Source organism: Triticum urartu, chromosome 7A, assembly GCF_056163025.1.
Source record: "Triticum urartu cultivar PI428250 chromosome 7A, HENAU_Tu73, whole genome shotgun sequence".
NCBI classification, from domain to species: domain Eukaryota; kingdom Viridiplantae; phylum Streptophyta; class Magnoliopsida; order Poales; family Poaceae; genus Triticum; species Triticum urartu.
In genome coordinates this window covers 118,955,850-119,027,938 of record NC_141879.1, presented here as the reverse complement: position 1 = coordinate 119,027,938, position 72,089 = coordinate 118,955,850, and the positions used below count along the sequence as shown (strand labels likewise).

Here is a 72,089-nt window from a genome sequence, read left to right as displayed (position 1 = left end):
TGTTAAGGTCCTTAAAATCGACACATAGGCGCCAGGATTTGTCCTTCTTTGGTACCATCACCAAGTTTGCTAGCCAGTCCGGATGTTTTATTTCTCTAATGAATCCGGCCTCGAGTAACTTGGCTAGTTCTTCTCCCATGGCTTGTCGCTTGGGTTCGGAGAAACGCCGAAGAGTTTGCTTGACCGACTTGTATCCCTTTAGAATGTTTAGGCTATGCTCGGCCAGCCTGCGTGGGATGCCTGGCATATCTGAAGGATGACATGCGAAGATGTCCCAATTCTCGCGTAAGAACTGCCGCAGTGCGGCATCTGTTGCGGGGTTCAGTTGTGCCTCGATAGATGCTGTTTTTGTAGGGTCTGTTGGGTGGACCTGGAATTTGACTATTTCGTCCGCTGGTTTAAAGGAGGTGGACTTGGGTCTTTTGTCGAGTATCACGTCGTCCCTGTCCACTGTAGAGCGCAGCGCAGTTAGTTCTTCGGCCGTGAGGGCTTCGGATAACGCTTCGAGGGCCAGTGCGGCGGTTTTATTTTCGGTGCGGAGTGCTATGTCTGGATCACTAGCTAGAGTGATTATTCCATTGGGCCCGGGCATCTTGAGCTTCATGTACCCGTAATGGGGTATAGCTTGGAAGATCGTGAATGCCTCTCGCCCTAGAAGGGCATGGTATCCGCTGCTAAACGGGGCCACTTGGAATGTGATTTCTTCAGACCTGTAATTCTCCGGCATGCCGAATACCACATCTAGTGTGATTTTCCCCGCACATCGCGCCTCCCGACTAGGGATGATTCCTCTGAAGGTCGTGCTGCTTTGCTCAATGCGGCTCTTGTCTATTTCCATTTTTCTAAGAGTCTCCTCATAGATGAGGTTTAATCCGCTGCCACCGTCCATGAGTACTTTAGTAAGCCGGAAGCCGTCCACAATTGGACTAAGGACCAAAGCGGTTGGAGCTCGGGCTGTGCGGAATTGAGGTTTGTCACTAGCATTGAAGGTTATGGCCATGTCGTTCCATGGATTTATCGTTGCAACGTGGCAGACTTCGGTGAGGCTGCGAAGTGCCCGCTTGCGCCTATTGTTTGAGGCGAAAGTCTCGAAGACTGTCAGTACTGTATTGTTATTTTCTGCGGGAGGGTGCTCTGCAGTATTGTTGACGAGGAGATCCTCGCCGCTCCTGGCCACCTGCCGGAGTATCCAACATGCTCTAAGGTTGTGTGTTGGCATGGTATCCGATGTACTGTGAATTTTGCATGGCCCATTGAGCCATCCCTCCAATACGGTTCCGTGCCCTGTAGTGGGTTTTGGCTTCTTTGTAATTGGATTGGGTGACTTACGAGAGTACACCATTTTAGTTCGGACAGAGGGTTTAGTTAGAGCCGGAGGATCCCAAAACTTTCCATCGCATAGTACTTTCGTACTATGGACGCCAAGTCAGCGAAGTGTGTTATATCACGGCGACTTATGGCGTTGAGGATTCCCTTGTCCACGCAATTTTTGCAAAAGAATGAAATTGCGTCTTCCTCGCGACAGTCCTTCACCTTGCTTATTGCAAGGAGGGATCTGGCCCAATAGTGATGTACTGTCTCTTGGGGCTCTTGTCTAATATGGGAAAGATCACTTATGTGAGGGTGGGTGGGTAGATTTAAGTCCAAACCCTAACCCGGTCTGAGACCCAAAGGAGTTTCCGAGCTTGGTAGTTCGGGCTCTGGGATGTTGCCCAACGGTACTAGCCTGCTGTTCGATTCTGGGTTCGAAGCTTGGGCCATGTCCTCCCGTAGACGGGTATCTGGCTCGGAGCGCTCGGTAATCCGGACATAGTTTGTCCTCAAAATAGAGGAAGAATCGCTGCATCGCTCCTCTATCACCGCTATCTGATGGGTTACCGGCGGAGAGTTAATCTCCCTTTGGTCGGGTTTCAGCCCGATCCGATCATGGTCCGTAGCGACTCCCAAGGCGGCGATGCGATCCAAGAGCTCATTCAAAGAAGAGAGCTCCATTGGATCCATCTGCTTGGTGAATGTCGAGCCGACGTGGAGGCTATTTTTGATGACCCGAGAAGTCATCGTCGGCGCGACGGCCGATGGGGCGGTCACGATGAAGCCGCCTAATCGGAGGGTTTGGCCTGCAGCCAGGGCTCCCCAGAGGTAACGTTGTCCCTGACAACAAGACGAGCCATCAGGCCTTATCATGATGGCACAGTGGAACTCTCAATGAAAGCACCAATGTCGGTGTCAAAACCGACGGATCTCGGGTAGGGGGTCCCGAACTGTGCGTCTAAGGCGGATGGTAACAGGAGGCGGGGGACACAATGTTTACCCAGGTTCGGGCCCTCTCGATGGAGGTAATACCCTACTTCCTGCTTGATTGATCTTGATGATATGAGTATTACAAGAATTGATCTACCACGAGATCGGAGAGGCTAAACCCTAGAAGCTAGCCTATGGTATGATTGTTGTTGTCCTACGGACTAAACCCTCCAGTTTATATAGACACCGGAGGGGCTAGGGTTACACAGAGTCGGTTACAAGGGAGGAGATCTACATATCTGAATTGCCAAGCTTGCCTTCCACGCAAAGGAGAGTCCCACCCGGACACGTGACGAAGTCTTCAATCTTGTATCTTCATAGTCCAATAGTCCGGCCAAGGGATATAGTCCGGCTGTCCGAGGACCCCCTAATCCAGGACTCCCTCAACGTAGGCCCGCCTTCGGCCATAAGACCGACTTCTGCTGCATCCAGCAACCGAGTGATTCTCTTAATGATGGATTCTATGTCCTACACCCCATGCTGGAGTACAGACGGGATCACCAGAACCTTCACATGTCACCTAGATCCGGCGATGCCCATATTCTGCAATGTGCAAAGAACTTAGGATATATCGAGGATCATCGACTTCGAGCTGAGTTCTATCACATCCAACACGAACTTGCCCAAATCATCATGAAGGAGGTCGTCGGAAAAACAGGGATGTTCTACGAAGAAGGACAAATGTCGCGGGAAGACGTCCGAACACGTGTAGCCGCTCAGCATCTCAACCTGAAGCCTTTCACTAAGCTCGGGGACTATCTCCCTGACTTGGACGGATGGCACGACATGGAGTGATTGTCGATATATGACAATGTGTCCGTTTAGTCCATACTATATGTATGATGAAACTTTGAATTATGCACGACGAAACTTTATTTGTGATGTAATTAAACCGTCCTCCTCGACTAGCGAAGATCACTCTAGTTAGGGCATTTTGGGTACGATGAACTTTGTTATTTATGCTTATGATATGTTGCTTCTATTTTTGCCAAGTCTGTCTCTTTCTGTTGCTCAGCTATATATGTTGCATATCATTGACTCATGTGACGATGCAGGTGTATAGATCATCAATGGTGAAGAAGTGTTACGCCAGGAGTATACGACGAGTGGCTGGAATGTAAGGCCCAGGTGTACCGGTTTCCGAGCGACAGCTAGTAGTTAGTTTAGGTTCACGCTAATGCGAGAGAGGGATACGAACTCCTGTACTGCATAGTTTCGCTCTCACTCAAAGTGATAGCTCTTCTCGCGTATATCATTGTTTAGATGGATGACGATGTAGTTGCAAGTAATCGAGACTTGTATTGCTATTTTCGAGATGATGACGAGAGACCACTTTGTGTTGGATGATGATTATGATGATGACATGATTTGATGAGACTATTTGTATGTATATGCTATGGTTACATTTGTATGTGTATGATATGCTAAAGATTATTGTATAAAGCCTATTCAAATACAAAACAAATATGTAGAAAAAATAGAAACTAATAAAACTAGCAGTAGCGAGGGGAACAAAGTTAGCAGTAGCGCTTCCTGCTAAAAAGCGCTGTAGATATTAGCAGCAGCGCTCTGCACTAAAGCGCGCTACTACTAGCCATGTATAGCAGTAGCATGGGACGACAAGCGCTACTGCTACACGTTAGCTATAGCGCCTTATCAGTAGCGCGTCCTCCCACGCTACTGATAGGGAAAATACTCGCGCTACTGCTAGGGTTTTCCCTAGTAGTGGCCCCCGAACCTTGAAACGGACGGGACGACCAAGTTAAGGATCTATAAGTATATGCAATTCTTGATATTTCGCAGGCTTTGAGGGAACAGAGTGAGAAACTATCTGAGGACCTCAAGCTGAGCCAAACACAGTTGTTGATACAAAAGCCGGGCTAGAGGCGGTCAAGAAGTTCACCAGCGAAGCCCATGGTGAGGGAAAATTTTCATAGCACATGAATTATTTGGGGTACTTTGTTTAACACGGTCTTTCCTTATAGCAGCTGAATCCATAGGTCAACTTCAAAAAGATCTGGACGCAACCAGGGAGGCTCAAAGGTGCGCCCAGTCACAGCATGAAGCTGGCCACCGAGTACTGATGCGAAGTCACAAGGAAAAGAACAAATTGAAGGTGGAAAACCAAAAACAGGTCGAAGAAATCAAGAGTTTAAAAACTCAACTGGCGCAAGCCCTAGAGGAGAACCAGAGATTGAAGGGCGGCGTGTTTGGTAAGTGATAGTTTGTTGTGCATGCACGTATATACTTGCGGTGTTTTAATGTAAAGGATGCACCGTGCCTTGTGCTAGGTCCCCTGACGAGGCGTCCCGAAGAAGAGGTCAGCTCCTTTGGAGGGAACCTTTTGAAAGAGCTATCCATTGTGCAAGAGAGAGCTCGGAAAGCCATGAAAAGTATGGTCAAGGCGTTATGGCCAATAGAGACACCTCTGGAAGGCATGGCCGAATTGGCCAATCGCTTTAAAGGAGCGCGACGTCGTTTTGAGCTATGGAAGATATCAGCTTGTTGAGAAGGAGCGCGCGAAGCCTGGGCGATGGTGAAGACCCGATTTACCAAACTCGAACCAAATCATATGGTTAGTGTTGGATCGATAGGGCCATACGGGCAAGAAATACCGCTTCTCCTGGTGTACAACCAAGTTATGCCTGCTGCTCTTCCCAAGAGGATTGTGATACGTCTCCAACGTATCTATAATTTTTGATTGCTCCATGCTATTATATTATCTACTTTGGATGTTAATGGGCTTTATTTTACACTTTTATATCATTTTTAGGACTAACCTACTAACCGGAGGCCCAGCCCAAATTGATGTTTTTTTGCCTATTTTAGGGTTTCGCAGAAAAGGAATATCAAATGGAGTCCAAACGGAATGAAACCTTTGGGAACATGATTTTCTCAACAAACGTGATACAGGAGACTTGGAGTGGGCGTCAAGAAACGATCGATAAGGGCATGAGGCAGGGGGCGCGCCTACCCCTTAGGCGCGCCCTCCACCCTCGTGGGCCCCTCGTTGCTCCACCGACGTACTTCTTCCTCCTATATATATCCACGTACCCCCCCCAAACATCCAAGGGCACCACGAAAACCTAATTCCACCACTGCAACCTTCTGTACCCGAGAGATCCCATCTTGGGGCCTTTCCCGTAGCTCCGCCGGAGGGGGCATCACGGAGGGCCTCTACATCAACTCCATGGCCTCTCCGGTGATGTGTGAGTAGTTTATTTCAAACCTACGGGTCCATAGTTATTAGCTAGATGGCTTCTTCTCTCTCTTTGGATCTCAATACAAAGTTCTCCTCGATCTTCTTGGAGATCTATTCGATGTAATCTTCTTTTGTGGTGTGTTTGTCGAGATCCGATGAATTGTGGGTTTATGATCAAGTTTATCTATGAACAATATTTGATTCTCCTCTGAATTCTTTTATGTATGATTGGTTTATCTTTGCAAGTCTCTTCGAATTATCAGTTTGGTTTGGCCTACTAGATTGATCTTTCTTGCAATGGGAGAAGTGCTTAGCTTTGGGTTCAATCTTGCGGTGCTCGATCCCAGTGACAAAAAGGGAACCGACACGTATTGTATTGTTGCCATTGAGGATAAAAAGATGGGATTTATATCATATTGCATGAGTTTATCCCTTTACATCATGCCATCTTACTTAAAGCATTACTCTGTTCTTATGAACTTAATACTCTAGATGCATGCTATATAGCAGTCGATGTGTGGAGTAATAGTAGTAGGTGCAGAATCGTTTCGGTCTACTTGTCGCGGACGTGATGCCTATATACATGATCATACCTAGATATTCTCATAACTATGCTCAATTCTATCAATTGCTCGACAGTAATTCGTTTACCCACCGTAATACTTATGCTCTTGAGAGAAGCCACTAGTGAAACCTATGGCCCCGGGGTCTATCTTCCATCATATTAATCTTCCAACACTTAGTTATTTCTATTGCCATTTATTCTACTTTGCATCTTTATTTCTCTTTATCATAAAAATATTATCTTATCATATCTCACTCTCGTAAGTGACCGTGAAGGGATTGACAACCCCTTTTATCGCGTTGGTTGCGAGGTTCTTATTTGTTTGTGTAGGTGCGTGGGACTCGAGCGTGATCTCCTACTGAATTGATACCTTGGTTCTCAAAAACTGAGGGAAATACTTACGCTACTTTACTGCATCACCATTTCCTCTTCAAGGGAAAACCAACACAGTGCTCAAGAGGTAGCAAGAAGGATTTCTGGCGCCGTTGCCGGGGAGATTCGCGCCAAGTCAAGTCAAGATTTGACTCCCAACAACGAGCCATCTTTGGCACCGTTGCCGGGGTCTACGCACAAGTCAAGACATACCAAGTACCCATCACAAACTCTTATCCCTCGCATTACATTATTTGCCATTTGCCTCTCTTTTTCCTCTCCCCCCACTTCACCCTTGCCGTTTTATTCGCCCTCTCTTTTCCGCTCACCTTTCTTTCGCCACGTCGGAATCAAAAAGGGTTGGGGGTTCTCTCCCGAGTTTTAGTACTTTGGACAATCCTTCTATTCTCTCTAAACTCATAAATAATGATGATATGGAAAGACCTACCGGAGTTATCAATGAGAATCTTAATAATTTTGATGAAGATGATTCCGGAATTTTTCGTTATTTACTCGATGAATCTTTGAAAGATGCTTGGGATAGACTATTAAGGATCTGGGCCAGCTATGTGCCCCAATACCAAATTGAAATTTACTTAAAGAGCTTTTATGTTGCCCTTCCTTCTTCGTTTAAGCATGTCTTAGATTCTATATTTGAAGAAGGTTTTCTTGAAGGGGATGCCGTAGATACTTATGAAAAGATGAAAACCATATTTGGGCACCCCATGAATGGGAAGATTGAATCTACATCTCCTTTGCTCTCCTACCAAAACGAATCTATCAAAGAGATGAAAGCTAGCTTAGATGCAAATTTTTGTAAAATGCTTAATCTTTCTTCTACGATTAACGGCCATGTGCTTTATCAAAATAGAAAGTTTAATGCCATAGATAATAAATTTGCTCTTTTCTTCCCTAAAACCAAAGATGGCAATACCTAGATCTATCCTTGCTTTTATGCCTAGCTAGGGGCGTTAAACGATAGCGCTTGTTGGGAGGAAACCCAATTTTATTTTTATTCCTTGCTTTTTGCTCCTGTTTAGTAATAAATAATTTATCTAGCCTCTGTTTTGGTTATGTTTTTTGTGTTTAATTAGTGTTTGTGCCAAGTAGAACCGTTGGGAAGACTTGAGGAAAGTCTTTTTGATCTTGTTGTAAAAAACAGAAACTTTAGCGCTCACGAGAATTTCTGCCATTTTTATTTGGAAGGTGCTATTTAGTTAACTCTTTTTTAAGATGATTAATAGATAAATTCCTCACGTCCAGCAATTTATTTTAGAATTTTTGGGGTTCCAGAAGTTGCGTTAGCTACAGATTGCTACAGACTATTCTGGTTTTGACAGATTCTGTTTTTCGTGTGTTGTTTGCTTATTTTGATGAATCTATGGCTAGTAAAAGAGTTTATAAACCATAGAGAAGTTGGAATACAGTAGGTTTAACACCAATATAAATAAAGAATGAGTTCATTACAGTACCTTGAAGTGGTGTTTTGTTTTCTTTCGCTAACGAAGCTCACGAGATTTTCTATTTAAAGTTTTGTGTTGTGAAGTTTTCAAGTTTTGGGTAAAGATTTGATGGATTATGGAACAAGGAGTGTCAAGAGCCTAATCTTGGGCATGCCCATGGCACCCCAAGGTAAAATTCAAGGACACCAAAAAGCCTAAGCTCCGGGGCATCCCCTCTCTCGTCTTCGTCCATCGTTAACTTTACTTGGAGCTATATTTTTATTCACCACATGATATGTGTTTTGCTTGGAGAGTCTTGTATGATTTGAGTCTTTGCTTTTTAGTTTACCATAATCATCCTTGCTGTACACACCTTTTGAGAGAGACTCACATGAATTGAAATTTATTAGAATACTCTATGTGCTTCACTTATATCTTTTGAGCTATATAGTTTTTGCTCTAGTGCTTCACTTATATCTTTTAGAGCACGACGGTGGTTTTATTTTATAGAAATAATTTATCTCTCATGCTTCACTTATATTATTTTGAGAGTCCTTTAGAACAACATGGCAATTTGCTTTTAGGCTTAATAAAAACATATAAGTGCATTGAATACTAAGAGAAGTTTGATACTTGATGATTGTTTTGAGATATGGAGATAGTGATATCAAAGTTGTGCTAGTTGAGTAGTTGTGAATTTTAGAAATACTTGCGTTGAAGTTTGCAAGTCCCGTAGCATGCACGTATGGTAAACGTTGTGTAACAAATTTGAAACATGAGGTGTTATTTGATTGTCTTCCTTATGAGTGGCGGTCGGGGACAAGCGATGTTCTTTTCCTACCAATCTACCCCCCTAGGAGCATGCGCGTAATACTTGGTTTTTGATGACTTGTAGATTTTTGCAATAAGTATGTGAGTTCTTTATGACTAATGTTGAGTCCATGGATTATACGCACTCTCACCCTTCCATCATTGCTAGCCTCTTTGGTACCGTGCATTGCCCTTTCTCACCTTGAGAGTTGGTGCAAACTTTGCCGGTGCATCCAAATCCTGTGATACGATACGCTCTATCACACATAAACCTCCTTATATCTTCCTCAAAACAGCCAGCATACCTACCTATTATGGCATTTCCATAGCCATTCCGAAATATATTGCCATGCAACTTTCCACCATTCCGTTTATTATGACACGCATCATCATTGTCATATTGCCTTGCATGATCATGTAGTTGACATCGTATTTGTGGCAAAGCCACCGTTCATAATTTTTTCATACATGACACTCATGAGCCATTGCACATCCCGGTACACCGTCGGAGGCATTCATATAGAGTCATATCTTGTTCTAGTATCGAGTTGTAATCATTGAGTTGTAAATAAATAGAAGTGTGACGATCATCATTATAGAGCATTGTCCCAAATAAAAAATAAAAAGAGAAAGGCAAAAAAAAGAAGGCCCAAAAAAGGGGCAATGCTACTATCCTTTTTCCACACTTGTGCTTCAAAGTAGCACCATGATCTTTATGATAGAGAGTCTCTTGTTTTGTCATTTTCATATACTAGTGGGAACTTTTCATTATAGAACTTGGCTTGTATATTCCAACAATGGGCCTCCTCAAGTGCCCTAGGTCTTCGTGAGCAAGCAAATTGGATGCACATCCACTTAGTTTCTTTTGTTGAGCTTTCATACATTTATAGCTTTAGTGTTGGAAATATGCCCTAGAGGCAATAATAAAAGCATTATTATTATATTTCCTTGTTCATGATAATTGTCTTTATTCATGCTATAATTGTGTTATCCGGAAATTGTAATACATGTGTGAATGATAGACACCAACATGTCCCTAGTAAGCCTCTAGTTGACTAGCTCGTTGATCAACAAATAGTCATGGTTTCCTGACTATGGACATTGGATGTCATTGATAACGAGATCACATCATTAGGAGAATGATGTGATGGACAAGACCCAATCCTAAACATAGCATAAGATCGTATAGTTCGTTTGCTAGAGTTTTCCAATGTCAAGTATCTTTTTCTTAGACCATGAGATCGTGTAACTCCCGGATACCGTAGGAGTGCTTTGGGTGTGCCAAACGTCACAACGTAACTGGGTGACTATAAAGGTATACTACGGGTATCTCCGAAAGTGTCTGTTGGGTTGACACGGATCAAGACTGGGATTTGTCACTCCGTATGACGGAGAGGTATCACTGGGCCCACTCGGTAATGCATCATCATAATGAGCTCAAAGTGACCAAGTGTCTGGTCACGGGATCATGCATTACGGTACGAGTAAAGTGACTTGCCGGTAACGAGATTGAACGAGGTATTGGGATACCGACGATCAGATCTCGGGCAAGTAACATACCGATTGACAAAGGGAATTGTATACGGGGTTGCTTGAATCCTCGACATCGTGGTTCATCCGATGAGATCATCGAGGAGCATGTGGGAGCCAACATGGGTATCCAGATCCCGCTGTTGGTTATTGACCGGAGAGCGATCTCGGTCATGTCTACATGTCTCCCGAACCCGTAGGGTCTACACACTTAAGGTTCGATGACGCTAGGGTTGTAGGGATATGTATATGCAGTAACCCGAATGTTGTTCGAAGTCCCGGATGAGATCCCGGACGTCACGAGGAGTTCCGGAATGGTCCGAAGGTAAAGAATTATATATAGGAAGTACTATTTCGGGCATCGGGACAAGTTTCGGGGTCACCGGTATTGTACCGGGACCACCGGAAGGGTCCCGGGGGTCCACCGGGTGGGGCCACCTGCCCCGGGGGGCCACATGGGCTGTAGGGGGTGCGCCTTGGCCTATATGGGCCAAGGGCACCAGCCCCAAGAGGCCCATGCGCCTAGGGTTCAAGAAGGGAAGAGTCCCAAAGGGGGAAGGCACCTCCTAGGTGCCTTGGGGAGGAGGGATTCCTCCCCTTGGCCGCACCCCCCTAGGAGATTGGATCTCCTAGGGCCGGCGCCCCCCCTTGGCCCTCCTATATATAGTGGGGAGATGGAGGACTTCTGACAACACATCTTTGGTGCCTCCCTCTCCCTCTCCAACACATCCTCCTCCTCCATAGAGCTTGGCGAAGCCCTGCCGGATTACTGCAGCTCCATCACCACCATGCCGTCGTGCTGCTGCTGGAGCCATCTCCCTCAACCTCTCCTTCCCCCTTGCTGGATCAAGAAGCAGGAGACGTTACGCCGACCGTACGTGTGTTGAACGCGGAGGTGCCGTCCGTTCGGCGCTAGGATCTCCGGTGATTTGGATCACGTCGAGTACGCCTTCCTCATCCCCGTTCTTTGAACGCTTCCCGCGCGTGATCTACAAAGGTATGTAGATGCAATCCAATCACTCGTTGCTAGATGAACTCCTAGATGGATCTTGGTGAAACCGTAGGAAATTTTTTGTTTTCTGCAACGTTCCCCAACATTTAGTGCATCCGTTGCATGGCAATCCCTACTCCTTGTATTGACATCAATTGATGGGCATCTCCCTAGCTCATTGATTAGCCGCGTCGATGTGAGACTTTCTCCTTTTTTGTCTTCTCCACATAACCCCCTATTCTATTCCACCCATAGTACTATATCCATGGCTCACGCTCATGTATCGCGTGAAAGTTGAAAAAAGTTTGAGATTACTAAAGTGTGAAACAATTGCTTGGCTTGTCATCGGGGTTGTGCATGATGAGAGCATTCTTGTGTGACAAAAATGGAGCATTACCGAACTATATGATTTTGTAGGGATGAACTTTCTTTGGCCATGTTATTTTGAGAAGACATGATTGCTTAGTTAGTATGCTTGAAGTATTATTATTTTTATGTCAATATTAAACTTTTATCTTGAATCTTTCGGATCTGAACATTCATGCCACAATACATAAAAATTACATTGAGAAATATGTTAGAAAGAATTCCACATCAAAAATTCTTCTTTTATCATTTACCTACTCGAGGATGAGCAGGAATTAAGCTTGGGGATGCTTGATACGTCTCCAACGTATCTATAATTTTTGATTGCTATATTATCTATTTTGGATGTTAATGGGCTTTATTTTACACTTTTATATCATTTTTCGGACTAACCTACTAACCGGAGGCCCAGCCCAAATTGCTATTTTTTTTGCTTATTTTAGGGTTTCGCAGAAAAGGAATATCAAACGGAGTCCGGATGGAATGAAACCTTCGGGAACATGATTTTCTCAACAAACGTGATCCAGGAGACTTGGAGTGGGCGTCAACAAATGATCAAGGAGGGCACGAGGCAAGGGGCGCGCCTACCCCCCTAGGCGCGCCCTCCACCCTTGTGGGCCCCTCGTTGCTCCACCGACGTACTTCTTCCTCCTATATATATCCACGTACCCCCAAACATCCAGAGGCACCACGAAAACATAATTCCACCGCCGCAACCTTCTGTACCCGAGAGATCCCATCTTGGGGCCTTTTCCGGAGCTCCGCCGGAGGGGGCATTGATCACGGAGGGCCTCTACATCAACTCCATGGCCTCTCCGGTGATGTGTGAGTAGTTTATTTCAGACCTACGGGTCCATAGTTATTAGCTAGATGTCTTCTTCTCTCTCTTTGGATCTCAATACAAAGTTCTCCTCGATCTTCTTGGAGATCTATTCGATGTAATGTTCTTTTGCAGTGTGTTTGTCGAGATCCGATGAATTGTGGGTTTATGATCAAGTTTATCTATGAACAATATTTGATTCTCCTCTAAATTCTTTTATGTATGATTGATTTATCTTTGCAAGTCTCTTTGAATTATCAGTTTGGTTTGGCCTACTAGATTGATCTTTCTTGCAATGGGAGAAGTGCTTAACTTTGGGTTCAATCTTGCAGTGCTCGATCCGAGTGACAGAAAGGGAACCGACACATATTGTATTGTTGCCATCGAGGATAAAAAGATGGGGTTTATATCATATGGCATGAGTTTATCCCTTTACATCATGTCATCTTACTTAAAGCATTACTCTGTTCTTATGAACTTAATACTCTAGATGCATGCTGGATAGCAGTCGATGTCTGGAGTAATAGTAGTAGATGCAGAATCGTTTCGGTCTACTTGTCACGGACGTGATGCCTATATACATTATCATACCTAGATATTCTCATAACTATGCTCAATTCTATCAATTGCTCGACAGTAATTCGTTTACCCACCGTAATACTTATGCTCTTGAGAGAAGCCACTAGTGAAACCTATGGCCCCCGGGTCTATCTTCCATCATATTAATCTTACAACACTTAGTTATTTCTATTGCCGTTTATTCTACTTTGCATCTTTATTTCTCTTTATCATAAAAATACCAAAAATATTATCTTATCATATCTTTCAAATCTCACTCTCGTAAGTGACCGTGAAGGGATTGACAACCCCTTTATCGCGTTGGTTGCGAGGTTCTTATTTGTTTGTGTAGGTGCGTGGGACTCGAGCGTGATCTCCTACTGGATTGATACCTTGGTTCTCAAAAACTAAGGGAAATACTTCCGCTACTTTACTACATCACCCTTTCCTCTTCAAGGGAAAACCAACGCAGTGCTCAAGAGGTAGCAGATTGTGCTCTGGATAGCTTGATAGATAATGTTGAGAAGGTTTCTCGATGCGTATTGTAAAATGTTGTCTTAACCGGCCATCGTCTTCCGCCTCTCCGACCAATGGTCGGGGAGTGTTATGTACTATGTGACCTGAAAAATAGGAAATCACTTCGGGTAACCAGGAAATCTGGTCATTTGGTGTGAACAGACAAAAGTGCACGCAGAGAGTTATATTATATCACCTTTTTAACGTAAGAAACATCTTCTGAAGAAAATAGTTCCTCCAAGGGTTCCTTTCTTCAGGCTCGTCATGTTAATCATAGACGTGGAGTCCGAATACTGATAGTATGCGGACATTTTTTTTGGGAATCAAACCCCAGTATTTGGCGGTGAACGCATAATTATTTTCACTTCCCTTGTGGCCAACCCATTATTTTCTTAAGAACGCTAGCTTTCAGCTTCACCCGTCTGAGGTACGTACACGGCTGGCCCGGTCGTAGCAATCACAGAGGTGCTCCCTTTATCTCATAGACGAACAATCGGGAACGTAGGGGGTAAGCACAGGAGCCAGGCAACCCAACTTGGCAAAAACTTAAGTCAAATTGGTGCATATAATGGCTTTAAAGGTACAAGAAGGGTGCAAACACGGAAGAGACAAATTCATGCACGAAGAGTATATTGATTGGCTTCTTGAAAGGAGCCCCCAGATAGATCTGGGAATTACATGTGAGGATGCGTGCTTAAAGAGCCTAGCGCAGTTCAGTTCATCCGAACATAGCCCAAGAGGTGACAACTCCAAAAAGTAAAAAAGAAAAATACTATAACAAAGAAAACGGGAGTGAAGGTGACGACACTGGACTAGCCATAGAAGCGTCGAAGCCGAGCGGCCTTCCATGGGTTTGGTTCGAGGCGATTTTCCGCTAGATTGCGAAGACGATATGCTCCTCCTGCTAGCACTTCATCGATTATGAAAGGACCCTTCCATTTGGGCGAGAGCTTGTGCTTCTGCTTCTCAGGGAGGCGGAGGACTAGTTCGCCCATGTTGTATGCCTTCGCCCGAATTTCCCTGCTCTAGTAGCGCCAGGCTTGCTGTTGATAGAATGTAGAGCGAGATCGAGCTATGTCGCGCTCTCCTTCCAGGGCGCCCAGGCCGTCCCGCCGATCCAACTTGGCTTCCTTTTCTTCGTACATGCGCACTCGAGGCGCGTCATGAATGAGATCGCATGGGAGGACTACTTCCGAGCCGTACACCATGAAAAAAGGTGTGTATCCCGTTGACCAGTTAGGGGTGGTGCATAGTCCCCATAATATGGAATCGAGTTCCTTTACCTAGTGGCAATCGGATTCCTTCAGGGAATGAACCAGACGGGGCTTTATGCCACTCATGATGAGTTTGTTGGCTCGTACGACATGTCCATTGGCCTGTGGGTGATATACCGAAGCGTAGTCGAGCTTGATGCCCATCTTAGCGCACAAGTCTTTGACTTCCTGTGTTGTAAAATTGGATCCATTGTCCGTGATTATGCTATGGGGAACACCATAATGGTGCACCACCCCGGATATGAAGTCGACAACTGGTCCGGATTTGACTGAAGTTACTGGTTTTGCCTCGATCCATTTAGTGAATTTGTCGACCATAACCAGTAAATATTTATTTTTCTTGGATCCCCCTTTAAGTGGTCCAATGCTACTTCTTGAGCTTCCGTTGATTTTCCCTTGAAGAGGAAAGGGTGATGCAGCAAAGTAGAGATAAATATTTTCCTTAGTTAAGAACCAAGGTATTAATCTAGTAGGAGGCACAAGCAAGTCCCCAATATATGCACCCGCACAAACTAACAAACACTTTCACACAACGCGAAGAAAGGGGTTGTCAATCCCTTCACGGTCACTTGCAAGAGTGAGATCTAATAGAGATAGATTTAAAAGATAAGTAAAAAAGCAAAATAAAGTAAACACAAATAAATTGCAACAAGGTATTTTTGGATTTTTGGTTTATAGATCTGAAAATAATATGATGGAAAATAGACCCGGGGCCATAGGTTTCACTAGAGGCTTCTCTCTTGAATAAAGCATATGGTGGGTAAACAAATTACTATTGAGCAATTGATAGAAAAGCGCAAAGTTATGATGATATCTAAGGCAATGATCATGAATATAGGCATCATGTCCGTGATAAGTAGACCGACTCCTGCTTGCATCTACTACTATTACTCCACACATCGCCCGACTCCTGCCTGCATCTAGAGTATTAAGTTCATAAGAATAGAGTAACGCCTTAAGCAAGATGACATGATGTAGAGGGATAAACTCAAGCAATATGATATAAACCCCATCTTTTTATCCTTAATGGCAACAATACAATACATGCCTCGCTACCCCTCCTGTCACTGGGTGAGGACACCGCAAAATTGAACCCATCACAAAGCATCTCTCCCATTTCAAGAAAAACCAATCTAGTTGGCCAAACCGAATCGATAGATCGGAGAGAAATACTAAGCTATCTTAATCATGCATAAAAGAGTTTAGAGAAGACTCAAATAATATTCATAGATAACTTGATCATAAATCCACAATTCATTGGATCTCAACAAACGCACCAGAAAAGAAGATTACATCGAATAGATCTCCAAGAACATCGAGGAGAACATTGTATTGAAGATCAAAGAGAGAGAAGAAGCCATCTAGCTACTAGCTATGGACCCCCAGGTCCGTGGTAAACTACTCACACATCATTGGAAGGGCGGCAAGGTTGGTGTAGAGGCCCTCCGTGATCGAATCCTCCTCCAGCGGAGTGCTGGAAAAGGCCCCAAGATGGGATTCATGATGATCACCGCCGGTAGTGAGTAATTCCTTCGTAGTCTTGCTAGATGGTGGTGGGTTGGGTGAGATTCATCATGTAATCGAGTTAGTTTTGTTAGGGCTTGAATTCTAGTATCCACTATGTTCTGAGATTGATGTTGCTATGACTTTGTTATGCTTAATGCTTGTGACTAGGGTCCGAAAGCCATGATTTCAGATTTGAACCGTTTATGTTTTCACCATTATATCTATGTTCGTGATCCGATCTTGCAAGTTATATGCACCTATTACGTGTTATGATCCGTAAACCCCAAGGTGACAATAATTGGGATACTTTCCGGTGATGACCGTAGTTTGAGGAGTTCATGTATTTCACTATGTGTTAATGCTTTGTTCCGGTTCTATATTAAATGGAGGCCTTAATATCCCTTAGTTTCCTTATGGACCATGCTGCCACGGGAGGGTAGGACAAAAGATGTCATGCAAGTTCTTTTTCATAAGCACATATGACTATTTACGGAATTCATGCCTACATTATATTTATGAGCTGGAGCTAGTTCTATGTCGCCCTAGGTTATGACTGTTACATGATGAATATTATCCAAAGTAATCACCAATCCAATGCCTATGAGCTTTTTGCATATTGTTCTTGCTAAGTTACTACTGTTGCTGCTGATGTTACAACTACTACAAAATTACCGCTACTGCTGTTACTGTTACTATTGCTACCGCTATCAAATTATCATACTACTGTGTTACTGATCATCTTGCTGTAGATATTTAATCTCCAGGTGTGGTTGAATTGACATCTCAACTGCTAATACTTACAAATATTCTTTGGATACCCTTGTGTTGAATCAATAAATTTGGGTTGAATACTCTACCCTCGAAAACTGTTGCGATCCCCTATACTTATGGGTTATCACCCTCTATGGTGATAATTATCCTCACTAGACGCCATACTCTCTTAGTTTGTGAAACCAAGGCTATGGAGACCAAAGCAATGGAAACCAAGGCAATAGAGACCAAAGCTCTGATACCACTTGTAGGATCAAAAGTATGTCTAGAGGGGGTGATTAGACTACTTGACCAAATAAAAATCTATCCTCTTCCCAATTTTAGCTGTGGGCAGATTTTAGCAATTCTACTAAGTCCAATATCACCATACACATGCAATTATAAGAGTATAGCAACGAAAAGTAAATTTTTGCACATGTAGGTAAAGGAGGGGTTTGGAGAAGGCAAACAAGGTGGAGACACGGAGATTTTTTGCGTGGTACCAATAGGTGGTGCTATCGTACGTCCACGTTGATGGAGACTTCAACCCACTTAGGGTAACGGTGCGCGAGTCCATGAAGGGCTCCATCCACGAAGGGTCCACAAAGAAGCAACCTTGTCTATTCCACCATGGCCTCCGTCCACGAAGGACTAGCCTCACTCGGATAGATCTTCACAAAGTAGGCAATCTCCTTGCCCTTACAAACTTCTTGGTTCAACTCCACATCATGTCGGAGGCCCCCAAGCGACACCTAACCAATCTGTGAGACACCACTATCCAAAAGGTAATAGGTGTTGTATAGATGATGAACTCCTTGCTCTCGTGCTTCAAATGATAGTCTCGCCAACACTCAACTCTCTCTCTCTCTCTCAGATTTGGCTATGGTGGAAGAATGATTTGAGTGGAAATCAACTTGGGGAAGGCTAGAAATCAAGGTTTAAATGGCTGGATTGGAATCTCTTGATCTCAAGACATGAGTAGGTGGTTCTCTCTCAGAAAATGAATGGTGAAAGTGTAGTTTCATTTTGATGGCTCTCTCACTAAATGAGAGGGGTGGATGGGTATAGATAGCCTCCACACGAAATCCAACCATTACACACTTTTTACCCAACTCAGTAGCACCGATAAGAATTCTCGGTGAGACCGATCTGTGTAAAAGATATGAACGTAGGTGGTCTCAGTGGGACCGAATGGAAACAATATCACTAAGTGGCTGAGGGTTTTGGAGCAATATCACTAAGCACTTGAGCAACCAGATCATCATCAAAACCACACCTTGAGGGGTCCACATTCACTAGTCATTGCCATGCCAATCATTGAACTTCCTGAAATCTTAACTTGAATAGGCATTAGTTCAATGACATATATGTTGTTATTAATTACCAAAACCACCTGGGGATTAGTTGCACTTTCAGCTCCAGTTTGTTTTCCCTCTGAATATGTCGGTGAAAAATCCCGTAAAAATAGAGGTGATTAGGGTAAAATATGACCATTGGTTTTGGAGAGGGATGGATGCTTGCCCTATGGATCCCACATGCCCCTGGCTCCCGACCCAAGGCCATGTCGCCGGGCGGGGTTGCCTGGGTTCTCTCATAGCGCACCGTCCTCATGTCGAAAACATCCATAACCACATGCCAAGATCACTCATCATTACCTTATTTTCTTGACGCCTCCTGCTAAGTGCCAGATCACTCTCGATGAGGTATAAATACCGCCAATTAAGGGCTCACCCCTCATAGAACCACCAAATGTGTGTGTGCGCGTGTGAGAGACCTCTCCTCGCACCCAACTATCCACAATCATGCGCCAACAATCTCATTCTCAGTAGTCGTGTTCCATAAAGTGCCAGCTCAGGACTCGCAATGTTACGAATACCACAAATTGTAGGCTCACCCTCCTATAACTACCAAACGCACACACCCTTATGTGAGAGAGATCGTATGGTACCTCGCGTCTCTTCCACCCACGATCGTATGATTTGGGCCTCCTCATCCCCGTTGAGAGAGAGGGAGAGATCCCTACATCGCCGCCATATCTTCCCTCTCATAACTACACAATGGGAGCCTCCTCATCTCCACCGCGAGGGAGTTCTAGAGGAGCCGACCAAGGAGTGTGCAACCCCTTGAGTGTTCCCAAATCTCCCAAGCTAGTGAAGAGCGATCTCATGGAGTGGTTGCGCACGCGGTCAGATCGGAAGCTGCGTGACACACTTGGTGAGTCCGACAAAGACCTCACACCGGATGGGGGAAGACATGTAATGGACCAATACAATGTCACCATGGCTACGGGGACTACGCGCAAGGACGGTCCATGTCCACAACTATCACCATCAACGAAGGTCATGACTCGGTCCCAGTTGAAGAAGTCGATGAACGAGTGCATGGATCTCGAAGCACCTGCTAAGCGGGTTGTGCACAGGGATGCACCATGCCCACCGACATCACTACCAACGAACAACAATACATCACCGATGCGGAAGGTGATGACCAGATCTATGTCAGAAAGGCCGAGGGCTTGGGTACCAGATCTCATAGCAGATCACAAGGTCAGACGACATCTCCTTTCACTACTTCCCTACTTCAACATTATTATAAATAATTTGGTATTTTTTGTATGCTTCAAGACGATGTCCTGATCTATGTCAGAAAGACCAAGGGCTCGGGTATCAGATCACAAGGTCAAAAAACACTTTCTTTCACTATCTTCCTGTTTTAACATTCTTATAAACATTTTTGTAATTTTGTGTATGCTTCAAGACACATCGTGTACCAAAATATCACAATAAGTAAATGCATCCCAACTAAAGTAAACAAATCTTTCACGCTTTTCGCACAATCGCACCCGGCAATAAGGTTTCCAATCTTGTAATAAGTGAATGCGGCTGGAATTATATTTTTTTTCTATAGTTCAAATATTTCTTTTTTGGGACCGTCTATTTAATAGGTGCCTGAAAAAAAAGGTTTCCATCAGTAACTTATTTCTTGACCATCGGATCAAGATCCAACGACCTCCATCATGTCACAGACTACCGTCATCTTCTCCCCATCTTCTTCCTCCCGATGACAATTCCTCCCCCACCCATCCTCCTACCCCTCCCCCACGACCGGCAGGTGCTACCGCACACCGCCTCACCGCCCAACCCTCTCGTCAACCTTCCCCACCGCCCGACCATTCCTCTAAGCCCACATCACTAGAGAAACCTCCAGCAATCCCATGCCCCCACCTCTAAGATGGATAATGGGTTTTGCTACTCCCCCCAGTGAGGACATGGCTTCCCTCTAAGATAGATGGAGGGTCTATGATTTTCTCCGGCGAGGTCCATCTTCTTCGGCGAGCTTGGGGTGAACTAGAATAGGTAACTGACGCGAACCATTCTTTTTTTCAAGCAGATCTTTATTTTCAAAATAGTCCAGAGCTCAGATCTTTCATTTCAATCAAGTCCACCATCCATCTCAAATCTTGATTCGTGCGGGAGTAGGAAGCTTCCCAGGGCCATTGCAATTTCAACCGTCCGATCTTCACCTCAGGGCAATCTCACCCGCCCGTCTTTTTTATAACTAGGGATAAAAGCCAGCGTTGAAACCTAGCCGCCGTCTCCCATTGGCATCCTCTCCGCCTCATACCTTGGCATGGCGCTGCGGCGCTCCCCTCGCTTCTCCATCTCCGGCCTCTCGTCATCGCTAACCTCCGGCTCTCCGCCTCTTCAAAATAGTCCACGGGTAAGATCTGCCTCGTACTTTGGCATGCCGCCGCGGCGCTCCCCTCCCCTCTCCATCTCCGGCCTCTCGTCGTCGCTAACCTCCGGCTCTCCGCCTCTTCAAAATAGTCAACAGGTAAGATCTTTCTTTTCAATCAAGTCCACCGTCCATGGCTTCTTTCGTAGATCCAGCTCGGATGCCGGATCCCAACCCCTAGAGCAACGTGAGGTGATTTAGGCATAGGAGAAGGGCTACACTGCAAAAAGCCTGTATAGTTCAGTACGAGAACTTTCTTCCCTGGGCAGTGGCCGTTACCACTGCCTCCGCCCCCGCTCCCCTCCGCGCGCGTGGGTCAGAGAGAGCGCGCTCGCCCCTCGCCGCCCTCGCGCCGCCCCTCCCCGCCCACAGCAACGCGCCGAGCGCCCCCACGTCACCACCTTCCATTTTCACGCGCCCCCCGCTGCACTCCAGCCCAGGCCCCGCGGCGGTATAAATTCCGCTCGATTTTGGGCTCGCCCCTCCCCGAATCCCAATCTCCAAACCCTAGCCCACTCCGAGGCGGCGGAGCTAGAGTCGGCGCCGTGGCGAGGGCGCTTGCTGCGCTCTTCACAGGAGCTTCCCCCCCGCCTCGCCGCTTAGTGTATTTTTCTGTCCCGGCGGCGGGATGAGCAGCCTCGTGGAGCGGCTGCGCGTTCGGTCGGACAAGCGGCCCCGCTACACACTAGATGAGTCCGACGACGACTTCCCGCCGCGCGGCGGGAACGGGAAGGGGAAGGATCGAGATGGCGACCCCCCTGTCAAGCAGATCGAGCGCGAGGACGCGGTATGGCTGATCACGGCCCGTTTTCGCATCATGCCTAATTCGAATTTTTGTGCTGATTTTTTTTGAAGCTGCCTGTGGGTAGTAGGGAATTGATGCTGTTCTGTTAGGATTACTAGTAGTTGGAGAATTAGTTGTTAGGCTGTGAAAATGGCTCAATTCTTGGTAGGCGGGAGGAATTGGTTTGGGGATCTGGTGTAGAATAGGGTTACTGAGGTAGGTGGGAGGAATGACTGGTGCTACATAGAGTTTAGGGATGATTTTGCTAGAATAATTCGTTTGCTTGATACCGTTTGGATGCTGAATTGTGGAGTACTAGATTTTGGGTTTTTGTATGAAATTTTTTGGTTGCCAAGAGTGCCATGGCAGACATTGTGCAATAGGATGGATATGTAGTTTAGGATTGGTGCTCTAGGCTCTCACGGTGCTATACAAGAGATCACCACTCTTGGAAGTGAAGGGACTACACAGACGTTTCTTAACAATTAACATCTTGGTGCAAGTTTACTGCATTCTTTCACATCGTTAATATATTCTCCCTTCTTCCATGTACACAAGGCCATTTTCCAAATTGTCAGATACCAAGGAAAAGAAAATAACTCACTAATGTACGTTTTATGACATGAAAACTGTGGCAACTAAGTTTCTCGTTTCCGCCAAAATCCCCTTGTTCGCTAAGCTAATAAAAACGCACATGCAGGGCTAATGGTTTTCCCAGATTTCATTCCCCCTGTTGTAGTTAATGCATGGCTGTTGGCAATAAAAACAATCGGAGTACGAGGTAAAAAACACTGGGAACGGGAAATGGCATAGTATTTATGGACAAACCAATTTGAGAGTGTGGCCCTGTATTAATGGAAGGAGGGAGCGTTAGTTAATAGCTTGATATATATTTGGTATAGAATAGGCAGGTCTGGTTTTCTATATTCTGAAGATTTTGTGAAGCTTGTTAATGTGCTAAGTGCTAACCAGAAGACTATTAACTTGGGGTCTTCTATGTGGATCAAAATTTATTTGTCTTTTGTTTATTTCGACTTTCCTTAGATTCAGAATACAAAGTTGCCGCGTTTTTAATTGGCATTTTGGTATAGCTTGTCCACCATGCCATTACTTTATAGGTCCAGCACAAGTTTTTTTTTTGGAGAATGCAAAAAACTTTGTGTCTTGATGCATTGCTACAAAAATAAGGTTCTGTACAAGCCCAAGAAGGGCAATGGGCAAATTTACAGCGCACCCCCCCTACAAGTAGGCACTGCCGTAAGTAGTGCTATGAGACCCAATTCTCATGCTTTCACCCACGATCTGGCCTCAGCTCGGACTGTGTCATGTAGGCTAGCGATGTTGGGCTGTGTGCCGCGGAAGATGACTGTGTGGCGCTGCGTAAAAATCTACCAAGCCATGAGCATGATCATCGAAGAGGTGCCCTTCCTTGCGGAGGTGGGGACAGAGTGGATGGCCTGCTGCCACCGTTGCACAGTTAGAGTTAGAAGCTTGGATCCTTTTTTAAAAGATATCAAGATAGAATTACCAAGCATGTCTTCTACATTATATGACCAGGCAGGATGTGCTAGTACCTCGACACAGCGTGCAGACAAAAAAGAATGAAGCAACATAAACTATGTAGTTGGACTCTTTGAATGTGTAGTACCTGGTTGACAAGTATATGAACACAGAATGAAACTGAACTAACAATACTTCAGTATCCAATTTAAATATTTGTGTATTTAATTGCAAGTGTCCATCTGTCTGAAGTAGTAGAATTCTGATGATAATTGAGTGGAATGGCGCTGCTTACCTTATTCTGCATTTTCAGATATGCCATATCTAGGTTTGTTCCTTCAAGTTTAGATTGAGATTGGCTGGCATTTTACTACTATGGGATTGAAATTTGTGCAAAGTTAATCTCCTGGGTGATCTCACTGTGCTATAAATAATCATGGTTTTATCTGTTTTAGGAGATTGTGATAGTTTTGATTTTGTGTTAATATCATTGTGCCATGCGGTTTCTCTTGGCTCTATGTTTTTCATAACTGGAAGAGATAGTTATTTTCTGTCCTCATTTACTAATCGGCACTTCAAATCGCCTTGGTAGTTTGTCTACAACTCTACATAGTGGAGTTTCAAATGTCCGTTTGTGCACCTTCCGTTTTCCAGATTCCTATTATTCATTTGATTCCATGTTTGTTAATATCCTCTTCTCCAGTTTTGGTTGTCCTGTATTTATTTTGAACTCAGTGCTGGCTCATTTTTGTGTGCAGAAAGAAGATGCTTGCCGAAAATGTGGGCTAAGTGATAATCTTGTATCTTGTACAACATGTACATATGCATTTCACCGGAAATGTCTGGTTCCTTGCCTAAATATCACATCTGATAAGTGGAGCTGCCCTGAATGTGTATGCGTTTGCTCTCTTGACCCATTTTTCTTTCACCTTACGATTGATATTGCTGGTATACCAAAGCATGCTGTCTGTGATTTTCAGGTAAGCCCACTGACAGAGATGGAGAAGATATTAGATTGCGAAACGAAGGTTGCTTCTGAAGAGACTAGTTCTTCGGAGTCTGGATCAAATAAGAAACCTGTCAAGCAATATCTGATAAAATGGAAAGGATTATCACACATTCACTGCACTTGGTAGTTACCTGCCTGCCTTGCTCAATGCAGAATTATTCCCTACAGTCTATCCTCTCTTAACTGTTGACTTTCTTTATATATCAGGGTGTCAGAAGATGAATATTTTGAGGCTGCGAAGATACACCCTCGGTTGAAAACTAGATTGAATAACTTCAATAGACAGTTTGAGTCGACGGATAAATCTGACGATGACTATGTTCCAATTAGGCCTGAATGGACAACTGTTGACAGGGTCCTTGCTAGCAGGTATGTGGGTTAATCTGACAAACTAATAAATTTACATTAATGAGGTTCAGTCATCATAGTTATTGTTTATGGCGTTTATCCTGAGATCAGGCAGTTACCAGAATATGAAGCTGTCATTGGACTGTATCACATTTATTCCATAATGTATCATGTTATTGCCCTGAGTCAAATACTCAAATGACAATAGCATTCTTCAATCATAGTGATATCTTTATGATGGTCTCAGTAATCCGAACGTGTCACGTTTTGTCTTCCTCCCATGTATCCATGCATTTCCATTTTGCAAAGCTCAACTGATATCTTGATATTTGTAACATCGTTTCGTATTTTGTGAACAGAAAAAACTCTAGTGGTGAAAGGGAGTACTATGTGAAATGGAAGGAACTTTCATACGATGAATGCACATGGGAAAGTGAGTCTGACATCTCAGTGTTTCAACCTCAGATTGAGCGCTACAATGAGATTCTGTCCAGGCGCAAGAAATCTACTGACAAGAGTAAGAATGCCGATCGTGCGATGCGTCATGCTGAACAGACCCCCGAGTTTCTTACTGGTGGTATGCTACTATTAAACATGAATTATTCTCATTTTTCTATTTAGTTGACTATATTGATGTAATGGGACATGTCTTCATGCTCGTTCTTTGAATCATTTTCTGGTTATTGAAGGCAAACTACACCCTTATCAGCTTGAAGGGTTAAACTTTCTGCGTTATTCATGGTCTATTAATAAACGTGTCATCCTTGGTGATGAGATGGGTCTTGGTAAGATACTTTTATAACAAGGATGCTAGTATTACCAACTTTTGTATTTATATGTTCAGAAATTGATGACAAAAAAAATGCAGGGAAAACAATACAAAGTATTGCTTTTCTGGCCTCTGTGTCTGAAGACAAGTTTGGTCCCCATCTAGTTGTTGCCCCTCTCTCAACCTTGCGAAATTGGGAGCGTGAATTTGCAACTTGGGCACCTCAAATGAATGTTGTACGTGGGTTGAACTAATTCGAAATACATTATTTGTATACTCCAGACAGATATATTTTTTTCTGACTTTTCTCCTCATTGTTGTCAGATTATGTATTTTGGATCTGGATCTTCTCGTGACATTATCAAGAAGTATGAATTTTACTATTCCAAAGATAATCCTAAGAAGCTGAAGAAAAATAAATCATCTTCATCTAATGATGAAAAGAAGCAGTCAAGAATAAAATTTGATGTCCTTTTGACATCTTATGAGATGATTAACATGGATTCTGCAGTCCTGAAAACTATAGAATGGGAGTGCATGGTAATTCTGTTTCTTCATTTTGTGGAGGCTATTTGCACTCTGATGTTTTTACTGACTTGTCCCTGATTATTAATGTTGCATCTTAGATTGTACTCTGATGTTTTTACTGACTTGTCCCCGATTACTAATGTTGCATCTTAGATTGTGGATGAGGGGCACCGCTTGAAGAACAAAGATTCAAAGTTGTTTGGTCTACTTAAAGATTATCATACTCAACATCGTGTTCTCTTAACGGGGACCCCGGTTCAGGTTACTACTCTACATTCAAACCATCATACTGTATTCCCGCACTTAAAACTATTTCTTGTTCATGCTCAAGGCTACTAGCAGTCTTGTTGAATTGCAATTACTATTTATCTAGAGGTTTCTCGGTGTTTAAGCTCAGATCGTTTATTGTCTGTGGTCTATATCCTTGTTTATTTGAGAGTATGCACACTTTCACCAGTGCTTATCATTGTCAATATATCTTCCATAGCAAGATACCTAAGGGGCTTAGTGTCCTAATAGGATATTAATTGTATATATCACCACATCGGTATGTGAACAAGATAAATGCACTTGTCTGAACATATCCGTTTTGTGAACATGAGTTAGGCACCAGAACATTGCGTGTTGAATAATATCTAAGGAACCCTGACACTGTTCTCACATATACACATGATTTTATAGCGCATCATTTACATTCATTTTTCATCCCGTTTGTTTGCACATGCTATTTTTTTCACTTGAAAACTTTTTTGATGCATGCTATTGTTTTCTTGTGACTTTATCCTGTGCATCTGAATTTGTTGTCCTGTCTTTTTTTTCTTCTTCTGCAGAATAACCTGGATGAGCTTTTCATGCTGATGCACTTCCTCGAGGGTGAAACTGTAAGATTAGCAGATTCTCCGCCACTTCCATTTTATATTTCAAAGTTGTTTGTAACACTTAAAGATTTTCATGCTAAATTTGTTATTTTGTTTTGACACTAGCCCATTAGGCATTCTGTCTGTCCTATATTAAAATGTCTTGATTTTACTGTGGTCCATGATAGACTCTTTCCTAGCTTTTGGCATATGCTGACCAATCTTTTAATCTCCTATTGCATTTAATGTTATGTTCTATACTTCTATCCTGTAATGTTATGGCACTTACATTTGTAGTTTGGGAGTATATCTGATCTCCAAGAGGAGTTTAAGGATATCAACCAAGACAAGCAAGTCGAGAAGCTCCATGGAATGCTGAAGCCACACCTTCTTCGGAGTATGAATACATTTGATCGTTTCTTTCTGCTGGGCGTATGGTTTTTACTCATATCAATTAAATGATCTGTAAATGAGTTGGACTTAGCACTAGTTATTTAATCCTTTTTCATTGTCCTTGATTGTTGTACTGCCATTGATATCTGGAGTCAGAATGTTTCTTTGGTTTAGTCTATAATGGTCTGAATGGTGGCGCCAAAATTTCAGCCGATCTTTGCACACATTCTGATGTAATATGCATACCATGAAAATCCATAATCTTTGCATATTCATGTAATATGCGGGATCTGACAAAAATGGTACTCCCTCCGTTCCATATTAGTTGTCGCTGATTTATTACAAAGTTGTACTAAATCAGCAACAACTAATATGGAACGGAGGGAGTAATAAATACATATAAAAGAAACGTAGAAGTAGGTATATCATCAGATTTCTGTCTATTACATACTGAAATGATGTGGCATGGTTGTTCTTCCACTCTTTCTGTTACTGTGGCATATGTTTTGCAAATGTTACATGAGGTGCAGTATATCCTGAGTAGAATTAGTTTGGTAAACTCAAAAGTAAAGCTGCTGGAAGTAAGATATAAATCAAATTCTGTTTGAGTTTTTCTAACGGATGTAATTTCAACCTTGTTGCCTATGTGGTACAAACAGGATTCAAGAAAGATGTTATGAAGGAACTTCCTCCAAAAAAGGAGCTGATTTTACGAGTTGAGCTGACAAGCAAACAGAAAGAATACTACAAGGCAATTCTCACCAAGAACTACGCCGTGTTATCTCGTCGTGGTGGTGGACATGTAATAGTTGTAATTTTAATTTCCATTTTATGGTTTGTATCGGTCTATTCTGGATTGACAATTCATTGCTGTCTTATTACAGGTTTCCCTTATAAATGTCGTAATGGAGCTGCGCAAACTTTGTTGCCATGGATTCATGACGGATGAACCTGATACTGAGCCTGCGAGCCCAGAAGAAGGTTTAAGGTACTTGGTTGTTTGTTTGTTGAAGTCTGATTTTTTTCTTTATGCTCCAGATTTTCTGTTGTTGCTCCTTAAGATTTACTGCTGTCCTGGCGAAGTTCTTTCCATTTGTTTTGCACTTCTCTGAGTTCACTTCTTGGGCATTGCTGTTGTTCTTGTATCTAATGAATGATGTAATCTTATTTAATCATCAATAAAGTGCGCCAAGAGGTTTTCCTTAAAAAAAGTGTCAAACAGTCTGAGCTTTGACCTTTTATTTCACTTATTTTGTGCTTACAGATACCTGTTAGACATGGTGTCTATTAATCTGATCTTTTCATTTCACACGAGAACACATACGCGCTGGAGTTGTCCAATCTATCATAGACTTGTACTTTATCTTTCAATAGTATGTCATAAATAAAAATATACGTATATGCCAGCGAAAAATATGAGCAAATTTTACCAATTGCTTAGGTAGTCTACAGTCATCTTTTGTTCCAGCTAGAGTAAAACCTCTGTATAATCTGCTATAATGCTCATATGATGTTATTTATATGTCTAAGGTTCCTTTCAATTTGTTCCTATGTTAATTAGACTACTTAACTTTTGTCTAGATATCTTCCATCACTCAGTAAATCTACTGATCGAAATTTATGTTCTATATAGCATTAACTTTTGTTCCTTTAATTTTGCAGGAGGCTTTTAGATTCTTCTGGAAAGATGCAACTATTAGACAAGATGATGGTGAAGCTGAAAGAGCAGGGTCATAGAGTCCTTATCTATTCACAGTTCCAACATATGTTGGACTTACTGGAGGATTATTTAAGCTACAGGGTATTTTAACTATTTTCCCGTTGTATCAATTGTTAATTATTATGCTCGCTAGTTCATCTCATGTACCTTATTTTAAACATCACACATGTTTTAGAAATGGAGCTACGAACGTATTGATGGCAAGATAGGTGGCGCTGAAAGGCAGATACGAATAGATCGCTTCAATGCTAAGACTTCTACTAGGTTCTGCTTTCTTCTTTCTACTAGAGCTGGTGGCCTGGGTATAAATTTGGCAACGGCTGATACTGTAATTATCTATGACAGGTGAATCGATCTCCTTGTTTAAACAACAAAGTTCATATTCTGAAATCTTCTGTAACCTATATCTTACATTTACATACAGTGACTGGAATCCACACGCTGATCTACAAGCTATGGCAAGAGCCCATCGTTTAGGGCAGACTAGCAAGGTATCTGACCAAAGCTGTTTATGTCCTATTGAATTGTTTCTTTTTGTGTGTGCGCGCGCTGGTTCTTAGTCTTTTTCTAAATCTCGTCTTCCCTGCAGGTTATGATATATAGACTTGTTAGTCGAGGTACAATTGAGGAGCGAATGATGCAGCTTACAAAGAAAAAGATGATACTGGAGCACTTAGTTGTTGGGAGACTCACAAAGGCTAGTAATGTCAATCAGGTAACTGCATGGATTGCGATTCTAATGATCCATAGGCGTTAAGAAATATCATTTTTTTTGAGCATTTATGGTTTTACTTAGATACAACTTCATGTCTATGACATCACACATTGACTAATTACGTGCTATCTTCTCTTACTGGTGTGACATGGACTGAAATGCAGAATCAAAGTCTCTATGGTGCATGTAGCACCTGGTTCCTATCGCGATCATTGCCTTATGTTACATTTCACATGGCCTACAAGCTTTGACACCTGTTGCTACAATTGATGATTATCAAGCCCATTTAGATGTCGTCTCCTGTGTTTTTTTTATGCTTACCAAGTAACTGTTTTTGCGACACCTATCAATTAGCTTCTACTGGTATCAGATATGGTACTTAATTGCTTTTTGGCCACACCAGGTGCATACACTTGTGATTTACCTGATTTGAAACTGTGGTGATATGTGTGATTTCTTATTAGTTACTACTTGACGCATGTAAAAATTCGAATTGTTTTTGTTTCAAAATCATTCTGCATGTAGCTTAGATTATATGTTAGCTGGGGTGGGTGATCAGGCGATGCCGTGATGGACCTAAGTTTCTTTGTGAAGTGTTAATCAATGCTGTAGATAGTGTTCAATATGTTCGGAAATCTGGCCTTACTTGTTATATCTGTTTTTAAATGCCAAGTAAAAATCATCAATCTGTTCCCTTTTCCAGGAGGAGTTAGATGATATTATCCGGTATGGGTCAAAAGAACTTTTTGATGATGACGAGGATGAAGCTGGAAAGTCACGCCAAATACATTATGACGATGCTGCAATAGATAGGTAAGCACTTTCTTTGTTTTGAAAACAAATACTCCCTCTGTCCCAAATTACTTGCCGCAAAATTGGATAAAAATGGATGTATCTAGAATTAAAATATGTCTAAATACATCCATTTCTGCAACAAGTAATTTCCGACGGAGGGAGTATGCTGTAATAGTGTTCAATATGTTTGGAAATCTGGCTAAATTTCATACTCAAGCGCTGTACTGCTGTAGTAAAGGGCCAATTCATGCTTTGAGTCATCCTCTTCACAAGTAGAAATTCAGCAAATTGTTCACTTGTTTAGTCTCATTGTTTCATCTGAATTTCTTTATTTTCTTCTCCTTTTATAGTAATCTCACTTATTTCGTTCGAGCCGTCCTCTACGCAAAGCATGGATGCGTTTGGATCCAGAGCTAGTATACGTGAGCCATTGGCAAAGCATTGTGTTTGTTAGCACCAAAAAAAAATCTTGCTTTGCCAGGTGAGAGACGTGGGTCGGGGCCAGAAATCCCCAGCACACGATCTCATAAGCATCTGTGCTAAACGGCGAAACAACAGAATTGGGGCCAAGCAGACCCTGCATGACATTTTTTAGAGAACATACAAACAGGCGAACCCTATATGAAAATTGTCTCCGTTTATTTTAAAATGTTTTAGTGGAATTTTGCACTATATCTTTATGTGGTAAGAGTGCATTGCATTGGATGACAAATTCTTTGTTACTGGCTTCACAGGTTATTGGACCGTGACCAAGTCGACGAGGAAGAATATTTGGAAGATGAAGAAGATGACGAATTTCTGAAAGGTTTCAAGGTACCGAGGTGTTATCTCATTATTATAAGTATAAAGCATAGGGGGCCTCTTCATTTTAATTAGGATGTTCTTTTTCCCCGACTCAATTCTTCAAGTCCCAAAAAACACCCTCAAGGCCTCAACTTCAACACCATTCGCTTTGGCCACTCAAATCCTAAAACCAGTCAAAACACCCTCAAAACCAAGACCACCATGGTTTGGTTAATGTGGCGTCTACATGTACATGTTTCACTGACATGGTAGCCATATTCAACGTCCCGTTTATCCTTCTTCTTGTTCCTTAAGATGCCCCATCACATAGTCATGCATGCCGAGGCCAGGGCTGTGCCAGTTAGCATGGTGAAAACGACAAATAGAACAGCCTAGGGGAAAAGCGAACAGTTCGGATAATAAGAGTGAATACCTAGCAGTTTTGGGTCAGAGGTCTTCTCCGAACATGGAGAAAATTGAGGGCTGCAAAATGAACTTGCACCTTTGGATTAATCTCTTCAAATTATTTGCTATAATCTCTACTTTTATTGTCTGCTGGAAAAAGTACACATTACCCTTGAACTCGTCAAATTTTCTGATTTCAACCTTGAAATATGACATGGCTCCCTGATGCTTCACAGTGAGTACAGCTTCAAATGCTGTTTACGTTGCTGATGTTGTCCAGTGCTGCACAATAGATGGTTTGTTAGTTTAGGCTTAACCTGGATGTTTTGAAGAATTCAAGGGGCCAATATATACTTATCTTTATTTGTTACTTGCTTATGTGGTCATCTTATTGGGTAATGGCACACCATATCTTGTCTGTTTTGCACTAATATGTTCATTTCCAACCTAAGGAACTATAGCTGCCATCTGTCTGTCTTGAATTCTCCACCTTACTGTATTACTATTCATCTAACCACTGAGCGTCTTGGTGTGTGAGATAAGTAGATGGACTATTGTTTTTCTTACCATGTAAGGTGAAACGGTCTTGAAAATGGTGACATATAAATTTTATTAACCATTAGTTTTTATGTTTAGTCAATAAATTTGGTGGTTGTCAAAACCATCAAGAGATAAAGTGGGCATGCATTAAGTTTTTTTTTAAAAAAGTGGGCATGCATTAAGGAGGTGTTTGTTTCACAAATTTTTGCCTGTCACCTGTTTACACCTTAAAGGAAAAAACGTTTCTTGCGTTTGGAAACACCACACCGTAAACAGGTCCGCCCCAGTTATAGATCGATGCCGCTCACACCCCACCGGTAAAATGTTGCGGTACCGAGCCTACGACCCCCTCCTCCCCGCATGATTCCCCAATCCCCTTTGAGTCTGCGCCGGTGCCTCCCCAATCCCCTTTGAGTCTGCGCCGGTGCCTCCCCAATCCCCTTTGAGTCCGGCGCCGGTGCCTCCCCGATCCCCTTTGAGTTCCTGCGGAGATTGGAGCAGCCGGCGGCGCTTACGTTCGGGAAGGGCCGGCGGCTCTTGAGATTGGTGGCGGCCGGTGGCGCACAAGATCCCAGAGCCGGCGGCGCTTGATTTCGTGGACGGCTGGCGGCACTTGAAATCTGGGCGGAGCAAGGGCATAGTGATGGTAATCAATTCCTTTACCTGGACGTGAACCGAACGAACTTGCAAAAAGTTCATTACACCTCCTTAAGCGCTGTGATCTGATTACGTTAACATTACCATTTCTGTTGCCAAACACCTCCTAAGTTTTTTTTGTAAAAAGTGGGCATGCATTCACAATACCTGAACATTATATCAGCATGGTAGTTTTGCCATTGCCTTTAAAGTCTACTCGGGGGAGTGCTTTCCAAAGCATTCTGTAAATAATGTGCACAATGTCTCTTTCCGTTGCTTCATTCACATTTTCTCCACTAGCGTTCTGATTTTGGGGCATATGCTGCTAATAAGCACTAACTCTTGTGTTACTATGTGCCAGGTTGCGAACTTCGAGTACATAGATGAAGCTAAAGCTTTAGCAGCGAAAGAGGAGGCACGCAAAAAAGCGGAAGCTGAAGCCGCATCCAATAAAGCAAATTATTGGGAAGAATTATTGAAAGACAGATGCGTTGAGCAAGAAGTAGAAGAAATTGCTATGGGAAAAGGAAAAAGAAGCCGCAAGCAGGTAACCTTTCTATACTTGTCTTCATTAACTTTTTTATTTTTTCTTTAGATCCGCATTCTTACTGAAACCTTGCATTTATGTAAGATTTTATTGTTATTAAATTTATAGGTTATGGTGTTGCTTCTATGTAGTAGAACACATAGTAGACAGTTGCTATTGCAGCTAGAGCATCTCCATATTTCCATATGGAGTGTCCGTCCGGAAATATTCTCCCTCCATCTTCACACTCCAACAGACTATTCCATTACTATATTTTAACAATACCCTATGAAAAACAATGTTTTTGCAACGGTTATATTTGTAACTGCTTATTTCTGAATAGATGCCAAAAGCTTGACAAATGATCAAGTAATCTTCTTCTTCTCTGTTCTCTCTCCCATTTCCCTTGTTCTAAAATACCCCAATATCCTCCGTTTTCTATGGTCTCCCTTTATTTGTCACGAGTCATAACACCACCACCACTTCCCCTTCTTCTGGCCCGCACCTCATCCCGCTGTTCATCTTCTTGTGGTCATGCCCACTCTGACCAGCTCGTCCTCATCTCCCTCTCCTCCTTTCACCCTGACCAGCTTCCACCTCCCACCTTCACTCAGCGCACCTTGCTCCCCCTTCCCCCTTTCAGCCCACCCCCACCAGCTCATCATCCTCTCCAGGTTCCTCCTTCTGACAAGCAGCAGTGGCTGCCACCCATCCTCATCTACCGCTTCTGCTGTCTTGGTCCCGCGTGGCCATCATGCTTCCTCGTCCCCCACCTTCTGCCCCTCCTTCCCTGACCTCCTGTCCTTGCCTCGTCCCGCAGCCGTCACTGCTGGACAGCCAAGACATGCGGTGCCAGCAGCACGCCGCCGCCCTGATGCGCACATTGATGATGGCGGTGGCTCTGATGGCAAGGGAAGATGATGGTGACTGGGGCCACTCGACACCGGCTGCTGGTGGGTGACGGCGGGGGTAAAGAACCTTGAAAGAGGCCTGTGGAAAGGGAGGGCGTCAGCGGGGAAGAGCCACCAGGCAGCTCTGACTACAGGGCCCCCTCTCCTCCCAGCTGTTCCCTCCCCATGACTCGTCGGCATGGCTGAACTGCTTTACTGGGCCGGGCGGGCTTCTAGGTGACGGGTGAGCACAGCGGCGGCAAAGAAGTGCAGTGATGGGGGGAGCTGGCTGGACAGGGAACCTCATTTTGGTAGAGAGGAAGAGGAAATGTCGGGAGGGGAGGGGTGGTTGGTCATTGGCTAACCCAGGAGCACACGCTAGATTTGGGCCGCGTTCGGTTTCCCTCTGCTCCATGGCTCCACTCCCGGAGCGGTAGTTAAAATACTTGGAGCCATCAAACAGCTGCTCTGCAGATTCTAGAATTTGAAGGAGTTGGTGGACTGCCGAACGCGCCCTTGGCATGTGAGGAAGGGGATTTAGATCATTTAGATCTCTTGCACTTTTGAGGATGTTGGTTGTCTGTGAACGTCTCTGAGGCCCCCCCCCCCCCCCCCCCCTCCAACCTGTTCATTTTCGTTGAAACTTGATATCTCACAAACTAGTAATTCCTATTGAGAAATTTGCAAATTATATGGATGCCATTTTGAATAAATTGGTAGTATCGTGCATATGCATATTAATCAATGAAATAGACTAATGAGCCCTTCTTTTCTTCTTGTATCATACATAGATGGCTGCTGCTGATGAGGATGACATTACTGGCCTGCACGAGTTAAGTTCTGAAGACGAGGATTACTCCTATGATGATGATGTGTCGGATAATGACACGAGTTTACCAGCAAATGTTTCTGGGAGGAAGGCTCAGTATTCTAAGAAAAACTCACGTAATGAAATTATATACAGTATATTCCGTGTTATCATTTTACTATTATTTATTGCTACTTATAAATATTGTTCTTTACCTCCGATACATCTTCACCAGGTAATGTAGATTCATTCCCTTTGATGGAGGGTGAAGGGCGTGCTTTAAAAGTTTATGGATTCAATCACGTTCAACGAACACAATTCCTACAGACACTCATGAGGTTAGTTCAAAATATGTACTTTTTTTTTCTTGTGATCTTTAGGTTAAGGTACTCACTGCTTTACCCTATATAACTGCATACATGCAAGCATTGTTATTGCTTTAGGTGACATGCTGATCGAACTAGAAGTTTTAGCCCCTTTCCTCCTTCCCCCCTCCCACTTACCGAGGAATATCATTATATAAAAATGATGTTAAAAAATATGCTATGTCGTCAAGCTTGGAAAAGTTCTAAATCCTTCTTTTGTGCACATGTTTGAATGACATGGTTTTTTGTTTGTTGTCTGCTTCCATGTTATGTTCTAACAGTTATCTTTGTACCCCAAAGAAGTATATTTTTGGTCCAGATTAAGTATCCTCATTTGTGCCTTGAGAACACCGTTTTATCTTTGTACCTGCAACGTTCTTATATTTCTTTATAGAGGGAGTACTAGTAGAAGAACATTAATGTGTGCCATGTTGTTTTTCATGGTCAATGATTTTTCCCATTCAACTTTGCAGGTATGGTTTTCAGAACTATGATTGGAAAGAGTATCTTCCTCGTTTGAAGGGGAAAAGTGTTGAGGAAATTCAGAGGTATGCCCTACTGTTATCTCAGTATTATTGATTACAAAGTATATTTGTTCAGGTGCCAGAATATAATTGGCATTCTTGTAAGCACAAGTTGGACTAATTATCTGTTATTTAAACCAGCAATGTTCTTTCTTACTTGTTCATTGGGATTGCCTGGGATATCTTAAACAAATATGATAATAAACATAAGAATTGGCTTCTGTCTACTTAAGTATATATTGACTCGTGATTCTGGATTTCTCTTCAGCTGACAACCATGCTTGTACCAACTTAAGCCTTGAAATGTCAATTTCGATGAGTGTCTGAAGCTCAAGTATCCGTTTTCGTGGATGATGCATAGTTCTGTACCTTTAGTATTATGATTCATGCATCACAGAAAGCTGTGCTGTAGTTCTGTGGCCATAGATGTTCTTTGTTGTAATCATGTTGGTACTGGAAAGCATAAGTATTTTTTTAATAATTTGATCATAGACATGTTTGCTCTAATGTTCCTATGGAATGTTGTGATGTTTGCCTTCTGCAAGCTATGTTACAAAAACCTTGGATAAGATTACTTGCAATCAGAGAGACCTCATATGCCATTTCACAAAGTGAGCAAAATGGTGTAGTATTCCATGTTAAAAATTATTCTGGGCCAGTTTTGTTCCCTCTTTTTATTTGCTCTTTCTAGTTTTCACATTTAATTATTTCTGTAATATGAACCCTATCCATATTGGTTCTTGTAGATATGGTGAGCTTGTCATGGCCCATCTTGTAGAGGACACAAATGACTCACCAACCTATGCAGGTATATGCCGCTTAGTACCAATTTCATTTTCATTTATGCTTACTTTTAATCCCATATTCATAAATGTAGATGGTGTGCCGAAGGAAATGCGTGCTGATGAGACATTGGTCAGGCTAGCCAAAATATCACTTGTGGAGGAGAAGGTATATGTTCATAATATCATGCATTATGTGCTCAGCTTTACTTTAGGGCACTCTCTTGTATTGTTCGGGTTTAACTCCAAAACTAGACTATTTTTGGAGTATGTGGCTGAAACAATGAAGCTGTTTAGTCACAAATGAATAAATAAAACATGAAGTTGCTTTTATTTCTGTGGTGTTAAGCAAGCCCCATTAATTTAATGTAATATGGTCTGCATATGGTTTAAACAGCAGGATATCACATATTTTAAGGTATTGCATCAGTGTAAATACATATGCCTTGCTTTTACTGGCAATGCCAAATATATACTGCATCCTTATGTGTTCACACTTGATTGCTTAGGTTGCAATTAAGCCAATTTTTATGGAAAACGGTAACATTCTGTTGCATATATTTCAACTAAGCCAGTTATCGTTATCTGGTTCCAAATTATGACTGTCAACTACTCCCTCCGTCCCAAAATAAGTGTCTCAACCTTAGTACAGCTTTGCACTAGAGTTACTACAAAGTTGAGACACTTATTTTGGGACGGAGGGAGTATATTCTATATTTTGTAGTAGTATGTATGTGACAGTTGGTATTGGCAATTCGGCATCTAACCATTAAAAACAATTAAGAAATTATCGACTGCCCAAGCTCATAAGCCGTGAGTTGTGATTGGTTATAGCACAAACATGGTTCTTAGGATTCTTGGGTCGTGCTTCACCAGTTCACCGTGGTGAATTGGTTCTCACCATATTCCAGTCAAACTGTCAGTGTCCCTTTTTTACCTGGATTTTCGTGCAACTGCTCTAAACCCCTCTTTTAAAGTCATCTACTGCACTAAAAGGCTTACAATTGCATGCACCTGCCCTAAACCCCTCTTTTAAAGTCATCTACTGAAGTAAAAATTCTTACAATTGCATATAGTTTGTTTGTCAGATTTTTAATATGCAAGATCAAAATCATTTTTTTAGGATAAACATGTCAGGCCTAGCAGATAAACCAGGTTGCATATTTGGACTGAAATTTCAGTAGTTTACCTTGTTATGTATTTATGAAATGGCACTGTTCTTGATTGTTAGTTTACAAGCCAGGTAATTGTGTGATTTCTGAGATCCCTTGTCCTTGTAGATTTTAGAGAATAATATTACTTCAATACATGATTCTCTCGTCAATAACGTAGATAGCGATTGAACATTGTGCTGTTTTTATGGTTCCAGGTGGCTGCCATGGAGCAAGGAAAAATTACAAAACTCTTCCCCAACTACTTGATGTATGAATTTACTGGCTTATCAGGTGGAAGAATATGGAAAGGGGAACATGATCTACTGTTACTGAAAGCATTAATAAAGTATGCATCCATTTTATATGTCCTGTTTGTTACCATAAGTACTGTTCAGTATTCTATATGCCTCATGTAACTAGCCAATTGACCTGAGAACTATGGATTTTGCCTCAATATTATGAGACCTAGCTCAACCCAGCTGAGGTCTCAAGTCACCAGTCAGACTTCATGCTTTGTTTAAATGTTTTAAGTAAAGTATATATGGCAAGCACAAAAGGCAGTAATACACGTACCATAAAAAAACTACTACCTCTGTAAAGTAATACTCCCTCCGTTCCTAAATATTTGTCTTTCTAGACATTTCAAATGGACTACCACATACGGATGTATGTAGACATATTTTAGAGTGTAGATTCACTCATTTTGTTCGGTATGTAGTCACTTGTTGAAATATCTAGAAAGACAAATATTTAGGAACGAAGGGAGTATAAGACGTTTTAGACACTTGTATGTCTAAAATGTCTTATACTAGTTTACAGAGGGAGTACTTCATTGGTATATTTTTGTACTAATTGGCCAATTTGCTTGTATAATTATTTTCTTGTAAAGAACATAATCAGTCATTGGTGCAGTTGGCTTGCATGCTTAACTTCACGCTACCCAGAGAGAGAGGGTTTGAGCCCTAGCTGGTTGCACTAGAGCATTTTTTCTCCTTTCTCAATTCTTATAGGAATGTAATTCTTTTTTCTCCTGGATTAAGAATTAAAGTATGAATTTTGCGCCCCTCAAAGTGAATGGTGTGTTTTAATACATTCATACTGCTTTGCTTCTGTTTTAATTAACGAAAAATGCATTATTCATCTTCTTTTTGTTTCTTTTTTGCACAAACATAGCTGGTGTACAATATAGCGTATATGGTACTGATTTTGTTTTTTCTTTCATTAGGCACGGGTATGCCAGGTGGCAATACATATCAGATGACAGAGATAACGGGCTATTTGAAACTGCTCGACGGGAGCTTAATCTTCCTTCTGCTAATGAATTGATTAGTTCTCAGTCAAACAATGAGGCAAATGTTAGTGCGCGCACACATCAATTTCCTAACTAAAATCAGAAGGCTGTGAGCCATTTGATTTATTTTAATTGCATGCTTTTTCCAGGGAAATCTGGAAAGCACACAGGAAGTGCAGGTGAACCCAACGAGCTTATCTCAATACAGGGACATCCAGAGAAAGATTGTTGAGTTTATCAGAAAGAGATACCATATTCTGGAAAAATGCTTGGACATTGAATATGCCGTGGTATGGCGCATGATCTCTGTCGTAAACATACACTGGGACTAATCTTTGTTGTGCAGCAATTATTGAAGTCATATCTTTTGGTTTTGCAGATAAAAACAAATACTCCTGTTCCCGATGATCTTACTGAACAAAATGTTCCTATGGGACATAGCCCAGCTGTTCCAGATATCAGTGAAGTGTTGAGAGAACTTCCCCCTCTTGTACCAATTTGTAAGTGATCTTTCTCTTAATTTTCTTATCTATGCAGATATGTCTGTGTTTGCACACCTGTCTTTAGTTATCACATGTATTCTAAGGTTTGTATGTAAGGTTTGTGTTCTTGGACTAGCCTGGGATCTTAGCAGTATATAGGTAGTTCTCTCGGTGGACTTGTAAATTGTATTTGACTGTTCGGTGCTCTTGCTAGTGTTCGTATTTTTAGCCTTGTATCATCACTGGATTTGTGGCAACTCCTCAACTCTGTTTACCTCTGTTGGTTCAGGATGTTCCCCTGTCTATTGTTGCCTTACAGCTATAGTGTGTGGTGATACTTAAATAGATGCCATTTTATTTTACTGTATATTCCGTGAGTTAATGTCCATTGCTTATTCGTTAAGTGTGTCCCTCTTTCCAGCTGCCAAAGAAGTGGCTTCTGATGGCTCAACTGACCAGGCACACCTTTCCCATCTTTACAACAAGGTACCTAATGAAGCAAGTGTTCACGAGCTAACGACCTAACATGCCTATTCCCCTTTCAAAGTGTATAGTTTCCTTGACTGACCGTTGTCTTTATGCTCGCAGATGTGCGGTGTGCTTGAGGACAGCGGCCCACGTGCACTCAATTCGTTCTGTGGTGACAAGGCAGCCTCTGCGAGTCTAGCCAACAGCCTCCATCAGTTTGAGAAAGTATGCGAGGACGTTGATCGGGTCTTGAGAGTCCAAGAGAACGGTGCTGCTACCCCCAAAGAACAAGTGGTAGATGCCAGCGTCGAAGAAGCCAAGGCTCCACAAGTGCCTTCACAAGATGCAGGCGTTGTGGCGGCGAACGGTGTCGGGCCTTCGACGGTAAAGCCGGAGGACAAAATGGAAATCGATGGTTGATGTTTAGGGATAAGAACTGTATCGGACCCCCTCTTCAGTTTAGTTGCTAAACTGGTTCTAGTCTACCAGTAGTCAGTACTAATGATTACCTATACCAAATTTTCCTGTCCCGTATGCTTGCGTTGTTTTATTGAGACTTTGAGAGGCTACCGTTGTTTATGGTGTACTCTGTTGCTCGTCAGGTTGTAAGCTGTATCCCTCTGCGCACGCAATCCAAAGAGCACAACTCTACTCGCGCTCTTCAGATTGCAGGATTGTGGCAAGGGAAAAATAAGTCTTATCCTTTTCGAGAACCTTTAGCAATACAAAGACGCGCTCCCTCTCTCCTGTCTTATACTCTATCTGTTCCATATAGTGCATCTAGATTTTTTGAAAAATCAAACCTCACCAACTTTGACTAAGTTTATGAAGAAAAATATTAACATCCAGAATACCAAACATATATCATTAGATTCATTATAAGACAGCTCCATATTTTATATATTTGCTATTGTAAATAGAAATAATGTTCTCTATAAACTTGGTTAAAGTTTGTAAAGACTTTTTAAAATATCTATACACACTACATTATGGAATGGAGGAAGTATTAGAGTATTAGTTTAGGAAGTACTCCCTCCATTCTAAAATATAAGACCATTTTTGACACTTAGTATGGGCAACTCTCGAAAAACACCTAGTTTGAGCAAATTCATGTTTGTGTTCTATGTAGAACACACTGTTTTAAAAGCATGTGTCTCAATACTCCTTAGTTTTAAATGTTAATTTGTGTAAATAAATTAGTGAAAAATACATCTTAACTCTTGTTGTTGCTTTCTGCTCCAAAGAAAATCCATTTTCAGTCTAAAAAGAGCATCATAATCTATTCCTCAGTGTTGTGGAGTCTCTTGTCTGGTCGTGTGGGCGGCAGTGTCCTCGGCTCGTACGGACCGCGGCCCTGAGGCCAGTGAGGAAGTTGGAGCGGCGGTTTTGGGGAGTGGTGTGGGGTGCTGGATTTGGTCGTGTGGGCGGTAGAGTCGTTAGCTTGGGTGGAGCACGGCCTCGGGGCTGGTCAGAGTGGCAGCTCTAGGTCGAGCGTTAAGGTGTCAACTTTGGTCGCTTGGCCGGCGGATTTGTCGGCTCATTTGGTAGGCTGGTGGGTTTTGTTGTATCGAGGCCAGTTTCTTTTTATAAACAACCTAAGAGCAACTCCAACGGGGTGACCCATTTCGTCCGCGGGTGTTCGTTTGGATCCGCACGGACACAAAAGTCGGCCCAACACGCCAACCCAAATGGACGCGTGTCCGCTTTTCATTTGCGGATGACCCATTCCCGGTCCATTTTTGAACCGGATTTGCGTCTCCGCGCACATGAGACAGACGCGCGCACGCTCGCCTTCTCCTCCCCCCGGGCCCGCTGGTCGGTGGCACATTGGCCTCTCCCCATCCAACAGCAAACCCTCGCCCGCTTCCTTCGTCGCTGACGCCATCGCCCATTTTTTCCGGTGACTCTGCCAGCTGCCGGCGCCGCAACATCCGCTCAGCAACGCCACCACCTTCCACGTCGCCCGCCACCGCCGTCTTGCCGCCGGGGAACCTACAGTTTCCTTGTTGGGAAACGTAGTAATTTCAAAAAAATTCCCACGCACACGCAAGATCATGGTGATGCATAGCAACGAGAGGGGGGAGTGTTGTCCACGTACCCTCGTAGACCGTAAGCGGGAGCGTGATGACAACGTGGTTGATGTAGTCGTACGTCTTCACGATCGACCGATCCTAGTACCGAACGTACGACACCTCCGCGATGTGCACATGTTCGGCTCGGTGACGTCCCACGAACTCACGATCCAGTAGAGCTTCGAGGGAGAGCTTCGTCAGCATGACGGCGTGATGACGGTGATGATGAAGTTACTGGTGCAGAGCTTCGCCTAAACACTGCAACGATATGACCGAGGTGGAATATGGTGGAAGGGGGCACCGCACACGGCTTGGAACAATCAACTTGTGTCTCCTAGGGTGCCCCCTGCCCCCATATATAAAGGAGAAAGGGGGAGGCCGGCCGGCCCTAGTGGCACCCAAGGAGAGGAGGAATCCTCCTCCTAGTAGGAGTAGGATTCATCCTTTCCTAGTCCTACTAGGAAGGGGGAAGGGGGAAGGAAAGAGAGGGAAAGGGAGAGGGAAAGAGGGGCCGCGCCCCCCTCTCCTAGTCCTATCCGGACTCCCCTTGGGGGGGGGGTCACCTCCTGGGGTGCTGCCCTCTCTCTCCGCTAAGGCCCATTAAGGCCCAATACTTCCCCGGGGGGGTTCCGGTAACCCCTCCGGCACTCCGGTTTTCTCCGAAATCACCCGGAACACTTCCGGTGTCCGAATATAGCCGTCCAATATATCGATTTTTATGTCTCGACCATTTCGAGACTCCTCGTCATGTCCATGATCATCCGGGACTTCGAACTACCTTCGGTAAATCAAAACACATAAACTCATAATACTGATCGTCACCGAACGCTAAGCGTGCGAACCCTACGGGTTCGAGAACTATGTAGACATGACCGAGACTCATCTTCGGTCAATAACCACAATAGCGGAACCTGGATGCTCATATTGGTTCCTACATATTCTACAAAGATCTTTATTGGTCAAACCGCATAACAGCATACGTTGTTCCCTTTGTCATCGGTATGTTACTTGCCCGATATTTGATCGTCGGTATCTCAATACCTAGTTCAATCTCGTTACCGGCAAGTCTCTTTACCCGTTCCGTAATGCATCATCCGGCAACTAACTCATTAGTCACATTGCTTGCAAGGCTTATAGTGACGTGCATTACTGAGGGCCCAGAGATGCCTCTCCGACAATCGGAGTGACAAATCCTAATCTTGATCTATGCCAACTCAACAAGTACCATCGGAGACACCTGTAGAGCACCTTTATGATCACCCAGTTACGTTGTGACGTTTGGTAGCACACAAAGTGTTCCTCAGGTATTCGGGAGTTGCATAATCTCATAGTCATAGGAACATGTATAAGTCATGAAGAAAGCAATAGCAACAAACTAAACGATCATCGTGCTAAGCTAACGGATGGGTCAAGTCAATCACATCATTATCTAATGATGTGATCCTGTTAATCAAATGACAACTCATGTCTATGGTCAGGAAACATAACCATCATTGATTCAATGAGCTAGTCAAGTAGAGGCATACTAGTGACACTCTGTTTGTCTATGTATTCACACATGTACTAAGTTTCCGGTTAATACAATTCTAGCATGAATAATAAACATTTGCCATGATATAAGGAAATATAAACAACTTTATTATTGTCTCTAGGGCATATTTCCTTCAGTCTCCCACTTGCACTAGAGTCAATAATCTAGATTACACAATAATGATTCTAACACCCATGGAGTCTTGGTGCTGATCATGTTTTGCTCGTGAGAGAGGCTTAGTCAACGGGTCTGCAACATTCATATCCGTATGTATCCTGCAAATCTCTATGTCTCCCTCCTTGACTTGATCGTGGATGGAATTGAAGCGTCTCTTGATGTGCTTGGTTCTCTTGGTGAAATCTGGATTCCTTTGCCAAGACAATTGCACTAGTATTGTCACAAAAGATTTTCATTGGACTCGATGCACTAGGTATGACACCTAGATCGGATATGAACTCCTTCATCCAGACTCCTTCATTTGCTGCTTCCAAAGCAGCTATGTACTCCGCTTCACACGTAGATCCCGCCACAACGCTCTGCTTGGAACTGCACCAACTGACAGCTCCACCATTTAATAAAAACACGTATCCGGTTTATCACTTAGAGTCATCCGGATCAGTGTCAAAGCTTGCATCGACGTAACCGTTTATGACGAGCTCTTTTTCACCTCCATATACAAGAAACATATCCTTATTCATTTTCAGGTATTTCAGGATATTCTTGACCACTGTCCAGTGATCCACTCCTGGATTACTTTGGTACCTCCCTGCTAAACTGATAGCAAGGCACACATCAGGTCTGGTACACAACATTGCATACATGATAGAGCCTATGACTGATGCACAGGGAACACCTTTCATTTTCTCTCTATCTTCTGCATTGGTCGGGCATTGAGTTTGATTCAACTTCACACCTTGTAACACATGCAAGAACCCTTTCTTTGCTTGATCCATTTTGAACCTTTTCAAAAATTTATCAAGGTATGTGCTCTATGAAAGTCCAATTAAGCGTCTTGATCTATCTCTATAGATCTTGATGCCTAATATATAAGCAGCTTCACTGAGGTCTTTCATTGAAAAACTTTTATTCAAGTATCTTTTTATGCTATCCAGAAATTCTATATCAATTCCAATCAACAATATGTCATCCACATATAATATTAGAAATGCTACAGAGCTCCCACTCACTTTTTTTTGTAAACACAGGCTTCTCTAAAAGTCTGTATAAAACCATATGCTTTGATCACACTATCAAAACGTTTATTCCAACTCCGAGATGCTTGCACCAATCCATAAATGGATCGCTGGAGTTTGCACACTTTGTTAGCATCCTTTGGATTGATAAAACCTTTGGGTTGCATCATATACAACTCTTCTTCCAGAAATCCATTCAGGAATGCAGTCTTTACATCCATTTGCCAAATTTCATAACCATAAAATGCAGCAATTGCTAACATGATTCGGACCGACTTAAGCATCGCTACGGGTGAGAAAGTCTCATCGTAGTCAACTCCTTGAACTTGTCGAAAACCTTTCGCAACAAGTCGAGCTTTGTAGGCAATAACATTACCGTCAGCGTCTGTCTTCTTCTTGAAGATCCATTTATTCTCGATGGCTTGCCGATCATCGGGCAAGTCAACTGAAGTCCACACTTTGTTCTCATCCATGGATCCCATCTCAGATTTCATGGCCTCAAGCCATTTTGCGGAATCTGGGCTCATCATCGCTTCCTCATAGTTTGTAGGTTTGTCATGGTAAAGTAAGATGACCTCCAGAACATGATTACCGTACCACTCTGGTGCGGATCTTACTCTGGTTGACCTACGAGGTTCAGTAGTAACTTGATCTGAAGTTACATGATCATCTTCATTAGCTTCCTCACTAATTGGTGTAGGAGTCACAGGAACAGATTTCTGTGATGAACTACTTTCCAATAAGGGAACATGTACAATTACCTCATCAAGTTCTACTTTCCTCCCACTCACTTCTTTTGAGAGACACTCCTTCTCTAGAAAGGATCCATTCTTAGCAACGAATATCTTGCCTTTGGATCTGTGATAGAAGGTGTACCCAACAGTCTCCTTTGGGTATCCTATGAAGACACATTTCTCCGATTTGGGTTCGAGCTTATCAGGTTGAAGTTTCTTCACATACGCATTGCAACCCCAAATTTTAAGAAACGACAACTTTGGTTTCTTGCCAAACCATAGTTCATAAGGAGTAGTCTCAATGGATTTCGATGGTGCCCTATTTAACATGAATGCAGCTGTTTGATACATCTCCGTCGTATCTATAATTTTTGATTGTTCCATGCCAATATTCTACAACTTTCATATACTTTTGGAAACTTTTTATACTATTTTTGGGACTAACATATTGATCCAGTGCCCAGTGCCAGTTCCTGTTTGTTGCATGTTTTTTGTTTCACAGAAAATCCATATCAAACGGAGTCCAAACGGGATAAAAACTGACGGAGATTTTTTTGGAATATATATGAATTTTGGGAAGTGAAATCAACGCGAGACGATGCTCGAGGGTCCCACGAGGCAGGGGGCGCGCCCCAGGGGGCAGGCGCACCCCTGACCCTCGTGGACACCCCGTAAGGCGGTTGTTTCCCTTCTTTCGCCGCAAGAAAGCTAATATCAGGATAAAAATCGTGTCCAAATTTCAGCCCAATCGGAGTTACGGATCTCCGGGAATATAAGAAATGGTGAAAGGGCAGAATCTGGAACGCAGAAACAGAGAGAGACAGAGAGGCAGATCCAATCTCGGAGGGGCTCTCGCCCCTCCCATGCCATGGAGATCAAGGACCAGACGGGAAACCCTTCTCCCATCTAGGGGGAAGGTCAAGGAAGAAGAAGAAGGAGGGGGCCCCTCTCCCCCTCTCTCCCGGTGGCGCCGGAACGCCGCCGGGGCCATCATCATCACCGCAATCTACACCAACAACTTCACCGCCCTCATCACCAACTCTTCCCCCCTCTATGAAGCGATGTAACCCCTCTTTTACCTGCTGTAATCTCTACTTAAACATGGTGCTCAATGCTATATATTATTTCCCAATGATGTATGGCTATCCTACGATGTTTGAGTAAATCCGTTTTGTCCTATGGGTTAATTGATGATCGTGATTGGTTTGAGTTGCATGTTTTATTATTAGTGCTGTCCTATGGTGCTCTCCGTGTCGCGCAAGCGTGAGGGATCCTCGCTGTAGGGTTTGCAATATGTTCATGATTTGCTTATGGTGGGTGATGTGAGTGACAGAAGCACAGACCCGAGTAAGTAGGTTGTTTGCGTATGGGAGTAAAGAGGACTTGATGCCTTATAATGCTATGGTTGGGTTTTACCTTAATGATCTTTACTAGTTGCAGATGCTTGCTAGAGTTCCAATCATAAGTGCATATGATCCAAGAAGAGAAAGTATGTTAGCTTATGCCTCTCCCTCAAATAAAATTACAATAATGATTACCAGTCTAGTTATCGGTTGCCTAGGGACAAATAACTTTCTCGTGACAAAAAGCTCTTTACTAAAACTAACTTACTTGTGTCTTTATCTAAACAGCCCCTAGCTTTTATTACATGCTCTTTATTATCTTGCAAACCTATCCTATCACACCTACAAAGTACTTCTAGTTTCATACTTGTTCTAGGTAAGGCGAACGTTAAGCGTGCGTAGAGTTGTATCAGTGGTCGATAGAACTTGAGGGAATATTTGTTCTACCTTTAGCTCCTCTTTGGGTTTGACACTCTTACTTATCGAAAGAGGCTACAATTGATCCCCTATACTTTTGGGTTATCACTATCTCTAAAGCATAACCCCAAAACGATAGCGGTAAATCAGTAAGAGACATCATAGATCGTGTTGGGGAACGTAGTAATTTCAAAAAAAATTCTACGCACAGACATGATCATGGTGATGCATAGCAACGAGAGGGGAGAGTGTGTCCACATACCCTCGTAGACCGAATGCGGAAGCGTTAGCACAACGCGGTTGATGTAGTCATACGTCTTCACGATCCGACCGATCCAAGTACCGAACGCACGGCACCTCCGAGTTCTGCACACGTTCAACTCGATGACGTCCCGCGAGCTCCGATCCAGCAAAGCTTCATAGGAGAGTTTCGTCAGCACGATGGCGTGGTGACGATGATGATGATGCTATCGATGCAGGGCTTCGCCTAAGCACCGCTACGATATGATCGAGGTGGATTATGGTGGAGGGGGGCACCGCACACGGCTAAGAGATCAATGAGCAATTGTTGTGTCTCCAAGGGGTGCCCCTCTCCCCGTATATAAAGAAGTGGAGGAGGGAGAGGGCCGGCCCTCTCTATGGCGCGCCCTAGGGGAGTCCAACTCCCACCGTGAGTAGGATTCCCCCTTTCCTAGTAGAACTAGGAGCCCTTCCAAGTAGTAGGAGTAGGAGAGAAGGAAAGGGAAAAGAGAAGAGAAGGAAGGAGGGGGCGTCGCCCCTCCCCCTAGTCCAATTTGTACTAGGCCTTGGGGGGGGGGGGCGCAACCTCTCCTATCTCTTTCTCCTAAAGCCCAATAAGGCCCATCTACTCCCTGGCGAATTCCCGTAACTCTTCGGTACTCCAAAAAAAATACCCGAATCACTCGAAACCTTTCCGATGTCCGAATATAGTTGTCCAATATATCGATCTTTACATCTCGACCATTTCAATACTCCTCGTCATGTCCCGGATCTCATCCGGGACTCCGAACTACCTTCGGTACATCAAAACACAAAAACTCATAATACCGATCGTCACTGAACTTTAAGCGTGCGGACCCTACGGGTTCGAGAACTATGTAGACATGACCGAGACACATCTCCGGTCAATAACCAATAGCGGAACCTAGATGCTCATATTGGCTCCCACATATTCTACGAAGATCTTTATCGGTCAAACCGCATAACAACATACGTTGTTCCCTTTGTCATCGGTATGTTACTTGCCCGAGATTCGATCGCCGGTATCTCAATACCTAGTTCAATCTTGTTACCGGCAAGTATCTTTACTCGTTCCGTAATACATCATCTCGTAACTAACTCATTAGTTACAATGCTTGCAAGGTTTATAGTGATGCGCATTACCGAGTGGGCCAGAGATACCTCTCCGACAATCGGAGTGACAAATCCTAATCTCGAAATACACCAACTCAACAAGTACCTTTGGAGACACCTGTAGAGCACCTTTATAATCACCCAGTTACGTTGTGACGTTTGGTAGCACACAAAGTGTTCCTCCGGTAAACGGGAGTTGCATAATCTCATAGTCATAGGAACATGTATAAGTCATGAAGAAAGCAATAGCAACATACTAAACGATCAAGTGCTAAGCTAACGGAATGGGTCAAGTCAATCACATCATTCTCCTAATGATGTGATCCCGTTAATCAAATGACAACTCATATCTATGGCTAGGAAACATAACCATCTTTGATCAATGAGCTAGTCAAGTAGAGGCATACTAGTGGCACTTTGTTTGTCTATGTATTCACACATGTACTAAGTTTCCGGTTGATACAATTCTAGCATGAATAATAAACATTTATCATGATATAAGGAAATACTAATAACAACTTTATTATTGCCTCTAGGCATATTTCCTTCAGATCGCACCATATCTAGTAAAGTACGATTACGACGTTCGGACACACCATTACGTTGTGGTGTTCTGGGTGGCGTGAGTTGTGAAACTATTCCACATTGTTTTAAATGAAGACCAAACTCATAACTCAAATATTCTCCTCCACAATCAGATTGTAGAAACTTTATTTTCTTGTTATGATGATTTTCCACTTCACTCTGAAATTCTTTGAACTTTTCAAATGTTTGAGACTTATGTTTCATTAAGCAGATATACTCGTATCTGCTCAAATCATCTGTGAAGGTGAGAAAATAACAATACCCGCTGCGAGCCTCCACATTCATCGGACCACACACATCAGTATGTATGATTTCCAAAAAATCTATTGCTCGCTCCATTGTTCCGGAGAACGGAATTTTAGTCATCTTGCCCATTAGGCATGGTTCGCAAGTACCAAGTGATTCATAATCAAGTGATTCCAAAAGTCCATTGGAATGGAGTTTATTCATGCGCTTTACACCAATATGACCCAAACGGTAGTGTCACAAATAAGTTGCACTATCATTATCAACTCTGCATCTTTTGGCTCCAATATTATGAATATGTGTATCACTACTATCGAGACTTAATATAAACAGACCACTCTTCAAGGGTGCATGACCATAAAAGATATTACTCATATAAATAGAACAACCATTATTCTCTGATTTAAATGAATAACTGTCTCGCATCAAACAAGATCCAGATATAATGTTCATGCTCAACGCTGGCACCAAATAACAATTATTCAGGTCTAATACTAATCCCAAAGGTAGATGTAGAGGTAGTGTGCCGACTATGATCACATCGACTTTGGAACCATTTCCCACGCGCATCGTCACCTCGTCCTTAGCTAATCTTCGCTTAATCTGTAGTCCCTGTTTCGAGTTGCAAATATTAGCAACAGAACCAGTATCAAATACCCAGGCACTACTGCGAGCATTAGTAAGGTACACATCAATAACATGTATATCACATATACCTTTGTTCACCTTGCCATCCTTCATATCCGCCAAATACTTGGGGCAGTTTCGCTTCCAGTGACCAGTCCCTTTGTAGTAGAAGCACTCAGTCTCAGGCTTAGGTCCAGACTTGGGTTTCTTCACTTGAGTAGCAACTTGTTTGTCGTTCTTCTTGAAGTTCCTCTTCTTTCCTTTGCCCTTTTTCTTGAAACTAGTGGTCTTGTTGACCATCAACACTTGATGCTCCTTCTTGATTTCTACCTCCGCAGCCTTTAGCATTGCGAAGAGCTCGGGAATTGTCTTATCCATCCCTTGCATGTTATAGTTCATCACGAAGCTTTTGTAGCTTGATGGCAGTGATTGAAGAATTTTGTCGATGACACTATCATCCGGAAGATTAACTCCCAGTTGAATCAAGTGATTGTTATACCCAGACATTTTGAGTATATGTTCACTGACAGAACTATTCTCCTCCATCTTGCAGCTATAGAACTTATTGGAGACTTCATATCTCTCAATCCGGGCATTTGCTTGAAATATTAACTTCAACTCCTGGAACATCTCATATGCTCTATGACGTTCAAAACGTCGTTGAAGTCCCGGTTCTAAGCCGTAAAGCATGACACACTGAACTATCGAGTATTCATTACCTTTGCTCTGCCAGACGTTCATAACATCTGGCGTTGCTCCTGCAATAGGTTTGGCACCTAGCGGTGCTTCCAGGACGTAATTCTTCTGTGCAGCAATGAGGATAATCCTCAAGTTACGGACCCAGTCCGTGTAGTTGCTACCATCATCTTTCAACTTAGCTTTCTCTAGGAACACATTAAAATTCAACGGAACAACAACACGGGCCATCTATCTACAACAACATAGACATGCAAAATACTATCAGGTACTAAGTTCATGATAAATTAAAGTTCAATTAATCAAATTACTTAAGAACTCCTACTTAGATAGACATCCCTCTAATCATCTAAGTGATCACGTGATCCATATCAACTAAACCATGTCCGATCATCAGGTGAGATGGAGTAGTTTTCAATGGTGAACATCACTATGTTGATCATATCTACTATATGATTCACGCTTGACCTTTCGGTCTCAATGTTCCGAGGCCATATCTGCATATGCTAGGCTCATCAAGTTTAACCCAAGTATTCTGCATGTGCAAAACTGGCTTGCACCCATTGTATGTGAACGTAGAGCTTATCACACCCGATCATCATCTTATAATGCTACCGTCGATCTAAGCAAAATAAGATGCATAAAGGATAAACATCACATGCAATCAATATAAGTGATATGTGATACGTCTCCAACGTATCTATAATTTATGAAGTATTCATGCTATTATATTATCTATTTTGGATGTTTATGGGCTTTACTAAACACTTTTATATTACTTTTGGGACTAACCTATTAACCGGAGGCCCAGCCCAAATTGTTGTTTTCTTGCCTATTTCAGTGTTTCGAAGAAAAGGAATATCAAACGGAGTCCAAACGGAATGAAACCTTCGGGAGAGTTATTTTTGGAACGGAAGCAATCCAGGAGACTTGGAGTAGACGTCAGGGAAGCTTCGAGGAGGCCATGAGGCAGGGAGGCGCGCCCTACCCCCTGGGCGCGCCCCCACCCTCGTGGGCCCCTCATGGCTCCCCTGACCGACTTCTTTCACCTATATATGTCCATATACCCTAAAACATCGAGGAGCAGAATATATTGGGAGTTCCGTCGCCGCAAGCCTCTGTAGCCACCGAAAACCAATCTAGACCCATTCCGGCACCCTGCCGGAGGGGGGAAGCCCTCTCCGGTGGCCATCTTCATCATCCCGACGCTCTCCATGACGAGGAGGGAGTAGTTCACCCTCGGGGCTGAGGGTATGTACCAATAGCTATGTGTTTGATCTCTCTCTCTCTCGTGTTCTTGATTCGGCACGATCTTGATGTACCGCGAGCTTTGCTATTATAGTTGGATCTTATGATGTTTCTCCCCCTCTACTCTCTTGTGATGAATTGAGTTTTCCCTTTGAAGTTATCTTATTGGATTGAGTCTTTAAGGATTTGAGAACACTTGATGTATGTCTTGCATGTGCTTATCTGTGGTGACAATGGGATATCACGTGATCCACTTGATGTATGTTTTGGTGATCAACTTGCGAGTTCCGTGACCTCGTGAACTTATGCATAGGGGTTGGCACACGTTTTCGTCTTGACTCTCCGGTAGAAGCTTTGGGGCACTCTTTGAAGTTCTTTGTGTTGGTTGAATAGATGAATCTAAGATTGTGTGATGCATATCGTATAATCATACCCACGGATACTTGAGGTGACATTGGAGTATCTAGGTGACATTAGGGTTTTGGTTAATTTGTGTCTTAAGGTGTTATTCTAGTACGAACTCTATGATAGATTGAACGGAAAGAATAGCTTCGTGTTATTTTACCACGGACTCTTGAATAGATCGATCAGAAAGGATAACTTTGAGGTGGTTTCGTACCCTACAATAATCTCTTCGTTTGTTCTCCGCTATTAGTGATTTTGGAGTGACTCTTTGTTGCACGTTGAGGGATATTTATATGATCCACTTATGTTATTATTGTTGAGAGAACTTGCACTAGTGAAAGTATGAACCCTAAGCCTTGTTTCCTAGCATTGCAATACCGTCTGTGCTCACTTTTATCATTAGTTACCTTGCTGTTTTTATATTTTAAGATTACAAAAACCTATATCTACCATCCATATTGCACTTGTATTACCATCTCTTCGCCGAACTAGGGCACCTATACAATTTACCATTGTATTAGGTGTGTTGGGGACACAAGAGACTCTTTGTTATTTGGTTGCAGGGTTGTTTGAGAGAGACCATCTGCATCCTACGCCTCCCACGGATTGATAAACCTTAGGTCATCCACTTGAGGGAAATTTGCTACTGTCCTACAAACCTCTGCACTTGGAGGCCCAACAACGTCTACAAGAAGAAGGTTGTGTAGTAGACATCAAGCTCTTTTCTGGCGCCGTTGCCGGGGGGTGAGTGCTTGAAGGTATATCTTTAGATCTTGCAATCGAATCTTTTAGTTTCTTGTTTTATCACTAGTTTAGTTTATAAAAGAAAACTACAAAAAATGGAATTGAGGGCACCTCATATGCTTCATATTTTTAATATCTATCATGAAAATAAGGATTCCGATTACTGTGCCAAAGTGTTAGAAGAAGAATGTATTAAAATGTTTGGCACTAAATCTTTGGATGATGAGCATGATTGCAATGTTGTTAGTATGAATTCTTTGAATATCCATGATGCTAATGATATGCAAAGCCACAAGCTTGGGGGTGCTATGTTTGATGAAGATGATATTTTTTGTCCCCCAAGTTTTGATGAGCAAATTTATTTTGATGATAGCATGCCTCATATTTATGATGATTATATTGATGAAAGTGGGTTTGGAAGAGTGTCAAATTTAGGAAGTAATGATCCCACTATTTTGGAGGGTGTTGAATCTTATTGTGATAATTATGAAAGTGGGTTTGGAGAGGTCATGACTTAAGTTAATGTTAATCCCACTATTTTGGAAGAGTGTCAACTTTGCATACTTGTAGATCATGAAAAGAATGCTTTATGTGATGGTTATATTGTTGAATTCATTCATGATGCTACTGAAAATTATTATGAGGGAGGAATATATGCTTGTAGGAGTTGCAATAATATCAAGTTTCCTCTCTATGTGTTGAAAATCTTGAAGTTATCCTTGTTTTACCTTCCTATGCAAGTTGATTCTTATTCCCACAAGTTGTTTGCTCACAAAATCCCTATGCATAGGAAGTGGGTTAGGCTTAAATGTGCTAGTCATATTCTTCATGATTCTCTCTTTATATTTCAATTCTTATCTTTTATGTGAGCATCATTGAATTCATCATGCCTAGCTAGGGGCGTTAAACGATAACGCTTGTTGGGAGGCAACCCAATTTTATTTTTGTTCCTTGATTTTTGTTCCTGTTTAGTAATAAATAAATCATCTATCATTTGTTATGATTGTGTTTTATATGTTTAATTAGTGTCTGTGACAAGTAGAACCATTGGGAAGACTTGGGGGAAGTTCTTGCGATCTTGCTGTAAAAAACAGAAACTTTAGCGCTCACGAGAATTGCTGCCATTTTTAGTGGAGAGTGCTATTTAGTTAATTATTTTTGCAGATGACTAATAGATAAATTACTCACGTCCAAAAATTTATTTTAGAATTTTTGGGGATCCATAAGTATACGTTTGATCCAGATTACTACAGACTGTTCTGTTTTTGACAGATTCTATTTTTCGTGTGTTGTTTGCTTATTTTGATGAATCTATGGCTAGTAATAGAGTTTATGAACCATAGAGAAGTTGGAATACAGTAGCTATTACACCAATATGAATTTAGAATGAGTTCACAACAGTACCTAAGTGGTGATTTATTTTCTTATACTAATGGAGCTTACGAGTTTTCTATTAAGTTTTGTGTTGTGAAGTTTTCAAGTTTTGGGTAAAGATTCGATGGACTATGGAATAAGGAGTGGCAAGAGCCCAAGCTTGGGGATGCCCAAGGCACCCCAAGGTAATATTCAAGGACAACCAAGAGCCAAAGCTTGGGGATGCCCTGGAAGGCATCCCCTCTTTCGTCTTCGTTCATTGCTTTTGAGATTTAGGGAGACCGTGATATGAGAGGAATTAAGAAGACACAAAATGTAACGCCCCGTATGTAACTTGCCATATTTGTATTCCAACTCTTGCCATTTTCGGCACTAAGTTATGATATTTCCCTCGTGGTTGGGTTTTGTCTTTGTTTTGCATTTTGTCCATGTCTTGCATCTCATATCATGTCATCATGTGCACCGCATTTGCATACGTGTTCGTCTCATGCATCCGAGCATTTTCCCCGTTGTCCGTTTTGCATTTCCGGTACTCCTATGTCCTCCGGCGTCCCCTTTTTCCACTTTTCGTGTGCGGACATTAAACTTTCTCGGATTGGACCGAGACTTGCCAAGCGGCCTTGGTATACCACCGGTAGACCGCCTGTCAAGTTTCATGCCATTTGGACTTTGTTTGATACTCCAACGGTTAACCGAGGAACCGTGAAGGCCTCGTGTGTGTTGCAGCCCAACACCTCTCCAAAGTGGCCCAAAACCCACCTAAACCCCCTCCATCATCTCGGTCATTCAATCACGATCGCGTGTGTCGTGGTTTTGTCACGACAGATGTCCTAGAGAAAGGACTTAGTCGTGGAGCCATCGCGACGGGTTAGCTTGAAGGGGTTAAAGCGGACACAAGGACGCAAGAGAGTTTATACTAGTTCGGCCCCTTCGAGGAAGGTAAAGCCTACGTCTAGTTGTGATGGAATTGATGGGGTTTCGATGACTAGGGAGCAAACAAGCTTCGCCTATGTCTCGAGTTGTTGTCTGTCCTTTAACCGCCGCCGGGTCATCCCCTTATATACATGGGTGACGCCTGCCGGTTCAGAGAATCCCAACACCGGTTCATACTCGTATCCGGGTTGGTCTCTCCTTGTTCCTAACTTATATTACAAGTATATGCACAAAGCTGATGTATGGCTACAAGTTGTAAACCGACTACGGGCCCTGGGCCTTTATCTGCCTCTTTGGGCTTTAACACCTTTGAACTACTGATGGAGTTAATCCGGCCCAGGTGGGCCGGTTTATGCCCAGTAGTAATATCCCCAACATTAGGCCCCAGATTGATTTGAACAGGTTCATGTCAATCCTTAGCAACAATCTTCGTCTTCAACATCTTCTTGTAGTTGTTGAACCGCCGTGACGTCATCTTCTCTGTTTGCTGTAAACCGGCGTGACATCATCTGTCATAAACAAAACATCCATGATATCTTCTTGTTTAATAGATTCGCAATGACCGAGGTGACCGCCCTACTTCCAAAATCTGCGGTCCCTTGATTCCCGCGCCTGACATATGTCCTTTGCCTTATAAATAGGCCTGAAGGGTCATTTCTTTTCTTCCCTTCGCGCCCTTCCTCTTCGTCTTCCTCGCGTCGCCAGTCTCAGAGCTCTGCCGCCGCCGTCGTCTTCTGCATCACCCTTGGCCGCTGCATCAACTTGAACGCGCCAGAAAGCTGCGGCAACCTTCCGCGTTTTCCTCAGCTCTGGTAGGTCTTCTATTCTTCTCAACATAGATCTGATCTAGGGCTTCGTGTTCTTGCGGTGTTCCTCACTTGTTCATACTCATGTACTAGCTCCTGGATGCACATGTAAACCCTTGCTTTGTGTAGCGGTAACTTTCAGTATCCGCCGCTAGTTTCCTGCCCAAAACCATAGATCTCACATATACTTCTGCTCATTGATTCAATACTGTTCTGCTTTGATCTTTGACTATTTTTCTTATTTTCTGAACTTGCTTCAGATCCAATGCCGTAATAAGATCTTGTGAAACCTGTTTCTGCATACTTAACCATCCGCAATCTCAATTGCTTCAATGTTTAGGTCAGGCGGTTTAACCTTATAGAAAATTTTCCAAACCGGTATATGCCATTAGTCCCCTTGTTGAACCGCTAGATGTTGGTTGCTTCATGAAACTCCGGTCTAAATAGATCTGCTTCCGGTTTAACATTGCACATATCAATGTACTTTGTAGATTTCATCATGGCCAAGCAAGTGTATGAGTGCAATTGGGTCCCTTCTCGCGTCACAGAGGATCAACTGGACGATTTAGTCCTGATTGGCGCCTTGGGCAGCAAAGACACCGTCCATTGGAGGGCTCCTGGCAAAGAATGCCCCCCACACCTCGAGAAGGAGAGGTTGTTGTTTTCGTAGACCACTTAGCCCGGGGTTTTAAACCGCCCGGTTCTAAATTCTACCGGGATGTTCTAGCTGATCTCCAACTCCATCCGCAAGACACTGGCCCCAACTCTGTTACAAATATGTGCCACTTCCAAGTGCTCTGTGAGGTGTTCTTTCAAGAGGAGCCCACAGTGGAATTATTCAGAGATCTTTTCCATCTAAATCGCCATACTGAGTTTACTGATGGCTCTAATACGGAGTTGGGTGGCATGGCGATTCAAAAAAGGAAAGAGGTCACATACCCTCACGCCAAGCTGCACAGTCACCCCAAGGAGTGGAATCAGACATGGTTCTACTGCAAAGACACCTCCCCTGCTGGTGAGAATCCCTTGCCTAGCTTTCGTCCGGAGCGGCTCAGCAATACCCATCCTTTTCCTCAACGATTGACTGCCCAGGAGAGAAGCAAATATGCTCCTCAGCTGTCAAAGCTCAGGGCCTTTATGGCCAATGGTTTAACAGGGGTTGACCTTGCTCGCTGTTGGATATCATGGAGCATACTGCCCCTTAGTCAGCGCTCCGGTTTGATGTGCAAATATACTGATAGTGTGGATGACCCACTACGACATTCTAGACTCCAGCTCTCCGGTGAAGAAATCACAGAGGCTGTGCGTAAGATACTGAATGAACCGGAGCACATCTGCGCTAGAACCGGCCTGCTTCCCTTCTGTGCTACCAACAAACCGCCAGCTGTAAGACTTTGATTTTTCTCTTTGCTGAACCTGTTATTGATATGTCTGGTCATTGTTTTTAATATCAGTGTCTGCATAACCAGGGCGATGATCCGTTTTGGAGCAAAAAGCTGCCGCAGGAGAAACCAGAGAAAACAGATAAACCGGAAAGAGCAACCCGGCAAAAAACTAAAGCTGTGAAGAAGACCACCCACCGGAAAAGAACCACTGCATCTTCTAATCCGGCCCCTGATGACGAGGTGGATAATCCGGACTTTGAGGTAGAGCTTGACTCACTTGGTTTATTTTTCATGCATCTTATTGATGATGATATTTGTCAGGATGATGCCGAAGCCAGCCATGCGGATGTTGTAGAGGTAATTATTCTCTCTTCCGATTCAGAAACTTTGCCTTCACAAAAAATCCGTCAGGCAAACCAGAAAGTTAAATTTTCTCATCCTCTTGCTTATTTGGATCCTAAACTTCTTATGAAGACTCAACAACACAAAGCTCGCCGCACCACCCGGCACAGCGGCCAGGTAGTTACCTCCGCCGGTTTACCAAACAGTCCGGTTCGGAAACGTCATTCCGAGGTCTCTAATTCGCTTGTCAGTGCTTGTCCTAAAGCGGGCTGCTTTCGTCAACCTCTTAATCCGTCTGACTTCGATTATCAGGTTATTTCCCACTCATCTTCTGGCGAGTCGTCGGCTACTCAGCTCCCACCGCTCAAAACGGTGCTTGGGTAAGCTATATTTATTGTGATGTTTGTAGTATATTGCCTTAGAACATATGCTGTATTTAATTTTGTTATTCTTCTCAGGGCCAAACCTAGGCCGAGCAAGAAGGCCCGCTTGGATAAAGCAGCCGAAGAAGATGTCATTCTTGAGCCAGGCACCACACCCAATCTTGAAGCGGCTATTCTTGAGGATATTCCCAATGATCCACCGCAGCCAGATGATGATCTTACTGCTGAGGAAATACCTACTGATACCTCAGGTCCTATCCATCAGCCCATAGGTTCCCTCCGGGTTGAAAGCTCCACCGGTCCTGCCAAACCTACTGACAAGCCAACAGCTCCAGTGCAAACCGGCGGTACCAACGATGATGAAGTTGTCATTACTGGCACTGGCCATACTGAGCCAAGCAATCCTGTCGCTTTATCCAAACATTCTGCCAAGGAAGAACTAGCTGCTTTTGGCAAAGGCAAGTGGAATGTTGATCTGATGGCTTACGCTGCTCTGAACGCCCAAGATATCCATTCCGGCTATCTGAACCGGCTGTATACCAGCCGTGACTATGAAGCCGGTCTGGTTAACATGATGAAGGATAAATATGAGGTAACTTCCATATGCTCCTTCCTGCTTGTATGCTTTCATTTTTGCTGATGTAGTCCCCAAGGGCCGGTTCAACTTAGCATAGTTAAACCGGTACTTTAAGTAATTGAAACTGCCGCATCAGAATATATATGATCAAATAGCCATTAGCCCCCAAGTGCCAAGTTGAATACTTGTATTGATCTTGGGACTTTGTAAACAATCGAAAGATGAAGGGGTAAATCGGAGGCCGCTTTAGATCAAATATGCATTAGCCCCCAAGTACTAAGCGCATAACTTGTTATGTGGTTGGTACTTGAATCCTTCTACCAGTTTGCTGAAGCATATATCTGTATGCATGCAGGCGGAGCTGAAGACGAAAGAGAACCAAGTCATCGATCTTCAAGAAGCCCTGAAAACCCAACAAGCTGAAACCTCCAAAGCAAAAGAGGAATTGGCCAGTGCTTTAAGCGCCATGGAACAACTTAAGGAAAACTTCAAAAAGAAATGGGCGGACTGGGCCACTGAGAAATCCGCTTTGATCAAACGAGCAGAGGATGCTGAGGCTGCACTAAAACCAGTGGTAGATGAACTGACCAGCATAAAGCGGCACGTGCATGCCATGACTGCTGCTATCTTTGGTAAGCCAGTTTTCCTACTGAATTGGCTCTGCCTTCTGACAAAGTCGCCGGCTTATTAACCCTTTATGGTATTTCAGGGACATGCATTGGTCACTTGGGGTCAGATGTACGGAAGAAGCTGAAAGCCGCCTATACATTGGTTGAACAATTGTATACTAGTGCCCAGCGGATCATCTGTACCGCCTCTCATAACAAACCGGCGCCTACTTTGATTCAAGATACTCTGATGAAACTGTCGGTGCTTCCTGCCCGGATTGAAGAGCTAAAGAAATCTGCTGCTCGAACCGGCGCAATCAATGCTTTAATCCGGGCAAAAGCCTGGGTGCCGGACTTTGATCCTGTTGAAGCGGCTCAGGGCTATCCTAGCTTGAAGGAAGACGGATCAGAATTCGGTGAAGCGGATCTGCGAGCGATAAACCGGGAGGTGCGTCCACTAGCTTGTCAGTTGGCTGAGGAAGCAGACTTGTCTCGTTATCAAGCGCAATATGACAGTCAGAACAAGCGAATAGCTGCGCCAATCCATGAATCGGAAAATCTGATTCCTCCAATCCGTAAGCATACTTACGCTCCCGATATTGACCCGTCCTTGCTGATCCACGATGAAGCTGTTTTTCAAGCATTAATGGGAATCGACCGGACAACTGTGGATTTCCAGCCACTGGGTAGGGATACGGAGGCTGAAGCGGCGCAGGACGACCCACAACCATCAGGCCAGGCTGGTGACCAAGCTTGAACCGGACGCCGGTTTAAAACTGCCTCTTCTTCGCGAAAAACAATTATATTATTATGGGCACCATGTTGCCTTGTAATAGGCTAGCTGATACCTTTGATGTTGATATGCCTTCGTGCATAATTTGTTCTTCCTGTGGCAATGAACTTTCCAAAACACTTTCTGAAATAAAAAATTCGTCAAGTGCCACCGCGGTTGTACCGTCAGGCGGAATATGGTGTCTGCATATATGAAATCAAAACAAAATTTTAAGTATGACCAAATTTTGAGATACATAATACCTGCCGTCATTGAGCGTGAAGTTGGCTTGGCCAATCTTGAAGCGGAGTTTTGCAAACCCATACTGTTTGGAGGAGATAACAGCTCCTGTATATCTATATGACGCTGGTTTACCATGTAAACCGTGCCGGGTTATGATAAACACCGTGTTACTCCATAAGAGGATGTTAACAACAAGGATCAAACCGGACAAATAGTCTCCGGATTGACGTGAACTGTGTTCCGTCAATTGATTGGTTAAAAAAAACTTTGTCGGTTTAAAGAACACAATAAAAAGCAAAAACCCCCCTTCAAATAAAAGTATGAAGCAAAAGCAACGACAAAAACGTTTGCCAAAAAAGATTTATTTAAGCTGATCAAATGGCGTAACCATGGCCAAACACGACCAAGCTCCCGTTAGGTGTAACTATGGTTCTAGTTAGCTAGGTCCCCAAGTGATTCTTGTGGCATTTATGCCGACCAAATGGCGTGGTCATGGTTTGGGTTCGACCAAGCCCCCAAGTGATTCTGTGGCCTTAGGCCGATCAAGAGGCATGACTGGTTCAGACATGACCAAGTCCCCAAGTGATCTGGTGGCTTTCGCCTATCAAGAGGCATGGTATTGGTTCGGACACGACCAATCCTCCAAGTGATACAACACGATGCTTTTAGCAAAGCGAACTCAAGGGGTAAACTGGAGGCCGTTTTAGAGCAACTCCGTGTAACCTCACATGATGTAAAAGAACAGATACCCCGCTTTAGCCGAGGTTCCGGTTTATTATACTTAATCATAATATATACATTGTATGTACATAAGTATAGCCAATGGCTCAGGTATAGTAAGGCCGAAGATGAGCTATATTCCACGGCTTGTTAGTCTCTTCCTCTGATGTACGTGAGTCCTTATGCTCTCGAATATCGATCAGATAGTACGACCCATTGTGCAGATTCTTGCTGACCACGAAAGGCCCCTCCCAAGGTGGGGATAGCTTATGCATATCAGTCTGATCTTGGATGAGCCGAAGCACCAAATCTCCTTCCTGGAAGGCTCTGGTTCTGACTCGGCGACTGTGATAACGACGAAGATCCTGCTGGTAAATCGCCGACCGGGCGGCTGCGATGTCACGCTCTTCATCCAACCGGTCCAAAGCATCTTGCCGTGCTGTCTCGTTGTCCGCTTCAACATAAGCCGTGACACGAGGTGAGTCATGACGGATATCGCTGGGGAGAACCGCCTCCGCTCCATAAACCATGAAGAACGGTGTGTATCCTATTGATCTGTTGGGTGTTGTATTGATGCTCCATAACACAGATGGTAATTCTTCTACCCAACAGCCCGGCGTTCTCTGCAAAGGAACCATGAGCCGGGGCTTGATGCCTCTCAAGATCTCTTGATTAGCTCTTTCTGCTTGACCATTGGACTGTGGATGTGCCACTGATGAAACGTCGAGCCGGATGTGCTCCCGTTCGCAGAACTCCTTCATAGCACCTTTGGATAAATTGGTACCATTATCTGTGATAATACTGTGCGGAAAGCCAAACCGGAAAATCACCTTTTTGATGAACTGAACCGCCGTGGCCGCATCACACTTGCTAACAGGTTCTGCCTCCACCCACTTTGTAAACTTGTCCACCGCCACCAGGAGGTGGGTCTTCTTATCTTTGGACCTTTTGAAAGGCCCAACCATATCCAGCCCCCAAGTCGCAAACGGCCAAGTAATTGGAATCATCCTCAATTCTTGAGCTGGTACATGAGCACGTCTTGAAAACCTTTGGCAACCATCACATCGTCTGACCAGATCCTTCGCATCAGCATGAGCAGTTAACCAATAGAAACCATGGCGAAATGCTTTAGCCACCAGAGACTTTGAACTGGAGTGGTGACCACAATCTCCTTCGTGGATCTCCCGCAAAATTTCACGGCCTTCTTCAGGAGACATGCAACGTTGAAAAGCTCCTGATACACTGCAATGATGCAACTCACCGTTGATGACAGCCATGGACTTGGATCGCCAGATTATCTGCCGGGCCAGAATCTCATCTTCTGGCAACTCGCCCCGGTTCTTGTACGCCAGATAAGGAAGCGTCCAATCCGGAATAACATGAAGAACTGCCACCAATTGAGCCTCCGGATCAGGAATGGCCAAATCCTCTTCACCAGGGATCTTCACCGACGGGTTGTGCAGCACATCCAGTAAAACATCGGGTGGGACCGGTTTGCGCTGAGAGCCCAGCCGGCTTAAAGCGTCCGCCGCTTCATTTTTCCGCCGGTCCACATGGTCCACCTGATAGCCTCTGAAATAACCTGCAACAATATCCACCTCACGACGATATGCTGCCATGAGTGGGTCCTTGGAGTCCCAAGTGCCAGACACTTGCTGAGCCACAAGGTCCGAATCACCGAAGCACTTAACTCGACTTAGATTCTGTTGGGGAACGTTGCAGAAAACAAAAATTTTCCTATGGTTTCACCAAGATCCATCTAGGAGTTCATCTAGCAACGAGTGATCGGATTGCATCAACATACCTTTGTAGATCACGCGCGGAAGCATTCAAAGAACGGGGATGAGGAAGGCGTACTCGACGTGATCCAAATCACCAGAGATCCTAGCGCCGAACGGACGGCACCTCCGCGTTCAACACACGTACGATCAGCGTAACGTCTCCTTCTTCTTGATCCAGCAAGGGGGAAGGAGAGGTTGAGGAAGATGGCTCCAACAGCAGCACGACGGCGTGGTGGTGGTGGAGCTGCAGTACTCCGGCAGGCTTCGCCAAGCACTATGGAGGAGGAGGATGTGTTGGAGAGGGAGAGGGAGGCACCAAAGGTGTGGGGGTAAGAATTCCTCCATCTCCCTACTATATATAGGAGGGCCAAGGGGGGGCACCGGCCCTAGGAGATCCAATCTCCTAGGGGGGTGCGGCCAAGGGGAGGAATCCCTCCTCCCCAAGGCACCTAGGAGGTGCCTTCCCCCTTTGGGACTCTTCCCTTCTTGAAACCCTAGGCGCATGGGCCTCTTGGGGCTGGTGCCCTTGGACCATATAGGCCAAGGCGCACCCCCTACAGCCCATGTGGCCCCCCGGGGCAGGTGGCCCCACCCGGTGGACCCCCGGGACCCTTCCGGTGGTCCCGGTACAATACCGGTGACCCCGAAACTTGTCCCGATGCCCGAAATAGTACTTCCTATATATAATTCTTTACCTCCGGACCATTCCGGAACTCCTCGTGACATCCGGGATCTCATCCAGGACTCTGAACAACATTCGGGTTACTGCATATACATATCCCTACAGCCCTAGCGTCACCGAACCTTAAGTGTGTAGACCCTACGGGTTCGGGAGACATGTAGACATGACCGAGATCGCTCTCCGGTCAATAACCAACAGCGGGATCTGGATACCCATGTTGGCTCCCACATGCTCCTCGATGATCTCATCATATGAACCACGATGTCGAGGATTCAAGCAACCCCGTATACAATTCCCTTTGTCAATCGGTATGCTACTTGCCCGAGATTCGATCGTCGGTATCCCAATACCTCGTTCAATCTCGTTACCGGCAAGTCACTTTACTCGTACCGTAGTGCATGATCCCGTGACCAGACACTTGGTCACTTTGAGCTCATTATGATGATGCATTACTGAGTGGGCCCAGTGATACCTCTCCGTCATACGGAGTGACAAATCCCAGTCTTGATCCATGTCAACCCAACAGACACTTTCGGAGATACCCGTAGTATACCTTTATAGTCACCCAGTTACGTTGTGACGTTTGGTACACCCAAAGCACTCCTACGGTATCCGGGAGTTACACGATCTCATGGTCTAAGGAAATGATACTTGACATTGGAAAACTCTAGCAAACGAACTATACGATCTTGTGCTATGTTTAGGATTGGGTCTTGTCCATCACATCATTCTCCTAATGATATGATCTCGTTATCAATGACATCCAATGTCCATAGTCAGGAAACCATGACTATCTGTTGATCAACGAGCTAGTCAACTAGAGGCTTACTAGGGACATGTTGGTGTCTATTATTCACACATGTATTACGATTTCCGGATAACACAATTATAGCATGAATAAAGACAATTATCATGAACAAGGAAATATAATAATAATGCTTTTATTATTGCCTCTAGGGCATATTTCCAACAGTCTCCCACTTGCACTAGAGTCAATAATCTAGTTACATTGTGATGAATCGAACACCCATGGAATTCTGGTGTTGATCATGTTTTGCTCTAGGGAGAGGTTTAGTCAACGGATCTGCTACATTCAGGTCCGTGTGTACTTTACAAATATCTATTTCTCCATCTTGAACATTTTCACGAATGGAGTTGAAGCGACGCTTGATGTGCCTTGTCTTCTTATGAAACCTGGGCTCCTTGGCAAGAGCAATAGCTCCAGTGTTGTCCCAGAAGAGCTTGATTGGCCCCAACGCATTGGGTATGACTCCTAGGTCGGTGATGAACTCCTTCACCCAAATTGCTTCATGCGCTGCCTCTAAGGCTGCCATGTACTCCGCTTCACATGTAGATCCCGCCACGACGCTCTGCTTGCAACTGCACCAGCTTACTGCCCCACCATTCAAAATATACACGTATCCGGTTTGTGACTTCGAGTCATCCAGATATGTGTCGAAGCTAGCGTCGACATAACCCTTTACGACGAGCTCTTCGTCACCTCCATAAATGAGAAACATTTCCTTAGTCCTTTTCAGGTACTTCAGGATATTCTTGACCACTGTCCAGTGTTCCTTGCCGGGATTACTTTGGTACCTTCCTACCAAACTTACGGCAAGGTTTACATCAGGTCTGGTACACAGCATGGCATACATAATAGAACCTATGGCTGAGGCATAGGGGATGACACTCATCTCTTCTATATCTTCTGCCGTGGTCGGACATTGAGCTGAGCTCAATTTCACACCTTGCAACACAGGCAAGAACCCCTTCTTAGACTGGTCCATATTGAACTTCTTCAATATCTTATCAAGGTATGTGCTTTGTGAAAGACCTATGAGGCGTCTTGATCTATCTCTATAGATCTTGATGCCTAATATATATGCAGCTTCTCCAAGGTCCTTCATTGAAAAACTCTTATTCAAGTAGGCCTTAATGCTGTCCAAGAGTTCTATATCATTTCCCATCAAAAGTATGTCATCTACATATAATATGAGAAATTCTACAGAGCTCCCACTCACTTTCTTGTAAACGCAGGCTTCTCCATAAGTCTGCGTAAACACAAACGCTTTGATCATCTCATCAAAGCGAATGTTCCAACTCCGAGATGCTTGCACCAGCCCATAAATCGAGCGTTGGAGCTTGCACACCTTGTCAGCATTCTTAGGATCGACAAAACCTTCCGGTTGCATCATATACAATTCTTCCTTAAGGAAACCATTAAGGAATGCCGTTTTGATGTCCATTTGCCATATTTCATAATCATAGAATGTGGCAATTGCTAACATGATTCAGACGGAATTTAGCTTCGCTATCGGTGAGAAAGTCTCATCGTAGTCAACCCCTTGAACTTGTCGATAACCCTTAGCGACAAGCCGAGCTTTATAGATGGTCACATTACCATCCGCGTCTGTCTTCTTCTTAAAGATCCATTTATTTTCTATGGCTCGCCGCTCAACGGGCAAGTCAGTCAAAGTCCATACTTCGTTTTCATACATGGATCCTATCTCGGATTTCATGGCTTCTAGCCATTTGTCGGAATCCGGGCCCGCCATTGCTTCTTCATAGTTCGAAGGTTCACGGTTGTCTAACAACATGATTTCCAAGACAGGGTTGCCGTACCACTCTGGTGCGGAACGTGTCCTTGTGGACCTTCGAATTTCAGTAGGAGCTTGATCAGAAGTATCTTGATCATCATCATTAAATTCCTCTCTAGTCGGTGCAGGCACCTCAGGAATATTTTCTTGAGTTGCGCCATTTTCCGATTCAAGAGGTAATACTTCATCAAGTTCTACTTTCCTCCCACTTACTTCTTTCGAGAGAAACTCCTTCTCTAGAAAGGATCCATTCTTGGCAACAAAGATCTTGCCTTCGGATCTGAGGTAGAAAGTATACCCAATAGTTTCTTTAGGGTATCCTATGAAGATGCATTTCTCCGACTTGGGTTCGAGCCTTTCAGGTTGAAGTTTCTTGACATAAGCATCGCATCACCAAACTTTTAGAAACGACAGCTTAGGTTTCTTCCCAAACCATAATTCATACGGTGTCGTCTCAACGGATTTCGACGGAGCCCTATTTAAAGTGAATGCGGCAGTCTCTAAAGCATAGCCCCAAAAAGATAGCGGTAAATCAGCAAGAGACATCATAGATCGCACCATATCTAATAGAGTGCGATTACGACGTTCGGACACACCATTACGCTGAGGTGTTCCAGGCGGCGTGAGCTGTGAAACTATTCCACATTTTCTTAAGTGTGTGCCAAACTCGTGACTCAAGTATTCTCCTCCACGATCTGATCGCAGGAACTTGATTTTCCTGTCACGTTGATTCTCAACCTCACTCTGAAATTCCTTGAACTTTCCAAAGGTTTCATACTTGTGTTTCATTAAGTAGACATACCCATATCTACTCAAGTCATCAGTGAGGGTGAGAACATAATGATAGCCACCGCGAGCCTCAACACTCATTGGACCGCACACATCAGTATGTATGATTTCCAATAAGTTGGTTGCTCGCTCCATTGTTCCTGAGAACGGAGTCTTGGTCATTTTACCCATGAGGCATGGTTCGCACGTGTCAAATGATTCGTAATCAAGAGACTCTAAAAGTCCATTAGCATGGAGCTTCTTCATGCGTCTGACACCTATGTGACCAAGGCGGCAGTGCCACAAGTATGTGGGACTATCATTATCAATCTTACATCTTTTGGTACTCACACTATGAATATGTGTAGCATTACGCTCGAGATTCATTAAGAATAAACCATTCACCATCGGAGCATGACCATAAAACATATCTCTCATATAAATAGAACAACCATTATTCTCGGATTTAAATGAGTAGCCATCTCGTATTAAACGAGATCCTGATACAATGTTCATGCTCAAAGCTGGTACTAAATAACAATTATTGAGGTTTAAAACTAATCCCGTAGGTAAATGAAGAGGCAGCGTGCCGACGGCGATCACATCGACCTTGGAACCATTCCCGACGCGCATCGTCACCTCGTCCTTCGCCAGTCTCCGCTTATTCCGCAGCTCCTTCTTTGAGTTAAAAATGTGAGCAACTGCACTGGTATTAAATACCCAGGAGCTACTACGAGTACTGGTAAGGTACACATCAATTACATGTATATCACATATACCTTTTGTTTTGCCGGCCTTCTTGTCCGCTAAGTATTTGGGGCAGTTCCGTTTCCAGTGACCACTTTCCTTGCAATAAAAGCACTCAGTCTCGGGCTTGGGTCCATTCTTTGGCTTCTTCCCGGCAGCTTGCTTGCCGGGCGCGGCAACTCCCTTGCCGTCCTTCTTGAAAGCTTTCTTACCCTTGCCCTTCTTGAACTTAGTGGTTTTATTCACCATCAACACTTGATGTTCCTTTTTGACTTCTACCTCTGCTGATTTCAGCATTGCAAATACTTCAGGAATGGTCTTTTCCATCCCCTGCATATTGAAGTTCATCACAAAGCTCTTGTAGCTCGGTGGAAGCGACTGAAGGATTCTGTCAATGACCGCGTCATCCGGGAGATTAACTCCCAGCTGAGTCAAGCGGTTATGCAACCCAGACATAGTGAGTATGTGCTCACTGACAGAACTGTTTTCCTCCATCTTACAGCTGAAGAACTTGTCAGAGACTTCATATCTCTCGACCCGGGCATGAGCTTGGAAAACCATTTTCAGCTCTTCGAACATCTCATATGCTCCGTGTCTCTCAAAACGCTTTTGGAGCCCCGGCTCTAAGCTGTAAAGCATGCCGCACTGAACGAGGGAGTAGTCATCGGTACGTGCCTGCCAAGCGTTCATAACGTCTTGTTCTGCAGGGAGAACAGGTGCGTCACCCAGCGGTGCTTGTAGGACATAATCTTTCTTGGCAGCTATGAGGATGATCCTCAGGTTCCGGACCCAGTCCGTGTAGTTGCTGCCATCGTCTTTCAGCTTGGTTTTCTCTAGGAACGCGTTGAAGTTGAGGACTACGTTGGCCATTTGATCTACAAGACATATTGTAAATATTTTAGACTAAGTTCATGATAATTAAGTTCATCTAATCAAATTATAATGAACTCCCACTTAGATAGACATCCCTCCAGTAATCTAAGTATAACATGATCCGAGTTAACTAGGCCGTGTCCGATCATCTCGTGAGACGGACTAGTCAACATCGGTGAACATCTTCATGTTGATCGTATATTCTATACGACTCATGCTCGACCTTTCGGTCTTCTGTGTTCCGAGGCCATGTCTGTACATGCTAGGCTCGTCAAGTCAACCTAAGTGTTTTGCATGTGTAAATCTGTCTTACACCCGTTGTATGTGAACGTTAGAATCTATCACACCCGATAATCACGTGGTGCTTCGAAACAACGAACCGTCGCAACGGTGCACAGTTAGGGGGAACACTTTCTTGAAATTATTATGAGGGATCATCTTATTTACTACCGTCGTTCTAAGTAAACAAGATGCATAAATATGATAAACATCACATGCAATCAAATAATAAAAGTGACATGATATGGCCAATATCACATAGCTCCTTTGATCTCCATCTTGGGGCTCCATGATCATCTTGTCACCGGCATGACACCATGATCTCCATCATCGTGTCTCCATGAAGTTGCTCGCCAACTATTACTTCTACTACTATGGCTAACGCCTTTAGCAATAAAGTAAAGTAATTTACATGGCGTTTCTCAATGACAGGCATGTCATACAAAAATAAAGACAACTCCTATGGCTCCTGCCGGTTGTCATACTCATCGACATGCAAGTCGTGATTCCTATTACAATAGCATGAACATCTCATACATCACATATATATCATTCATCATTCATCACAACTTTGGCCATATCATATCACAAAGCACTTGCTGCAAAAACAAGTTAGACGTCCTCTAATTGTTGTTGCAAGTTTTACGTGGCTGAAGTAGGGTTCTAGCAAGAACGTTTTCTTACCTACGTGAAAGCCACAACGTGATTTGTCAACTTCTGTTTACCCTTCATAAGGACCCTTTTCATCGAATCCGCTCCAACTAAAGTGGGAGAGACAGACACCCGCCAGCCACCTTATGCAACTTGTGCATGTTAGTCGGTGGAACCGGTCTCACGTAAGCGTACGTGTAAGGTTGGTCCGGGCCGCTTCATCCCACAATACCGTTGAAGCAAGATAAGACTAGTAGCGGCAAGAAAGTTGACAACATCAACGCCCACAACAAATTGTGTTCTACTCGTGCAAGAGAACTACGCATAGACCTAGCTCATGATGCCACTTTTGGGGAACGTTGCAGAAAACAAAAATTTTCCTATGGTTTCACCAAGATCCATCTAGGAGTTCATATAGCAACGAGTGATCGGATTGCATCTGCATACCTTTGTAGATCACGCGCGGAAGCGTTCAAAGAACGGGGATGAGGAAGGCGCACTCGACGTGATCCAAATCACCGGAGATCCTAGCGCCGAACGGACGGCACCTCCGCGTTCAACACACGTACGGTCAGCGTAACGTCTCCTTCTTCTTGATCCAGCAAGGGGGAAGGAGAGGTTGAGGAAGATGGCTCCAACAGCATCACGACGGCGTGGTGGTGGTGGAGCTGCAGTACTCCGGCAGGGCTTCGCCAAGCACTATGGAGGAGGAGGATGTGTTGGAGAGGGAGAGGGAGGCACCAAAGGCGTGGGGGTAAGAAGTCCTCCATGTCCCCACTATATATAGGAGGGCCAAGGGGGGGCGCCAGCCCTAGGAGATCCAATCTCCTAGGGGGGTGCGGCCAAGGGGAGGAATCCCTCCTCCCCAAGGCACCTAGGAGGTGCCTTCCCCCTTTGGGACTCTTCCCTTCTTGAAACCCTAGGCGCATGGGCCTCTTGGGGCTGGTACCCTTGGCCCATATAGGCCAAGGCGCACCCCCTACAGCCCATGTGGCCCCCCGGGGCAGGTGGCCCCACCCGGTGGACCCCCGGGACCCTTCCGGTGGTCCCGGTACAATACCGGTGACCCCGAAACTTGTCCCGATGCCCGAAATAGTACTTCCTATATATAATTCTTTACCTCCGGACCATTCCAGAACTCCTCGTGACGTCCGGGATCTCATCCAGGACTCCGAACAACATTAGGGTTACTGCATATACATATCCCTCCATAAACGAGAAACATTTCCTTTGTCCTTTTCAGGTACTTCAGGATATTCTTGACCACTGTCCAGTGTTCCTTGCCGGGATTACTTTGGTACCTTCCTACCAAACTTACGGCAAGGTTTACATCAGGTCTGGTACACAGCATGGCATACATAATAGAAACTATGGCTGAGGCATAGGGGATGACACTCATCTCTTCTATATCTTCTGCCGTGGTCGGACATTGAGCTGAGCTCAATTTCACACCTTGCAACACAGGCAAGAACCCCTTCTTAGACTGGTCCATATTGAACTTCTTCAATATCTTATCAAGGTATGTGCTTTGTGAAAGACCTATGAGGCGTCTTGATCTATCTCTATAGATCTTGATGCCTAATATATATGCAGCTTCTCCAAGGTCCTTCATTGAAAAACTCTTATTCAAGTAGGCCTTAATGTTGTCCAAGAGTTCTATATCATTTCCCATCAAAAGTATGTCATCTGCATATAATATGAGAAATGCTACAGAGCTCCCACTCACTTTCTTGTAAACGCAGGCTTCTCCATAAGTCTGCGTAAACCCAAACGCTTTGATCATCTCATCAAAGCGAATGTTCCAACTCCGAGATGCTTGCACCAGCCCATAAATCGAGCGTTGGAGCTTGCACACCTTGTCAGCATTCTTAGGATCGACAAAACCTTCCGGTTGCATCATATACAATTCTTCCTTAAGGAAACCATTAAGGAATGCCATTTTGACATCCATTTGCCATAGTTCATAATCATAGAATGCGGCAATTGCTAACGTGATTCGGACGGACTTTAGCTTCGCTACCGGTGAGAAAGTCTCATCGTAGTCAACCCCTTGAACTTGTCGATAACCCTTAGCGACAAGCCGAGCTTTATAGATGGTCACATTACCATCCGCGTCTGTCTTCTTCTTAAAGATCCATTTATTTTCTATGGCTCGCCGCTCAACGGGCAAGTCAGTCAAAGTCCATACTTCGTTTTCATACATGGATCCTATCTCGGATTTCATGGCTTCTAGCCATTTGTCGGAATCCGGGCCCGCCATCGCTTCTTCATAGCTCGAAGGTTCACCGTTGTCTAACAACATGATTTCCAAGACAGGGTTGCCGTACCACTCTGGTGCGGAACGTGTCCTTGTGGAACTTCGAATTTCAGTAGGAGCTTGATCAGAAGTATCTTGATCATCATCATTAACTTCCTCTCTAGTCGGTGCAGGCACCTCAGGACATTTTCTTGAGTTGCGCCATTTTCCGGTTCAAGAGGTAATACTTCATCAAGTTCTACTTTCCTCCCACTTACTTCTTTCGAGAGAAACTCCTTCTCTAGAA

At 43.7% G+C, this 72,089-nt stretch overlaps 1 protein-coding gene across 2 annotated transcripts; it reads left to right on the top strand.

Moving 5' to 3' along the window:
• The first annotated feature begins 20,618 nt into the window (after window positions 1–20,618).
• PKL (chromatin remodeling factor CHD3 (PICKLE)) lies at window positions 20,619–40,389 on the top strand. Of its 2 annotated transcripts, none has more exons than XM_087535163.1 (31): window positions 20,619–20,837; window positions 23,781–23,915; window positions 24,003–24,154; window positions 24,239–24,400; window positions 24,739–24,956; window positions 25,069–25,164; window positions 25,248–25,384; window positions 25,473–25,688; window positions 25,830–25,937; window positions 26,507–26,557; window positions 26,831–26,930; window positions 27,586–27,728; window positions 27,811–27,914; window positions 28,589–28,727; window positions 28,822–28,991; window positions 29,071–29,137; window positions 29,236–29,361; window positions 30,065–30,174; window positions 30,891–30,969; window positions 32,882–33,067; window positions 34,728–34,881; window positions 34,980–35,082; window positions 35,583–35,657; window positions 36,380–36,441; window positions 36,511–36,584; window positions 37,785–37,915; window positions 38,795–38,924; window positions 39,010–39,150; window positions 39,240–39,360; window positions 39,764–39,828; window positions 39,931–40,389. In XM_087535163.1, the coding sequence occupies exons 1-31, from the start codon at window positions 20,634–20,636 to the stop codon at window positions 40,228–40,230; spliced, it is 4,059 nt and encodes a 1,352-aa protein (XP_087391289.1). In that variant the 5' UTR covers window positions 20,619–20,633; the 3' UTR covers window positions 40,231–40,389. The 2 variants fall into 2 exon arrangements, with proteins under 2 accessions (XP_087391289.1, XP_048541539.2); XM_048685582.2 differs by lacking the exon at window positions 20,619–20,837 and adding an exon at window positions 21,008–21,525.
• Window positions 40,390–72,089: the final 31,700 nt, after the last annotated feature.

Excerpts from the sequence above, each read along its gene's own strand:
- PKL (XM_087535163.1), top strand. The coding sequence starts at position 20,634 with ATGGCGCTGCGGCGCTCCCCTCGCTTCTCCATCTCCGGCCTCTCGTCA. Across the intron at positions 26,931-27,585 it reads GAAGCCACACCTTCTTCGGA|GATTCAAGAAAGATGTTATG; the intron begins GTATGAATACAT and ends TGGTACAAACAG. Across the intron at positions 29,138-29,235 it reads GTTTAGGGCAGACTAGCAAG|GTTATGATATATAGACTTGT; the intron begins GTATCTGACCAA and ends TCTTCCCTGCAG.